The sequence below is a fragment of the Lepisosteus platostomus genome, chromosome 11, assembly GCF_059453375.1.
Source record: "Lepisosteus platostomus isolate fLepPlt1 chromosome 11, fLepPlt1.hap1, whole genome shotgun sequence".
Taxonomy (NCBI): Eukaryota; Metazoa; Chordata; class Actinopteri; order Semionotiformes; family Lepisosteidae; genus Lepisosteus; species Lepisosteus platostomus.
Genome location: NC_142621.1, coordinates 23,609,659 through 23,681,747, shown reverse-complemented (window position 1 = coordinate 23,681,747; position 72,089 = coordinate 23,609,659).

The window sequence follows — 72,089 nt, the reverse complement described above, 5'->3', positions numbered from 1 at the left end:
GGAATGAACGCGCCAATGACCAATTACAAATAATTCACACAGTTGTGTTTTCCAATAGATCATTGTGTTTTGTTTTAAAATATGGCAGACTAATATTGCTATTGGATAATAGACATCGTTTCCCGCCCCAAACATACAAACTCTCGTTCGTTTATTTTATGGATGGCATTTTCTAAAAAAAAAACGGTAATTTTAATGAAGTTAGCAACAGGCCCTCCTTAGATCTGGCCCAAGTGCAGTTGCACCCATTGCACCCCCTGTAGCACCGGCCCTGATTACAACAATCATTTGACGGCCCCCCTGCAGTACCACTGCGGCTGCCCACAAGTTGAACCACTGCTGTAGACTAAGTGATTTGGTATGGTACTCAGTGGAACACTAAATCACATGAGAAAGTTCTAGATGTGGTAGCAACTTGTTACTGAAATAATAACATTAATATGTAATGATTTTAATCATCCGTTCTATAACATCTGTAGTACAGTATGTGATAGAGGCCGGATTAAAAACTTTGGCATCTATAAGTTCGGAGACATATATTAAGATAAATATTTTGCAATGCAATACTTGCACAAGACCTGGTCAGGATTCTGGCTGCCGAATTTTGGACATACTGGAGTTTGTTTAATGTGGACTTAGAAACCCCAGTGAGTATAGCACTATGGTAGTCAATTTAAAGGAAGACAAATGTGATGATCAGCTTTTCAGCAACAGTTAATGGTAACCTAGGAAGTGTCACACCCTCTGCAGCCAGAGGGTGCTCCTTCTCTGTCCTGTCTCTTGTTTCTGGTGCTTTGCTGTCCTTCCGGTGTTTCTCTCTCTCTGGGGCTATATATTTCTGGGTCTTTCATTTGCCTTCGCTCAGCATTGACGTTCAGATGTCCTGAGACCCGTCTAGCATCCAGGTCGCCCCACGTCCGCTGGCATAGGTTTCTATACGACTCCTGAACAGCTGAGTCCCCGCTAACCCCCGTCTCGCCGCTACACATAGGGTCTTTTGCTCTCCTGCCATTCCACGGTTCATCCTTTCTGACATCCGTGACAGGAAGTAGTCTAGCAATAATTCTGAGGTGAAAAAATGATGTTTTGACATTGTGTTACACATGTTGGTTGAATGTCAAATCTGAATCAAATTTCACCCCCATGTTTTTCAGTTCTGACTGAAGCTCAAGTATGGTACCATCCACAGATAAGGTTACAGTATTGGCTTTACACAGTTGATAAGATGTGCCAATAAGCATGACTTCAGTCTTGACACAGTTTAGATAAAGGACATTTTAAGTCATCAATGTTTCTTATGTTGAAGATGCAATTAGAGAGAATAGAGACAGCCACATCTGTGTCAGGTTTGATATGGATGTAGATTTGAGTAACGCCAGCATAGAAATGATAGCTGAGGCCATGTGATCATAAAAGCTGACCAAATGGAAACGTAAATGCTGAAAAGTAAGGGGCCCAGCAATAAGCCCTTTACAAGTCCAATTTCAGAGCTAAATCCTCCAAGAGAGACAAAGAGATACTAATCAGTGAGGTAAGACTTGAACCATTTAAGAGAAGTGTCAAAAACTCAGAACACAAACTTAAGACTGCATAAGATGGAAAGTATGATATCCTTCGTTATGTGTTGGGCTACAAACAAACTGGGTTAGGTTAAAGCATCTTATCAGAGCTAAGAAATTGATACAAAAGCTAAATTTGAAGACTGTGAATCAATATGTATATGCCCCCACACTTGCAAAATATTCTAAAAACATTTTTCTTTCACCTCATAAATATCAACAGACTACGACCTATATTGTCAATAACTAGCTGAAAAGCTGACCAACAGTTATCTTAAATTGATTAATATAATGGTCTATGTACTGGGTTATCTAAATTCAGACTGACCAGTCTTCAGTATGTCCAGAAATCAGTGGCCAAAATCCTGACCTGTTCTTGTTTATGTTATCACAATATTCCTGGATTACTTGCAGTGGCTTTTTAATAGGTTTCATGTTGAGTTCAAAATCTTCAAGTTCACTCTTCCTTAGAAGAGCTTTTAATGAACTGATATTTTAATTATACAAATAAGAAGTGTGTGACAGCAATGCACAACTGTGGTACATTCAAGAGTCACTGCACCACATGCCAGTTTAACCAGATTATTAAAAATAAATAAAATGGTGTTGGGCAGTGCCTTTCAATCTACCGTGGCATGTATTTTGCGTTATGCTGCAAGGCACCTCAAACATTCTGAGTGGTTGCATCTAAATATATATTGATATCGGCCCACAAATATACTTACTTGTACAAATAACTCAAATATTCCAAATCAAAGCCTCCTTCAGTTTCTGCTTGGTAGAACAACATGTTCATTCTTAGTAGTGTACTAAGAACAGGATCAGAGGTCTCCAGCTTTGTTCTGCAGGTTTTTTTAAACACAATAGCACCTATTGACAGAAATAGGTTTAAAAATTAATGGAAAATTCAAAAGTATTATTTAGTTATATAGAGTATTCAAATCGATTTAAGGAAAACAGGATAATAAGTTTTGAGGACAAAGAATGATGACCTACAATCTGGTGTACTTTACAAATATTAAATATGTAATAATTTACGAGCTCTATTTATACATCTTATAACTGTTTTCAACACTGAATAATATTGGACATAGATGTCTAAATGTGAGTTGCTTTACTTTGACCTCCAGCTTTTTAATTTCAAAAGATTTGATCTTTTGGGGGATTTTGATATACTTTATTGAACATTCAGAATTCAAGCATACTGAGAAAACCAAAGGTGTGAATCACAACAGAAGAGAGAATGTAAACTCTCGTATATTTGGTGTGTGCCTGTAGAAGAGTTAAAGATAAGGCAAGCCAAGCTTGTCAAATACTGGCAGAAAATCCACATATTTACTGGAAAATTTCAGAGCTATCACTCAAGATGATAGACACTTTTAATCCTTGTAACAGATATCAAGCCATAAAAAATGGAGCTCAGATAAATAGAAATCAAAGGGAGCTATGCAATGACTCTCAGGGCAAATTGTGCTTTTTGTCATGAAGCATTATTGTCATAAATGCTGGAAAGGTATTAGTGCAAACTGTAATTATGCAAGGCTGTATGTCAGTTATGCAGAGGGTGCAGAAGATCAAATTAAAACAAATCAAACTCCAAATTATTAAAAGTGCAAACTAACATCTACAATACTTTAAACACTAGTATCTAATAAGTTTAGATTTGTACAGAAACTCAACTTTATTTAAATTAGTAGAAACATTTTATGTGAAATTTCTAGTAGACTGTGGTGATTTGTCCTCGATACCATCTTCTCTTCACATAAATAACTCTCCTATTTTCTCTCTCAGTGTGTTCTCCTAGGTGGACTGTCAAGGTTGATTAGAAATTGAATTTTTGTCATTAAAGGGAATAGGTCTACTTAAACATACAGTAAGTATTTCAAACCACAGTCTTGAAGACTCAATCTAGGAGAGTAAGCTGAACAATTTAAAACCAACTATCATTGTTGCATCATTCAAATCCTTTACAAGGTTTGTATTCAAGGCTAGAAATTAATATTCTCAGCTGCAGTATTCTCCAAAAAGTCATTTAGGTTCAGGAAAATCCACAAAAAAAAGTCATCTTTTCCATGAAAATATTTATTACTTAGAACATTTGGCAGGAGCAAGATATCATCACCACCAGTTAGATTTTCTTTGATATACTTCAAAATCAAACATTAACCTCCACTTATTGGACAGTTCTGGATTGCTAGTTACTCTTAGCTTTAGTCTGTAGACTCAGGAATGCAGATGTTTAGGTAATTGTATTTACAAGAGCACATAATTTAATGTCCAGAGAACAAAAAGAATGAATACATAAAAATCCCTCCTCCATCTTAAGCACCTTATTACTTTTGAATTTACTCCAATCTGCAGTGTTTGATGGCTAATTCATTTACATACATAATGTAATGTTTTTTATGTATAACATAAATTAAAAATCTTCCTTTTATCAAAGATTCTTTCTAGATGTTTCAGCATTGTCTCATTGGTTAATCACTGATCTACTCAGTATCCTGGAAAAATTTCAGAAATCTGCTTTTAAACATTCTTAAATAATGTGTGTGCAAGTTTATTTCAAAACACCTGCACTTAGTATACCATTTAGTTCCTATGGCACTAATATGGACATATAGAACTATACAATTTATTTTCAAAGTTACAGAGGGCTGAGACTGCCAAAGCTTCACACATAATAGACATCAACTCTATACTTGTTCCATAGAGTATTTCAACATGGTAGATAGAACAAACATAGCATGTGTCAAAACCCACACACTCAAAATGGTCATGTTTTTGACCATTAAGTGCCAATCCAGGGAAATACCCATCCATACACCCATAACTTTTTTTTTACGAATGTAATTTTGTAAAACTAACCCTTTCATTTAACAAAAAAAAGGTATAAAAAGAAAAATCTATTTCCATGATTTCTTAGGAGGAAAAATTACAATCCATTGTGGACCCCAAAAATGTTAACCCTACTTTAACTATTTTGTCCCAAAATGAGAAACGAAACATTAATAACTAATATTCATACTTTGTTTTTAATATTAAAAACACTGTTGATCTAGTTAGACATCATTAAACTCCATAGCTAAGTACAGTACTGCACTGTGCAATAACCACTTCCTTTGCTTTTTGTGTAATAACACACACTTGTGATTTTCATTTTCTTATTACTTTTAGTCTCCATGATAAAGTCTAAAGAAAAATTTTCTTACATGAAAAGTAAGAGAAAACGCAATAATGAACAACTCAAAAAGAAAGACACGGTGAACTGTATCGCATACTGTATGTCTCTCATGCCACTCTGCAGGCTCTGTGCTAGATTTCACTCATACTAGTTAGTGGAATATGAGGTGTACCTTCAATAAGAAATGAGTCATATGACACCTCATTCTTCACTCTCTACATCTGGCAGAGGTTTCAACATTTTTCTTTGTATAACTTCTTCATAGTTTTGAAGTTAGCTTTCATTATTAAAAATGTGGGTAAAAATTCACATGCTTCTTAGTATTGAATTTTGATCAACTGAACATTCATAAAAAGGTACAGGTGTACATCAAATAAATAGATACAGAATTGGACTAGTTGACTCTAATGTTAAAACTGTTTTTTGAGAAAACAATAAGCACTGTATTTTTATTAATGATAATAAATGATCTGTAATGTTTATTAATCTTTTTTGTTTCTCTTTATATTTATAATACAATATGTGGTTAAAAGTAATCAATGTTGTATTATTGTTCTTTTGTATGAGTGAGTGATTGCAGTGTAATTCTTAGTGTTTTTATATTTTCCTTACAAATGTAAATTGTGTGATTTGGTCCTGATTGTTCTTGTTGAAGTATAGCTCTTGTGTACTTCCGTCAGCTTATTTTTTATAATGATTGTCTATAAATTGAACATGACAGTTAGCTACAAAGCACTATGCACAGTGCAATTATATACGTCTTATCATTATAAGATGATGAAAGCATTTAAATAATCATTTGCTCACAGAAATTATGCACCTAAATTATGTTGCTAAAAAGTGTAGGAAAAAATCAATACTTATTTACATGATGATTTTAACCTCCAACAGACTGATATATCAAATTAAACATTGATAAAAAATAAATAATCTTTCATACCAAATGTAGCTTCAGTTTTCATATACTGTATGAATACACATAAAATGTTAACTTGCACTCCTTTTGTCCTTATACTCTTAATGAGTGTAATTACATTTATTGACATTGGACGTCCTTAACATTTATATTTAGAATGATTTCACCTAACTTTAAGCTTTGCAATTTATTGTTTGACATTTATTACATACTACTTTATATATCTGCACATATATCTTGTGTTCATGAATTCTATTCTTCATTTCAATAATAGGTTTACTTTCACAGCATAATCCACAAGGACATTCCATGAGATGGAAATATCATAAATTTAGCAAGAAATGTGATACAACCCCTGACATCTTCCTGCATGAGAATGAGTAGAAAATTAATCTTTAATCATTCAATTGAAACTTGCAGTTATAGCAATGAAAATTACCAAATAGAACTTGTGTAGGAGGTATACATTTATAAACAGTTATCAGATTAAGACGATTAATGTTTGTGTTTTCTTTTTCACATTCATTAGAGTCATTAAATACCAATTTCTGTTTAGGGTCCCTATGGAAATAACTCCAATTAAATTTAACAATCCTCCTAACTTTATATGACAAAGGAGAGAAGGTAAACACAAGGGTAATCAATTGATCTTCACATTTATATGTGTATCCTCCATCGAGAGTGATTTTTCCTTACTGATTACACCTTGGAAGATCTAAAGTATATACAGTAAGAAAGAGAAATGTATCATAATGTACCTTGAAACATGATACACAATCCTTACTTGATTTTTTACTGAATATACTAGAAAATTGAGTATATTCAATAACCAAAGAATAAAGACCACAGAATTAAACCACAGAAAATAGTACATTCACAGTTTGTTTAAAAATCAAATAAATTAGCTTTTGGGACTGAGGGTTACACAAGACCTCAGAATGAAGGTTTTAAGGGTAGAGGGGTAATTAAGCAGAACGAGAGATAGGAATTGAATAAGAATATTGCTTGTGGAGTACGGTATAACAAATGAAAGGGAATTTCAATTGGAAATTGACAGTCTGTTGATAAATTAAGAAATGCTATTGTTGCTGCAAATATATATCAAAACAATGTCATAAAGAAAATTAAGACTTTGAAAGAAAATATTTTAGACTGGGTTTTACAAACGTAGATAAACACAGGACTTTTCATGCAGGTAGTAAAACAAACATGTCACACTCTCCTCCTTGCAGAGTTTAGAGGCGTAGATAGAAGATAACAATGATGATGGCACAGCCACAATTGCAAAGATATGCAATGTTGTTTATTATGAGGAACTATGTTCCCAAAGTCCACACCCAAAAAAACAAAGTGAAAACCACAAACTAACCAGAAATAAACAACACAAAGCTATAGTATGAAATATATACCTTAATTACTATACAAACAAAACACTAGATTGTTGTAGGCAGCTCCAATTCTACCCCACAATCCACCTTCTCCTAACTCCCCTCCTTCTATCTTGAAGAGCTCCTTTTCTAGGTTAAACTCCTCCCCTAGAATATTCCACTATAAAGCAAAAAATAATTTGACAAAATAATAATCAGAATTCTAATATAAACATTTCTTCAGTGAATATACAATTAAACAATGCACATATTATTACCAACAATAAAACATCACACTCCTTTTATGTAAATAACTGTTATCTAGGCAAATACTACCCCCTTTTAATGGTACCTTCGTACCAATCAATACACGCATGTGCAATCCTGAAACAGGCACTACTAAGCCAGCCCCTGTTGCCACGCCAAAGTTTGGGTCCTACAGATTTGTGGGAGAACCATTTTGCCGGTGAGAAATCCTAACAGCTTATTTATTTGATATACGTGAGTTGTTTACCAATTTGGTTCATTTCACTTCTAAAACATAGGAAAACAGGTGTTTGGTTTGAGTAATGATTAATTTTGATAATACGGAAAAAGCTTACTTTACTCTGTGTGTGAACCCACAGAGCAAGCAAAGCTATCCCTGTAATTCCAGACTAGTTTGTTTATATTTGAAACCAGCGTTATCGCCTTTGTTTAGATAGTGAAATGTTTACGTATGTGTGTGTATGTGTTCATGTGGCTACCTCACGAGTGCCAGGTGATCTGGAAAAGGAGTCTCCAGTCACAAAACGCTAATTTCAAAATGAGAAACACTAAGCTAGAAGAGGCTACTCAAGAATAAGACTAAACTATTTATATTGGCACATTTACTGTATGTAGTGTAGATGAAAATAAAAAAGAAAATTTTAGGATATACTGAATAACAACTAAAATTTTAATTGATGGCAATGTTAAAATGTTAAATGTTAAAATTGTATAATCCACTAGTGAAGTCTCTTTTAGAATATTATGTGCAATATCAGTTGTCAAGTTACAGAAAAGATATTGATGTTCTGGAATCAGTCCATACAAGAGCAACCTGATGGAATCCATGGCATAAAGGAATGTCCGACACTAACAGGCTGAAACCTTTCAGACTTGAATGGAGAAGACCTGCAGGGACCCAATCTATTAATTCAGAATCTGCAAATGTATTGACAAATTTAGTGGACTTCAGAATGAACTGTGAAAAATAAGTCAAAAGACAACAAAAACTGTGTGGAGGTACTGTATATTTAAAACTAAGATCAGAAGGCTCTTTGCCAAAAAGGTTGTTAGAGTATGGAACAAGCTACACAGCCATGTTGTTGAAACCAATATTCTGGCTTCCTCCAAGAATCATCTAGATGAGATTCTTGAATTAATTAGCTAGTGTGATGCCACAAGGGACAAAATCCTTGAGGGGTGTTACTTTTCCACAAAGCCTCTTACATATTTTAGAAGCTTTGCCCCTGGCAAAGATAATCAACTAGACATGCCAGCCATATGATGGTGGATGCCAGCAATCACTGAAGCAGGGATCAGCTGTGCACCTTACAGCAGTATAAAAACCAAAGAGATGAGATGAGTTTCCCAAAAACAATGAATCTAAGACACTAACGAGCAACTTATTAACCACTCTACTATAATGTACAGATGCAGCCATTCAAAACGGGTGGGGTATTTCGCGGTACGCCGCGGTGGGCATGTTGCATCAAAACGCAATATCACGCGGTGTAATATCGCGTCATTTGATGTCATACTGGAAAGTATCTGGAATCACCTTATAAAACCACCAGGAGGAGCCAATAAAGCTTTACCTCTCATGTACAGCATTTGAGCTTTTAAATTTAAACTGTGTTTTACAGCATGTTAATCATCAGTCATTAAAAAGTTGGTATATTTTATGAAAGCAAGATTGCACAGTTGGACAAAAGTACACAACCTACCTTTATCAGAAATATTTAAATTATGCAGAAATATGTATGCATCAAAGCCTTTACCGAAGATATTACTAATAGTATTAATAATGAATGACTTTGGACAAGCTGTAAACTCAAAGTATTACGCTAGTCCACATTCTTTCTAACCGTCATTTTAAACAAAAATACTTTTATTTTTTTCTTTGACAAACACCACAGCATTTCGTTGATCTAACTTACGAGGACAGGACATTAGCTAGCCAAAAGATAGAGGAATAAATGACTTTTTTTGTTCATTTCTTTAGCACATTTGTATAAGCACGTGGAATCTGTCCAAGCCCTACTTTGTCTGGCATTTTCTTTTACTATAACGGACATAAAAACTCCCTTGCTTTTAACAGAGCTACGAAAATTATTTAAACTGCGACACTTATCATTCAACCAGAGCTCAAAATATCACAAGGATCCTCAAGAGATCAACAAAGACAACAGAAAAAAGATATGTCTATAAGATACTGTCCATGGGAATCCAAGCTTTTTTATCTGTGCTAAGAAGTAGTCTTTAAAATGTCTTCATTACACAGTGAAGTCAAAATTCCGGGATGTGCCTATATTACTAATATATGCTGGGCAAACATTCCGAGGTCAAATTCTTCCAGCACGGGGGTACCTTTAAAGTGGAGACGACGGCACTGAACTTTTTTGGCGCCCTCTCTTTAAAGCCCTGGCCAAATATGAAGACGGTACGTACAGTTATAATTCAAACTGAATTAAAAACTACACATCCCAGTTACCATGGTGATGCTTGTGATCATTGCGTTTAACCAACGAAACAGAGCAAAAAATCAGTCACATGACTTTGGTGCTGAGTTTCGAAAGCTTAACCTATCAACAACAAAGCTAAATTTACACGATAGGCTCTTCAAACTGTCAGTTACACGACTGTGTATGTCGCTTAAGCCACTCCTATTTGGCTTTTTAGTTATGGAGACGGGAAGATGCCCCCCCCCCCCCTCTCTGGGTGCCTGATTTGTCGCAATCTTTAACCGTTCAGTGTCTGAATGGCAGTAGCTATGCGTGCGAAATAAATTTAATCTTCATCCCAGCTACAATACATATATATATTTGTGGTAAGAGGGAGCAAAACATCAGTATTTACTGCTATTAATTAGTGTACGATTTATAGTTGAAATCTAAGCCTAAATATAAAGTTAAAATCTTGACAACGCAATGTAGGAAATGCGCACACAGAAATACAGAGAAAATAAATCCTTTCTGACATCTAAAATCAGTTTCGATCAAGGTCTCTAAAACGAACAAGAAAAAGAGGGTTTTTGGAGAGCAATTACGCTGTGTTTATGTAGAATACGTGATTTATGAGTAATCTAATTTCTGGTTCGTTTAAAAAAGTGAAATGTCAGCTGCAAAAGATCGCACCAGAAACAGCACTCTCTCTGCCTGTCATAGACGTTCAGGAAAGGGTGAATGAAATCATGTCACATACAATAATTTGGTGATCAATAATAACAGTTGTAGGACAAGAAACAAAAGATAGTGAAAACTTAAGCATTTTAAGGTTAAAACTAAAATTCATTCTACAAATTAAGGCAAATGAAAATTCAGGACATTAAAGTGCTAGAGGTGTAAAAAAATACAAAAATGCACATGAGCAAAAAGTTTTAGAAATGGAGCAGGTGTTACTTTGAAATAAGCAAACAGAAAAAAAAGCCATGACTATATATAGGGCAGAAGAGGGATGCAGGAACACTTGCTTAGATATACAAAAAAATCACAAAAAGGTGTATGTTACAAAAGAACATACAAACATGTTCATCATGTACATGAACATGTACATCAATTTCCATTCACGATCAATAAAGTCTTATTATCTCTAAACATGAAATAGAGTGAGGAATCTGAAAATTAACATGCATAAAAAACAATAATTCTGTCAGTGAGCCCTAAATGAATTAATTGCAAACATGGTTTCATGGAGGGCTTCTCAGATAGTTGGGCATTCAGGTAGATTGCCAGGTGAAAGGATTTGTAAATATATTTTGTTAAAGCAAGTCAGTTTTTCCGCAACACATAAAAGACGTTTTTCCAAGAAAGTTTAGCCTTTGTCACTAACGAAACCACTAAATAAATACATAAATATAGAAATCTTAAGATTTTTTTAATTCAATGTTGGTAGCAGGATGAACTGTCAGGTTGAGCTAAGTGTATATTTTGTCACAGAATTGCTGCAAGATGTTAACAGTGAAAAAAGGTATTTAGAAATGAGTTATTTCAAGAAGAAAATTTTCAGAATAATTGCAAATCTAGCAGGATAGAGAAAGCACGGAAAATAGGCAGTTAGATTGATCAGATTAGTATGAAAAGCCATTTAGCAAAGAGGGAATGAGAAGAGTGACAAACTAGTATACTTTAGATTTTTTTTTCTGAACCAGGGAAAATCTGATCATGTTTCTCTGTAACAATAATAAAAAACTTTATTTTATCTATCACCTTTAAAAGTGGCATCTCAAAGCAATATAGTAGGTGTAAAAACAGTTAAAAGGACCACAGATTACAAAGTGAATACATATAAGAAATACAAGCAGTTAGAGGTGCTACCAAAATTAGAAAATGAAGCAGATACAGACACTAAGTCTTCTGAAAAGAAAGGTTTTGAGGTTAGATTTAAATGCACTCAGGGTACGTGACTGATATCACTGGGGATACAAATCGAGAGCTCTGGGGTGCAGCTAGAGAAGGTCCTGTCACCCACAGAATGTACAGATGCAGCCATTCAAAATGCGCGGGCGATACCACAATATTTTCTGGTACGCTGTACGCAGTCTACCGCGAGTTACCGGTAAATACCGCGAGTTACCGGTAAATACCGCTAGCAATATAATAGTATCCGGAATTTCCGCAAGGTGGAGCTAATAAAGCTCAACCTCTCATGTTTGAGCTGTCGCCATCAAAGTCTTTAACGAAGATATTACTAAAAGTATTAATAATGAATGACCTTGGACAAGCTGTAAGTGTAATCTCAAAGTATTGCCCTGGTCCACATTCTTTTTTTCATTGACCGTCTTTGTAAAAGTAACACCACAGCATTTCGCAATCACGCATTTGTTTCCAATCATGCAAAGTACAGTAATTTTTGAGAATCGATTCACCATGCCTTTCACATGCTCATAAAAGAGATTGATTTAGGAACATAAACATATTACCGTATGCAAACTGTACTGTATACAGTATGTATATGTATATTTAATGTCTTAACTGTGCCCGTTTAAGTATTGAATATTCATATGGAATTTTACCACTGAAGGGAAATCTTAGTGCCTGAGCATAAAAAGAATAGGAGCATACTGCAACGCGTGTAAAGGCCATAAACGATATTAATTTTGGAACATAAACATACAGTATATTGCTGGTCTCGGTACTTTAAAGAAAACATACACGAAACATGGTTTCATTATGACCAGAATCGGTCTTGAGATATTTTTAACTTGATTTACAGTATTTGAGAGGTATGTCTTGACACCGATACTACGTAAATACTGCTCACGTATATGTTTCTAGGTTTATATTATGCATTTCATACGGTCAAATTTATTTTTGAGGAACTGATAAGAAGCGCGAAACGGTATGCCCAGGGCGTTTTTGTTTCGTTTTGTGCGGGGACTCTGCTTTAACTATATCGCCGTGGATTGATTAGAGATATCAAGTACAGATGCAGCCATTCAAAGTGCGCGGTACAGACACGTACCGCAGGTAATTGGCAGCGGTGTCGCGCATCATGACGCAAGATGACGCGGGATACCGCGGTACGTGATTGGTTGACCGACAGGGGCACTCGTGGTCCGTTGGTCTGTCGTAGAAAGACTTACAGTAAACGTCTTTACTGTGCCCGTTGTAGATATTGAATTTTACCACTGAAGGGAAATCTTAGTAGCTGAGCATAAAAAGAATAGGAGCATACTGTAACGCGTGTGAAGGCCATAAACGATATTCATTTTGGAACATAAACATACAGTACTGTATATAGCTGGTCTTGGTACTTTAAAGAAAAAAATACACACCAGTATTCCATTTCTCCCTAAACATTTTAAGCATCGAAGTCTTTAACTAAAGAGATACCGGAGTCAACAAGCATACTTTTAGAATTTGATTAATAGGGAATATAATATGGAATCGCGTATCTAAAGAATTTAATAACGATATGATTATATTCGTGTACTGCGACAGGGCTGTGTAGGGCTGTTTCGCCTCCCTGTTCATGCGAGTTCCCCTGTAGCCTACTGGTCTACGTGCCTGACTAACAACTCGCAGGTTGTGTGTTCAAATTCAGCTGGTGCTGGACTTTTCTTTAAACAAACATTTCTTCCAAAAAATAGAATAGCGATATTATGGACAATCAATTGACTTTTATATTTCAAAATATCGCAACATGATCGATTCTAAGTCATTTTTGATAACAATGAATAGTCACCTTCTTCCCTTCTGACAACGGTTCCTGCTTCTATTGTGTGTGTGTGTGCAATAGAGTAAATTTTTATAGAGAAATGGAGGCTGGACAGTATGCGTTACAATATAAACATTTATATTGATTTAAATCGTGTTCTGATTTAAATCGCAAACGCATGTTTAATTATGTGTTTTTTAATCATAATCAGGCTAATGCATTTCTACATTTCTGTATGAACCAGCTTAGAGGTTCATACAGAAAGACAGCTTGTGTTTAAATTGAGTGTAAGGTAATTTATGCTTCTAAAGTCATGGTCAGCATTTATTATTGTACTGTGCTGTAAACTTGTTCTGTGCCTAGTCACATTATTTTATAGCGTTTTTATAGTGTTATCAAATCTGGTGGCGCTGTGTGTTAGTTTCCTGACTCCCATGTCACATGGTCTGTGATTGAATCCCATGGAACTATGACTTTATTTTTTAACAAACATTTCTTTGAAAAAATTAAACGTTTCCCTTGGTCAGAGATTAAATAAAACCTCACTCGCACCAAACAAATTTATATTTCTAAATATCACAACATGATCGAATTTAAGTCTTTTTAATAACAATGAATAGTCACCTATGCGTTACAAAATAAACATTTATATTGATTTGAATCGCGTTTTGATTTAAATCGTAAACGCGTGTTTAAATATATGTGTTTAAAGAAAATATACTGTATAAAAGCGCTGATTCTTATGGAGTGTGTTCCGCCGGGGATTCAAAAAATTTATTTTAAATAAGCTGATAAAGCTTAGACTAACTGTATTCTAGACTGTATTACAACAGAACATTGGACAATGCAACGTAAATTGCAAAAATGCACTTGCAATATGTCCAAGCCCTCCTACAAAAATTATTTAAAATGCGACACTGATCATTCATCTCTAAATAAACTTTATTTTATATAGTGTTTTAAGCGAATAGGTAATTAGATTGCTCATAAACCTAATCGCTTTTTCTACATAAACACAGCGTGATTGCTCTCTGAAAATGCTTTTCCTTTATATTTAGGCTCAGATTTCAACTATAGATCGTATTATTATAAACTTTCTTGGAAAAATGTATTTTATGTAAACCATGTTTGCTATTAATTCATTTAGGGCTAAAATACGTTCATTGTCTTCCAATCGAGTCGAGTTGACATTGGAAGCCTGCCACACCCGGACTGTTAAACCAACGCATTAGCACATCAAAGCCCATTGAGGGTATTGAGCCAGTATTGGCTTTAGTATTAGCCATACAGAACATTAAAGTGCCCCTTTTCCATTCAGCGGGTGCCTGAGCCGCTGTGTCCTATCTTCTGACAGTCGCCGTTGTGAATGTCTGTAGCGTGTATCTTATTTTTAGTACTATATTTTTGTATTATATTCCCTATTATTCAAACTCTAAGAGTATGTATCGGCTTGTCCCCTCCTCCCGCCCCTCTCTGTGTACAGTGGAGCCTCCTGTCCAGCCAGCACATGTCCACAGACATCACAACAGCGACATATCATAAAACGTTTGCACATATAGTTAAATTATTAGTTGTTTTTCAGGAAGTTAAAAAAAAACACTTGAATTACTTATCCAGTCTCTCGAAATAAAGTTATTTTTCAAGCAATGCAACAAACGTCGGGCAATGTGTTTTTTTTTAATCCAACATTGACAGTTGGATTAAATCTTAAATCTTGTCAGTCAGGTCTTTTTTTCTCTAGTTGAATTGTGGTTTACACATCGCACGACTTTAAAAGCTAGAAAGATAGGTTTCGATTCACATTAGCTGGCGAGCCTTGTTAACAAAAAAATTAATAATAATGTAACATGCCACTGTTTGTTCATGAACAAAGATAAACTGAGATTTCCTTAGATACGCGATTAAAAAAAGTTTAATTCGTCACAGCCAGCACTCCCGCAGAGAGGGGGGCTGTACTCGTTAATGTCCGATGACATACAAGTGGAAAGATTACAGATTTTAATCGTCTTTTTTCTGAACCAGGGAAAATCTGATCACGTTTCTCTATAACAATAATAAAAAACTTTATTTTACATTATTTTACATATCCCGCTTACACATCGCACGACTTTAATAAATCTATTCTTTATTAATACTAAATAAATAATACTAAAAATACTACAGCAAAGAGGTCACTTGATTTTTGGAATAATTCCAAATAGCACAATGATCCACTGGCATCCCTGAAGTCTGTTTAGTCCACCTATTTTTATAAGGCTTTTACTCAAAAGATTTCCAAACACACAAAGCATTTGTGAAGTACTATAGTATTTCTAAAGGTTACTGGTACAACATCAATCATTAAAGCTTAACAATAAAGTTTAGATTTAAAAAATGACTTGTATGTACTTGATATCTCTAATCAATCCACGGCGATATAGTTAAAGCAGAGTCCCCGCACAAAACGAAACTAAAACGCCCTGGGCATACCGTTTCGCGCTTCTTATGAAATGCATAATATAAACCTAGAAACATATACGTGAGCAGTATTTACGTAGTATCGGTGTCAAGACATACCTCTCAAATACTGTAAATCAAGTTAAAAATATCTCAAGACCGATTCTGGTCATAATGAAACCATGTTTCGTGTATTTTTCTTTAAAGTACCGAGACCAGCCATATACTGTATGTTTATGTTCCAAAATTAATATCGTTTATGGCCTTCACACGCGTTGCAGTATGCTCCTATTCTTTTTATGCTCAGGCACTAAGATTTCCCTTCAGTGGTAAAATTCCATATGAATATTCAATACTACAACGGGCACAGTAATGACGTTTACAGTAAATCTTTCTACGACAGACCAACGGTCCACGAGTGCCCCTGTCGGTCAACCAATCACGTACTGCGGTACCCCGCGTCATCTTGTGTCAAAATGCGCGACGCTGTAGCCAATTACCTCCGGTACGTGTCTGTTCCGCGCACTTTGAATGCCTGCATCTGTAGATGTTCTTGAGGACAGCTAGAAGACCAGAGTCAGACAGACAAAGGTGGGGAGTAGACAGATAATAAGCCATATAGGTACTGAATGAGGATGAGGATTTGGAAGTTGACTTGAAACCTGATAGGAATTAAAAGACAGGTGTAATGCATCCCTGTTAGGATTCTCGCTGTCATATTCTGAACATATTGAAGATTGCTCAGTGTGGATTTAATTTCCCAAGTGAACAGGATGTGTGTTTATTAATTCTAGAAAAAAAAGCCTTTTGTTGATTTCTCTAGTTCCTAGTTTCTCTAGTTCCCTTTAAAATAAACTATTATTCCACAATGCAGAGTATTACATGGCCAGTATTTATATATGATATTTGTGATTTAAAGAAACTAACACAAGCAGCTTTTGGGGATTTAAGTGTTGGCTGAGTTATTGCAGGATAAAAGACTAGAGATGTTGGTAAGAAAACGATAATTTTGGGAAATTTGAGGAATACACTGATAACAAGAACACTTCCTAATGGGGTTAGGCATACTTTTGATGAAGATGATGAAGTTAACAGACTGTATGTTTACATAGATACTGAAATGAGGATTGTATTTTAGATTTTGTGTAGTTGCTAGCATTGAACTGTGTGTTGGATGCACATGAATTGAAGGAATGGGAAAACATAGCTGATGGTGATCTACAGAGCCAGCATTTTAATATATTGTAACACAACGGGGGCTCAGGCGGGCGCCCTTGCTGCATTAGGTCGGCCCCCCACCGTCGGGGGCTCGAACCCGGGATTCCCGCATCACTCAGCAGGGACCCAGCCCGGTGAGCTAAAGAGAGATCTCTCTACAGCCCAGTAGCTGTAGTCCTGCTATCATAGGGAAGGGCGGCGACGTCACCGCTCTGGTAAGCTGGCTCTTACACAATGCCTGTCGGCCGTAAGCGTTACAATATTTATAATTAGAGACAATTTGTTTAAATAACTAGGTATGGATACTGATGTGCAAGAGAGATGGAAAGGCTGTTTCCTTAAGCCAGCACTAAAAAATATTTTATTCTCAGTGAGATGCTGCCATTTCATAGTGGGTTTCTAACACTGTGCATAGTTCCATCCACACAGTGCCTTTACTTCCATCCATTTTCTAATCTCTTTATCCAGTACAGAGGATTTGGAGCCTATCCTAGTAAGCAACGGACACAAGGCAGAATACACCCTGGACATAGCACCAGTCCATCACAGGACAGACAGACACAAACACACACACACACCAGGGCCAGTTTTCCCATAAACCAATTAACTTACCAGTATGTTTTGGAGTGTGAGAGCGAGTCATATCACACATATGGAGAAAAAACATGTAACCCAGAGAGAACATGCAAACCCCACACACACAGGATGGGAGGAATTGAACCTAGGACCCCAGTGCTGCAAGATATCAATGCTAACCACTTCGCCACCATTAAAAATGGATGGATATTTTAGTTATCTTTCTAGTTCACAGGTTTGCATGCATAATTTAATTTTGAAAGTCACTGAGACATCAGGTATTACTGTTGTATTTATGAAAAAGAAACAAAACAAAAAGCATACTACCAACTGTGCCATCCTACTCCTTAGTTAATACATTTTATTATTTATAAACAGTAAACATTGTTAGCAAAATATTTTGAATTATATTTTATCCTGTTTTTTCTTTAGTTTTGTATTTAACTTATTATGTGATAGTCAGATTTAATGTATATTTGAACAATGAAAATATATTTTTACAAGATGCAGGGGAAAGTGCAACAACTTATTACAGTGCTAAATGTAATATTATTGATTGTTAATAGTTTATGCTAATACCTAACTTTCTTAATTAGATGTATTTAAAACAGTGAACTAAGTGTAACATAACATTCAGAAATACAATCGAGAATATTTTTGTGGTGTTTGTATAGATGAAACGTTTCTAAAATGTATAACGTAACAAAATTAAAGACTATTAAAATCTGTAATCTTTCCACTTGTAATGTCATTAGAAAGTACAACAAGTTTCTGCTTTGTCTAAGGATAGTATCAAAAAGTAGTCTAAGTGGTTAGAAAGCTGTGCTTAATGATAATTAAGGGACAAAAGTAAAAAGAGATGCTTCATATTGCTTGATTAATTTTAAAAACTAAGTTATAAATGCTGACGGGATTGGTGCCATTAAGCGCTCCAGGCAGCAGAACGTTCGTTCTGTACTGCCAAGCTCCGCGCCTCCTCCCTCTCTTGGTGCTGCGCCGGGTCTAAATATGTAAACATATGTATCTATATAGCAGGTAGTATCACTGTATTCCACTTTCTTTGTAAACATGGAAAAACAGATTCACAATGTGACGCTGTGTCACTGTGTAAAAAAAAAAACGGTTTGAACACCCTATATTGTAATGAGCTGCTGAGCTAAGAATAGGAATGTTCCTGCTGTCAGAGGGGGTGGAAAGTGCCCGCAGTCATTTAATTAGTATTACAATTCGCACTGATTCCCTTGCGAAGATATGGACATAAGAATATTCGTGCGTGGTCAAAAAATGGCATAAGCACTTAAATTTAATATGGTTAATAATAGTCAACTGTAACATGCTGTAACAAGATCGGCTAAACTGGGAAGAAAATGCTTTCAGAGAAAATGTTTCAGATGTGAAGAATATAAATCTCCAATGGAATTTCAACCAAACCTGATCCCACACACCCTGCCCCCACTGCCATTAGTATATACACAAAGCACTGAAATCTTTCGAGCTAATGATCAGGTGACCCAAGAGAGAGCGAGAGAAACCAGGGAACTATTTACATGGAAAACAGGCGATCTCCCCAGACAGTCTGCCCGTTTCACTGTTACCTGCATACCTCTTTATTTAGAACTCACTCCCCCCCTGCCTGTCTGACTTCTTTTAATCCTTCTGTGCCCGGATTGCAGCGGGTAAGATGTTTTTCCAAGAAAAAAAGAGAAATTAAAAAAGAGAAATTTCACCAGAGCCTCTTCTCTTCTTGTGTTTAATTTTTACTTTAGAAGGATTAAAGCAGGATTTTAAATGAAAGGCAGCGACCTTAATCAAGCCCAAATCATAATTGAACCCATTTAGAGCCTACATTACATTTTAGCGTTTCATTCTGAGCAGAAGACCCTCACACCTGAAGAAGGCTTGCGTTTTCTCTCTTCTCTTTTAAGCATGTGTACAATGCTGTAATACAATTTAAAATAATTAAAAGTTTAAACAGTATCAACTAAACTGCATTAATATAAGTATCGAGTGGTATTAAATAAATACAGCTTTTTAGTATAGATTACACTTTTCTAAAATGTATTTAAAAAATAAAAACGATTACAATCTAATCTTTCCACGTTTGATCCCAAAATCCCAAGAAAAATAAATCTAAATGGGAAGAAAGCTATGCTGAAAATTTAAGATACTTAGAAGACAAAGATAACAATTTATGTTGCATTTGTCTGATTGTGAATCAAAAAATACATTTAATTAAACACGTGATTGCAATTTAAATCAATATAAATGTTTATATTGTAACGCATACTGTACAGCCTCCATTTCTCTATAAAAATTTAAAAGATCGTTTGCGCAGCCTAAGAGAGGGGGTCTGCTCTCAGTGACAGCTGACAATCCTCCATACACTCAAGTGAAAAATTAATAACGCCAATGTAAACGTCATATTTACATATTTGTTGGTGATAGAAATGTTAAGTTCTCTAGATAGATAGATAGATAGATAGATAGATAGATAGATAGATACTTTATTGATCCCGTGAGGGAAATTGCAGTGCAACAGCAGCTTAACACACACAACACAGCCACAGTGTAACGAATTATATACTAATAGTACAATACATACAATACAATACAAGAGTTACTCACAGTCCGGACACACAAGAGGAAACTAGAACAGAACAGTACACAGAAAATCGTATCACACGTATGAATATAAATATAGATGTAACCATAGATATAAATATAAATATAAATGTATTGCACAGGTCCCTGGCATATATTGCACAAAAGTGGTTGTAAACGGGAAAAAGAAAAAGAAAAAGAAAGAGAACAGATGTAGCAGTATATGTGTATATGCGTTTAGTCCAGAAACAGGTCACTGTCGCTGTTGCCTCTGCCAAGACGCAAGGTGGATGCGTTGTACAGTCTTATGGCAGACGGCAAGAATGACCTCCTGTAGCGCTCCCTGTCGCACCGTGGATGAATCAGTCTATTGCTGAACGTGCTCTTCATTCCTGCAAGCCTGTCATAGAGGGGATGGGAGAAGTTGTCCATGATGGCCTCCAGTTTGGACATCATTCTCCTCTCAGCCACTACCTCCAAGGGGTCCAGGTCAGACCCAATGACAGAGCTCGCTCTCCTGATGAGCTTGTTCAGCCTTTTGGAATCTACTGCTCTAATCCCAGAGCCCCAGCACACCACTGCGTAGAAAATGGCACTCGCTACCACCGACTGATAAAACATGTGTAGCATCTTACTACACACATTGAAGGACCTGAGCCTCTAAAGCTTTGTGATAGTTTACCCAGGCAGCAAAAGATCAGCTACACTCGGAAGATGCAACACCGAAGATATGATTAATAACCTTTTAAATATAAAGGGAGATCTAAAGGGATCCCCCCACACACACACGATAGAAGCAGGAAGCAGAAGCAGGGACCGTTGTCAGAAGGAAAGAAGGTGACTATTCATTGTTATTAAAAATGACTAAATTCGAACATGTTGTGACATTTAGAAATATAAAAAGTCAATTAATTGTTAAAAGAAAAGTCGTGGCACCGGCTAGATTTGAACACCCAACCTGTGGTTCAGAAGTCGGGAACATAGACCACAATACCACCCGCAAGGTCACATGAGGAGAGGTGAAATAGCCCTACACATACAGTATCAACAGACATTGTACAGCGTGTTCTATTGTGTTGCAGTATATGAATATAATTATATTGTTATTAATTTCTTTAGATACGCGATTCCATATTATATTCGCAGAAAAGCTTAAAACTACCACTTTTTATATACGTTATTTCAAATGTTAGTTAAAGACTTCGATGCTTAAAATGTTTAGGGGGAAATGGGATACTGGTGTGTATTTTTTCTTTAAAGTACCGAGACCAGCCATATACTGTAATACTGTATGTTTATGTTCCAAAATTAATATAGTTTATGGCCTTCACACGCTCCTATTCTTTTTATGCTCAGCTACTAAGATTTCCCTTCAGTGGTAAAATTCCATATAAATATTCAATACTAAAACGGGCACAGTAAAGACATTTAAATCTTTCTACGACCGACCAACGCACCACGAGTGCTCCTGTCGGTCAACCAATCACGTACCGCGGTATTGTGCGTCATCGAGCGTCATCGAGCATCACGATGCGTGATGACGTAGCCAATTACCACCCGGTACGTGTCTGTGCCGCGCACTTTGAATGGCTGCGTCTGTATGTAACATACATGCTACTTTTTCGTGTGTTTCCCAAAACCCCTCTTAATCGGTCATTTTACAAGCGAGTATAAAGTACATTTTTGTTAACCCCACCCCTGACGTTGCTTAGCAAAAAGCATCACAAGTCGATTATAAAACAATGGATTGACAATACTTTCATTATTTGGTGTCAGTTTTGGTCCTTTAGTGGGATGAAATAAAGTTGTGAAAAGGAATATGAAGTAAACATGATATCATAATTTCACAACCAATTTAGCGAAACTGTATAGATAGGCACAAAATGGGACAAATGGGAGAAAATAAAATAAATGACCGACATGCTGTAAAAGAAAACCAAGATTGACTGCGTGGATGGTCCTGCATGGCGTCTTTGATTTAAAGCAAGATTTAACTGGTGTTCTGCCTCTGTTAAGAATCACAGTGTTTCATGAGAAAATACTGTTGTTATTTATAGTTATTGGGTGTATGGGAACTCCATTTTAATTGGTCTTATTAACATGACATCTGGAAAAATGAATTGCTAAGCTTGGCATGTGTCACTTAACAAATACAGGACCTATAATCAAATTTAAAAACAAGTAGGTCTAAGCTTTACCGACAACAATCATGACAAAACATAAAACGGTATTCGAACTTTATTAGGCCCAATGATTGAACTTAAATGATGCATCACTGCATTTCATCATGAAAATCATATCATCTAGTCAAGCTCTGGGTATGTGCCCTCACAGATCCCATACAAATACAAGGTAGAGGAGAAAATACAGATAAAAGAAACAAAACATAAACAGACCAAAAAAACAATTAAAAACATCTACAAGATATTTTTAAGGCAGTTTCAGTTGTTTGTGTACTAAGAGAACAAGTTTCACAATGAAGTGTCAATTACCTGATAAAAGAGAGCCATGAGCGATTGCAGCTATCAGCCAGTTACTCACCAAGGCTAAAGACAGTTATGAGAACAGGGCCTGTTGTTTCTCAGAGCACAAAATTCTTAACCCTTTGGATTTCTTCAGAATAAAAACCTTATTGTAAATGTTCTGCATGGTAAAAATAAATATTTCTGCAGTTGAATTTAGAAAGCAATATGTATACTGATTGAGCAAGCATTATTGTGGTCGGTCCTGTGTTATTAATATGTAAGTGTTTTTTTTTAATTAGTTTCACTGCTGTGAAAACAAATTTAATAGTTTGATTTAGAGGATATTGGAGGTCTCTTGCATGTACAGTATTTCTATAAAAAATATACTCTGTATCTGAAACCCTGCAAAGATGGGAGAATCTGGGACTTTCTTTAAGAGGTTAAGCAGAGATCAAACACTATCACAAAAACCAGCACACACACATATCACCATAATTTCAATACTTCCAGTGTCCAGTGTGTCTCCTTGTTTTTTTTAAACCTATAATTAGTTATTATAATTAAACGTATCCTGTCATTATCTTTCAGACCCCTCTAGGCTGCTATCTCTCTCAGGGAAGACTCTTCCTCCTTCAGTCTCTTTACTTGGTCTGCATTAGTCACATATTGTATCAACTGTTTATTAATTACCAGGCACTAGAGTATTCAACCCGATTGACTCTGGGTCACCCAATCAACATCTTCATAAAAATCAACTCTTCACTCTTACTTTTTAGCAAGCAGTAAAGCTACTTTAACAATAATGTTTCAGATTGCTAGCTGTCTAAGCTGATCTTGTTTGGCCAGGGACACCTCTCTATATTCAAAACATGTATTCCTGACATATCAGGAGCATTTGATTGTTTCCTCTGTCTCATTTCACACACGCTATCTGCTGATGGTTAGACACAGGGAGTACTTGAGTTTCAACCTGTTCCATCAAGACTGCTCTTTTCTGTCAGCTGTTGGGAGAAGGTATGCTGCTCGCCTTGCTGTCTATTTGTTGGGTTCAGGAGTGTGGAGCCACTTCTGTGTTTCTGGTAAAGCACCCAGCCAAGCCACCACCATTCAGACTGGCTTTATTGAATCGTGGCACACATGCAGATTACCTGCAAGTATGGGAGAGACCATTTAGCAGGTGAAATTTGTTCAGTCCTTTACACCAGTAAATAATATAGAGCAGTCATACAGAACAACAACTGCTATGCTGTCCCTTGAAACTTCATATCTTCCCACTGTTGAGTTAGTTCCAATATGCAACACTATTTTTCCTATTAATCTAGTCCAATAAGGTATAATTCCATATAATTCCATGTATAATTCTTTGATCACATTTAGACAATGAAAATACAATTTTCCCTGTTTGCACAGGTCATTACAGCAGAAAACCATATGAGGTAAGAGCTGGATGATGGATTAGAATCTTTGAACTAGATGTTCAACTGAGATCAATTGCCAAGTGCTTTCTTTTAAAAAACCCAATTGAATTGTTCATAATAGCACAATTGAGAGATAACAACATGCCCTGGTTAAATTTCATTCTAAGCTTAGACAATCTGGCCTGTCTAAAATGCCTCCTTAATTAAATTCATGCTGCAATTTCTCTTCAACATAATGTTTATTTCTTCAACAAACTGTTTTTTTGTCTGTCACATGTCAGATTCACATTTTGAATTTTAGCCTCAGCTGATTTTTTGTTGATGTTAATGAATTATTTTGTGTGCTTAACAAAATTAAGGATTTGATATAATTTTTAATGTTTTTTGTTAATGTTTTGTATTTCAGTGCAATATATTTTTTCTACTTTATATCCTGTCACAGTGAACACACTGTACACAATGCCAAATAACTGCCATACATAAAAGCTGAAAGCCAGTATAGAATAATAATGGGTCTTTATTCAATCTAGCATTTTGTTGACTGACATTATTGCCAACATTCCCCATTCATTCTGGCATAAATATTAGCTTGATACTTGTGTCACTCCCATATTTCTGTAATTTAAAAATGCAAATGCCTTTATTGGAAATTGTAAAATCATGTAATTCAGGAAACAGAAACAAAATTGATGGAAAGATAATTTTTATGAAATAGGAGTATTATTTTAAAAAGGACATTGCTACATATGCTTTTATGTTTCTTTCTCAAGCTGTAGAGAAATGCTAAAGTGCATGTGTTTTAATTGTAAATGACTCAGTTGCAGACATCAACTACTGTGAGTATCATTTCTGTTAAGGTAGTAAGATTCTGATGTATCTTTTTGTTATAAATGAATTGCTTAGTGAATAAAAATCTATGTATTTGCTTTATTTTAATTTTATTTTAGTATGATTTCCAGTACAATCAAAACTTAAATATAAGTAAAAGTAAAAATAATTAAAATAAAATTGTAAGTACACCATCCTTAATTTCTGCCTCATACTTTGGTTAAAAAAAAACATATAAACCCAGAAGATTATTACGTAGATATCAGCCTAAGGCACAGGTCAATCAATAACTGACTTCCATGCTCCAAATGCCTGGGACATTAACAATATGTAGGAGTTTTTATTCATTTCCCTTTATAATAGGTGCTTGCCGGAAGGGAAAAAAAATCTTACTGACTTCTGCCCAAGGTGTCTTAGAAAATTTGAAATTTGCAAGACCTCCCAAAGGATTCCCAAAGACCTTTACATATATAGAAGAGGACCAACTTCATCCAGAACTACACAGCTGCACTCTTAGTTGACACATGGCAGCTATTATGATTCAGTAGACTCAGTACACACATGATCAGGTAAAGATATAAGAAATTGCTACCTCACTGAATTAAGGGGGTATTTTAGGAAGGCAACATTGTACAAGCCCAGAGTGGGATTTAGCCCAGGAGTGGGATTTTGACACCTGAAAAAGGCTCCATGACCAAACGCTATGTTTTCTTTCTTCTCTTTTCAGCATGGAATAAACCTATTACTTATTCCTTTGCAGCCTGCGCATGCTGATGCAGCTACCCACCTGAACTACTTTAGCCTGGACTCCTGGGTTAACATCAATATATTGTTACAGCTTTAGGTGACTGGGAAGTGTCTTTGGCACAGTAAACACTTCAAGCTTCTATGCAGAGGGGATGTTTGCTGAGATGTGAGGGGTCCCCTAAAAAAAACAATTGTTTACCTTGGTATACCTAGGTAATTAAGTTGTGTGTTAATGATTGCCAATGAGCAGTACAGACACACACCATATAAGATTACATTATGACCACAGGGAGAGACAGCAAGAAGCAGGGAAGAAGAGAAAGACAAGGAGAGAAGAGTCCAGAGAAGTTGGAACTTGAAGCTTGCACCAGGCAACAGCCCTTACTTCATCATCATCATAACAATTCCTTAAATATATATACAGTAGCACTTTTCTGGACACTCCAAACACTTTACAGGTAATGGAGACTCCCCTCCACCACCACCAAAGTGCAGCATCCACCTGGATGATGCGACGGCAGCCATAGTGCACCAGTATGTTCATCACACATCAGCTATCAGTAGTGGAGGAGAACAGAATGAGGAAGCCATCTTATAAATTGGGATTATTAGGAGGCCATGATTGGTAAAGGATCATGGGAAATTTGGCTAGGGTGGCAGGGTAACACCACTACTCTTTTTCAGAAACCCTGGGTTTTTTAATGACCACAGAGAGTCAGGGGATCGGTTTTACGTCTCATCCGAAGCATGGTGCCTTTTTACAGTATACAGTATAGTGTTCTCTATACTGGGGCATTAGGATCCACACAGACCGTGTGGTAAGTGCCCCCTACTGGCCCCACTAATACCCTTTCCAGCAGCAAACTTAGTTTTTCCCAGGAGGCCTCCCATCCAGGTACTGACTAGGCTCACACTTGCTTAACTTCAGTGGTTTGCCAGTTGTGAGTTGCAGGGTGATATGGCTGCTGGCTACTTCATGATCATCCAAACAAAACCTGACTGGAGCTAGGTATTTGAACCTTGCTAGTGAGAGATTGCTATTCTGTGTTTTTAGGAAACTTGGGTTTCCTGGGTAAAAGATACCTCAGTTAGAGACGTCTTTCCTGCTTATGTTCCATTTATAGAATAGCAAGATAGGCTCCCATTTATTTGTGGCATCTGGGGTGCAGAGAGCGATTTAACTGCAGGTTGTATTTTATTTATTAAGAAGGCAACTTATCTCTTATATGGCCTCTGTACGCATTATTTAAGTTTCATACTTAAAAGAAGTCTGGGATTTGTTCGTGGTGAATAGAATGTTAGGCCTCTGATACGCCTTGTTTGTACATCGTGTAAATATAGTAACTTGTGTGTTGTGTAGTGGCAAGGATTATTATTAATACAGGAATTAAGCTGCTCCCTTGCCAGTCTCTCTCTCCCTCATCTCAGTGGTGCTGGAAGCAGCATTCCATGTGGTTCAGATTTAAGGTATTTTTCTGTCTGATAGGGCTTCCTGATAAGGAACAGCTCCCAAGGCTGAGATTCTCCAGCCACCTTAATGAATCGTCATCTCTGGCACCAAGCCAAAGGATCCGCCCGAGGTTAACCCAGCAGCAAGCCTTGTGAACTGCTGGTAATCCACTGTGAATGCTCACCTGAACAACAAGTGAACTACGATCAGAACTGTCGACAGCTGAATCTCAGTATTCAGGACTAGCGCTACATCGGAAACGAACTGGTCTTCTTCCCGTCTAAAGTCTGTGACTAGCTCGGACCTGCGGTCACTTTTCATGTGCACAAACTCTGCTAGTTCAGCCATGACAAACTAGCCGGTCTTCAGAGAGTCACTGCCGGCGCGCCGCAGCAGGAATCTCTCCTTCCTTCTACCACACCTCCAGCCGCACCAGGACTGGCTGGCACCGAGCCAGAGGACACCGATTGGACGTAGCAACAGCCTGTGTCCACGGGAGATCTGAATCTACATAAATTGGATGAGTATTCAACATTCTAACTTACAGCTCGAGAATTTGATTGTTACTTCAACCCCCAGTTGATTTTTACTTCAACTAACACATAGTTAATTCCTATGTGTGATGTACTTGCTTTGAATATCTAGTGTAGAAATTTTGATCAAAGCTCATTAATGAAGCAGTATAAATGAATGGTATACTGAATGTATGTGTCTCGGTATTTGTAACTCTTGGTGATTGAATATATACCTTTTGTATTCTGCTAACCCTCTCTATAAGATCTGTTATGTTTATATGCACAATTTATGTATTAATAAGTGTACTAATGTATTTGTATCCGTGTGTGTGTGTTGCTGAGTTGTTCCACAAGGTCAGTTTTCTAATAGCCATCGAAGAATCATTTTGTGACTTACTGCTACAATTGTCCCAGCAAATGCAGAAAACCCCTACAGTTGTATGTTTCATTTTGTCCAGTTTAGTTTTTGTATAGTCATCATTAATATATACTGATGGAAAAAAGAAACAAAACACCTCCTCCTCCACTCTCTGGCCCTCCCGTCTGCTTGGAACAGGCCTAAGACTGACTCATCCGTGAAGAGGACCTGATGCCACTGCTGATGAGTTCATCGCAGCCTCTGTCTAACTATAGTATAGTGCCTAACTATAGTATTCTCATTCCAGAAAATGTTGCGTTTCTTTTTTCCATCAGTATGTATTTGTTTAATCAAGAGTGCCTGGATTATTACTCTTTTCACCAAAACTGTGCCAGAGAACAAAGAATTCATGTGCCTCTAATTATACCACTACTCAGATATATTCTAGAGAAATCACTTACAAGTTGGGGGTTATGAATAATTATTTTACGTATTGACCATTTTCGTAACCCCACATTTGTAACAAAATTTCTGAACAGTGCCATGGGATCTTTAATGACCAAGGACTCTGGACCTTGGTTTAATTTCTCATTTGAAACTGGTAACTTTTACGGCATTATCTGCACTAGCCTTTTAACTAAAATTAGAAAAATAAATTAGTCTTTACAATAGGTTTCAATATAAAATAATATTTTGTGCCCCCTAAATTAGACAAATTTTATTCAGCTACTTATTTCACATGCCACCATATTGCCTAACTATCTGTGTTAATTCCTTTGACTTTCAAACACCTCAGATTAAGTTCTCGGAGGAAGACAGGTGCAAACCTGAATTTCCCTTTCTGTTCAGTTTAGTCCCACTAATCCTGGCTCGCTCCAGTTGGGAGCATTTACGTAGTGCGCATAAAGATTTATTTTACTAGATAGAGTAAAAATAGACTGGTTATCACATAGTCTATTTGTATAAACATTAGTTTATAAAAACCAAGTTAAATTAGGTTTGAAATTACGTTAATAAAAAGTAATTACTTGTTTAGTTACCCTTTGCCTGTTTTTATTATATATTTTCTTTCTCAACAACTTTAGGATCTAAGCTTATCTACTTATTTATGTTTTTTTTTTCCTTTTTTCTTCTCGATTACACTGATTCTAATTTATCTATTTTCACCCACTTCACGCTATCCGCTCCACGTTACAAATTCACAGATGCGACTTTCACTGCATTGTGAATTTACTCAACTGAAGACCTTCACCACTTGCTACCGCCTTCTCTGGATTTCCTTCCCGTCTCGATTCATCGATCATGTCTCTGAGGTACACTGCACTACAACTTCTTCAATTAAAACAAAGCTACTTCCTGGTCAAAGACACATTCGATTACTGCCATTTTACTGGGATTTTATGACCGACTCGCTACATCCATCGCAGCACAGGACGCAGTTTTTTTCGTTCATCTGCCTGCGGAGTCTCTATCCCTGCCTTTCGGCGCACGTCTGTTAGTCCATCACGTACCGGCGCCGATCTAAAAAATCTCCTCTCACTACTTCACCTTGACCGCACTCTGCTTCCCCCTACATCCCTGAGACTGGCCAGATCAGCGCTACTCAACACCCGCTCCGTTAACAGCAAGGCTCTTCTTTTATGTGACATTATCAAAGAAAAACAACTGGACCTTCTGTGTTTAACCGAAACATGACGAAAACAAAACAATGGACTCCTGTTCAACCAACTAGTTCCTCCTGGATATGGTTTGTTTGACCTTCCGCGTCTTTCAGGCAGAGGCGGGGGCATCATTGTTATTTACAACCTTTTTTATAGTCTAAGTCCTATAACTATACCTCCTCCCTCTTCTTTTGAGTGTCTTGTTTTAAATGTTTCTATCCCCCAATCTACTATTATTGCCACAGTTTACAGACCACCCAAACCCAATTGAGTCTTCTTAGGTGAGTTTGCTGATTTTCTCTCATTCTTATCCCTTAAGTTTAGAAGGATCCTTATTCTAGGGGACTTTAATATACACATTGATTCAACCTCTTCCAGTCTGGCTAAAGACTTCCTTTCTCTTTTGGGATGATTTGACCTTACTCAGTTTGTTTGTACCCCTACACATAACAAAGGACACACCTTAGATCTAATTATTGCAAATGACTCCTTTGTCTCCCACAGCTCTCCCCTTGATCTAGGCCTCTCTGACCACTTAGCCATTCTCTTCAATCTGGAATTACCTGTTTCTAACACTTCTCCGTCACGCTCTGTAAATTTCCACAACTGGTGATCAATTGATCACCCAAGGTTTGCAAATTCTGTTCTGTCCTCCTTATCCTGTTTTCCTCTGACCCTCTAGAGAACAAAATACAGTTACTTGACAATGCTCTTTTATCTACCCTCGACACCTTTGCTCCTTTAAAAACTCGAACCATCTCCTTCTCTCGCCCTGCCCCCTGGTACAATGACCATCTGCGATTCATGAAGACAGCCTCTCGCAAACTTGAGCGTAGGTGGTGTCTTTCCGGCCTAAATGTACATTATCAGGCCTGGAGAGATTACTTATCTGATTATAAGGTTACTATAGAGTCTGCTAGATCCACCTACTTCTCTCACATCATTGAAAATCACCAAAACAACCCCAGACATCTTTTCTCCACCATCAACAGACTGCTCAAGCCAAACTGCCCTACCACATTACCTGCCTCATCACAACTTTGCAACACATTCTTAGATTTCTTTAGTTCTAAGATTGACAACATCCGGCATCACATTCTCTCCACTACGGATATAATTTCCATATCTCCTCCCTCATCATCCAACTTCTCTGGTTCCCGTCTCTCCAGCTTCTCTCTTCTTGACTCAGCATCCCTAAACAAACTAGTTACGCGCATGAAACCCACCACATCTATTTTAGATCCCATTCCCACCACTTTATTCCAGTCCTGTTTCTCTTCTCTCTGTCCCATTGTCCTCAATATTATACATGAACGGTCCTCAAAACTGCTGCTATTACCCCCGTGCCAAAGAAGCCTAACATGGCTCTCGACAATCTTAACAACTTTCGCCCCATCTCCAACTTACCCTTTCTCTCTAAAATTCTAGAACGTGCTGTCACACTTCAGTTACATAACCACCTCATGACAAACAACCTTTTCGAACCCCTCCAATCCGGCTTCCGTCAACTTCACAGCACAGAAACCGCCCTGGTGAAAGTCACCAATGATCTCCTAATAGAGAGAGACTGTGTTTGGAGTCTCTGACACTGCCCTCAAATGGTTTAAATCTTACCTCACTGATCGCTGTCACTTTAACTCTCTCAATGGATACAGGTCTGAAATTTGTCTTGTCAAGTCTGGTGTCCCCCAGGGCTCAATACTGGGCCCCTTGCTCTTCAGCATTTTCATGTTCCCACTTGGTCAGCTTTTAAGATCACATGGCCTCAGCTTTCATTTTTACGCTGACGATACTTAAATATACATCCATACCAAACCTGACATTGATATGGCTGTCTCTATTCTATCTAATTGCATCTCTGACATAAAAACTTTGATGACTCAAAACTTCCTTCATCTTAACTGTGACAAGACTGAAGTCATGCTTATTGGTACCCCCCATCAACTTCGTAAAGCCAGTCCTGCAACCCTATCTGTAGATGGCTCTGTACTTGAACTTCAATCAAAATTGAAAAACCTTGGGGTTATATTCGATTCCGGCTTTACATTCGACCCACATGTACAGCATACTGTCAAAACATCTTTTTTTCACCTTAGAAATATCGCAAGACTACGCCCTATGCTATCATTAACTGTGGCTGAAAAGCTGATCAACAAATTTGTATTCTCTCGAATTGACTACTGCAATGCTCTACTCCCTGGGGTATCTTAATCTACTCTGAACAAGCTTCAGTATGTCCAAAATTCAGCAGCCAGAATCCTGACCAGGTCTAGTGCAAGTGTTCACATTACTCCTATCCTTGCACTGGCTTCCGGTCAAATTCTGTGTAGACTTTAAAAACCTCATGCTCACCTATAAGGCTTTACATGGCTTGGCACCTCAATACCTGTCTGAACTTTTATCACCCTACTCCCCACATCGCAACCTCCGCTCTTCAAATTCTGCCCTCCTTACTGTCCCCCAAGCCCGTCTACATTGTATGGGCGACAGGGCCTTCTCCTGCTATGCCCCCAAGCTCTGGAACTCTTTGCCCAAGGATATCAGAGAGTCATCTTTTCTAAACTCCTTCAAATCCAGACTCAAAACCTTCTTCTTCAGAAAAGCCTTTACTAAACTGGTTCCATTCTTCACCGCTCTGCTCTTCTTAGTACCACCTTCCACGGTCTCCTCTATTGTTATTGTTGTATTGTTGTAATTGTAATTGTGTCCTATCTTGTGAAATTTTCTTATTTATTGTTGTAGTCTTCTTATTTATTGTTATTGTCATCCTGTAAAGCGCTTTGAGAAGCCACCTTTAAAGGCGCTATATAAAATAAAGTTTATTATTGTTATTATTATTGTTGTTGTTGTTGTTGTTGTTGTTTATTATTCAGTGGTTCCTAAGTTTTATCTAGATTTTGGGTATATTTTCATTCTGTGGTTTTGAGCTTTTTGAACCTGTTTTTACTCATTTGGATGCAAAGTGCTTTGATGAGAATTCCTCCATTCATTCACTTATTCTTTTAATTCATTCTGTGTTCTCTAGCAGTTAGTGTTTTAATGGCCAATCTCAGCATGCAACAATTCTGAAACCCCTTTAATGTAAATATACAGTATTTAAAAAGAGCTAATGGCTAATTACAGTTAAATAACAAAGTAATAAAGAAATAATACTTTGTAATACATTAATATTTACTAATTAAATTTTAAATTAAAAATTCATACTTATAAACAGTATGGTAATTGTCTAATAGTTATATGTTAAGTAAAGGCCTAATACATTTTCCAAAGTCATAAGCAGTTCAGATTTCATTTAGAATTACTGCAAGGTAGTCCATACTTTGTTTCCTTTTTCCCATCCAACAAATGTTCAATGGGACTCACGTTTTGCAGGCAGAGCATGGCATAACCGTTACATTCTCATCTATTCAAGTTGCTGTCAATCACTACAAGTTTAATGCTGAAGTTACTAGACACTTTTGTCCAGACCATCACACTGTAGTGACCCTTTAGGACAGCAAACAACAAGTTGAGGACTTGAAGGCAAATTGGCTTTGAAAGCACATCTGCCTTGGTGATTAAATGATTTACCAAAACAGTATGGGCCTTTAAGATTCTTGTAATACAAAGATAGGCAAAACAGTACTAAAATACTCTACTTATTCCTCTGCTCTGTCTGTTGTTTTCTGCGACACAGAAATTAGTGATTTTAACTCTTAGCTGTCAATGTTATCCCTGAATGGCCACATACATGCAGACTATTTTCATACAAATGATGAGCTTTCGTTATTTTTCTAGTATTTTTTGTGTTATAATCTGAGCAGTCTGAAATCAATTATGTAGATGGATCAAATGGATGTGATGGTCCTTAGTTGGTCTGGTGACCCTCTGCTTTCCAGGATGCTGCTTGTCCCTCTCGACTAGTCTGTTGACAAAACAGAACATTTAATTCTCCAAGCAATTTCTGGCACAGTCAGTTCACCTTTAACTTCTGATAGCAACCAAGCAGTTATCATTACTGAAGCAGGGCATGATTGTATCTTTTGCTGTTAATTCAAATAATATCTTCTGAATTATCTTTTGCTTTACATGGAAGCTGAAATCTTCCTGTGTTTACGAAGAGAGAAGTAGCACTTTTGATAAATCTCTTTTAAATTACACATTTACAGCAATTGACCCAGAAATATAATTCTAGAGGAGATTCACCCATGTTCATCATCTTTTTTGGCTTACAGTTTTAAAAATGAAAGCTTAGGGCAACTGTCAAAGTACATAAAGATTAAATGGGGTCCACTTATTAGAGACCTAACGACCCTGAAACTGAATGTGATTGGTCAAAATAAATAATAATTTACTGTAACATGATTCTAACAGTCACAGATTTTAGAGGCAGTTGCTTTATGAGGAAGAAACAGTCAGTCACTTATATAAAAAGGGACAATTTTGCTGTATTTGGGCAATTTTGTTTAAAACAAATGTAATTTAAATTTTTTGAAAGAACAGGAACAAAACTTTATCATAATATTATGAGTACTAAATTCAGATTAGAGATAGTTCATTTTGTTCAAAAGGCCTTAATGAATATCCAACACTTATAATTAGGGCCACCTAAATTAACCTTTATAAACCTTTTATCGATAAGGTATCCAGGTTTGCAATTAATTTGTCAATAAGACTATCATTCAGGTTTTTAAGACCTTAATACCTGTGGGAATCAAAAGGATTCTAAGTTTCACAGTTTCTAAGTTTTAATATTCTACAGTCTGTTACGGATTCGGCCAGTGAAACCGAAACCAAGTAGTGAACCCACTTGCGGGAGCCGACAGAGACGAGTCGTGATCCAAATACCGTAGCCGAAGGAGAGAGCCAAGAGTCCAGGGGAAGCCAGTGATCCAAACAGGGAGAGAGTAGCCAAAGCCAGACTGTAATCCAAAACCGTAGACGAAGGAGAGAGCCGAGAGTCCAGGGGAAGCCAGAGAACCAAACTAGGAGAAAGCAACCGAAGCCGAGCCGTAATCCAAAAGATGTAGTAAAAGGGGGAAAAACCAAAGTCGGAACCAGAACAGTAAGAGGAGGTAGAAGGCGTAGCGCAACTAAGTAGCTCGAAAGGGAAACCAATACTGAGCGAGAGGGTAGGGAAAGACTAATGCTTAAATACCAGATGAGACGGAGGTGTGGTGGTGAAAGCGTACACTGATAGGTGGACTGATGAACTAAGGCTACGCCTTCTTCTGCCTCTTTCGTTGCCGAGAGGCAGGGATCGTAACACAGTCTGTTTGATTTTTAAAATAATGACTTAGATGCAGGAAGAACTACAAATTTAAATCCATAATCCATAAACCAATACTTTGTAGAATAAGAGTTATGAACAATATTCACAAGGAAAGTTTACATTACCACTTTTTCTACTTCTCCAGCACACTTTCTTAACAGCTTACAGTATAATGAGAACTAAATGCACAAAATGTCTATCACATTTTTTAGCTTCTTTCTAATGATTCCCTATGGATTTAAGAATAAGATTCAAAATACTGCTTCTTAACTTTAAAGGCTTGAAAGGTTTGGCTCCAGACTACATTAAGCCCCTACACACTTACACATTGTTTGTGTTCTTGATACTAGTCTTCTTTCACATCCCAATATGAAGCTCTAAACACTGAAAGACCACACTCTCTGACCTTAGCTCTAAGAGTGTGGAATGATCTCCCAGTCTACTGTATGTCAGCTCTTGCAAGTCTATTATCTTTTCCAAATCCTATATTTATATTTTTACTTTTAATTATGTTGTTTTAACATAACACAATCAGCAATAAAAAAGGCCTGTTTTATAAAAACACTCATTATTCCTTAGTGCTTATACTGTAGTTTTAAAATGTGAACAAAGACTACATTCCCAACACACCATACACATAAATTACATGAAGTCATATCCATAGATATGCAGAACCGATAGGGTACAATTAACTGAGGGTATAGTATGTAACTATTCTGTATATTCAGTAAATACGTATGTTGTATGTTTTTAAAACCACTACAGTACAGGTTGTGTGAAATATATTTATTTGAAGGAACAAATAATAGGTTTATTCCATGCTGAAAGGAGAAGAAAGGAAACACAACATTTTGGCTGTGGAGCCTTTTTCAGGTGTGAGAAAGACAGGGCAGACAGCAAAGATTATATAGCATAGGACAGGGGTGGGCAAACTTTTTTGGACCAAGGGCCACATAAAATTTTGAAACTGTATAGCAGGCCACTTCACGCTGTTGTTACAGATAGCCTATGCCCTATATAACTTTAAAATCCAACATAGGTTTATTAGTTCAAGGTTAACAATAACCTGAGAGAAAAAAATGAATATTTTAAATATAAAAAAAATAAAATTGAATAAATATTTGGCGTTTAACTCACAAGCTAAGTCTGCACCGATTACCTCAACCCGACTGGTAACTGTTCTGCATGATAAACTTATTTTCTCAAATTTGCTCTTGCTCTCTGGACAAACAATATCTGCAGTTTCTATCATACACTCCTTTAAAAACTCCCCTTCCGAGAGCGGCTTGCTTTATTAAGCAATTTTATATGCAGGCAGGTAGCTTGCCTTTGTGCTGGCTTCTTGGATAGTAGAAGGGTGGAAAAATACATTTTGCTGAGCCTGTAAACTGGAGACTAGTTGGGAAGCTCTATTAGCCCGCTCCTCGCATGACAGATTGCAAGCATACTTAGCATGTTTGATAGAAAAATGTCAACTGAGATTGTATTCTTTTAACACTGCAACACATTCCATACAAATTAAACATATAGCCTTTGTTACAACCTCTGTGAAAAAGTATTTTGAAGTCCATTCTTCGTTGAACACTCTGCATTCACTGTCAACTTTCTGCTTCTTCACTCCACTCATTTTGGTGCAGGTTCCCTCACAGTACGATGGACCCACTCTGACTGGTGAATCAAATTGGTAAAGCAGGGGTTCCCAAACTTTTTGGGTCTGTGCCTCCCTTGACCTGTCAAATTTTCCACATGCCTCCCCTGCCTCAAAAATAAGTTCAATGGCAGTGCGATATTTTAAAAAAGATGATAAATTTGAAAAGGAAAAGATGGGACAAAATAAAAGTTGAACCAATTTTTATTAATTTTGATAATTTTCAAAACCAACCTGAAAACACATTTTATTGAAATTATTTGAATGTGAAAACAATTTGAAACAAATAAAAAAAATTCAACATCTTTGTAAAATGCAAATAAAATGACTTAGAAAAGTTTTTTTTTTACTATCAATGTTTTTTTTTTTAAAGGGGGAGAAATACAATGTATTTTTGTTTGTGCCTCTTAATGGGTAAGTGGGCTTGTTTAATAAATTATGTTAACATAATAAACCAAAAATACTGAGTAGTATTTTTTAAATGGCAACGTGCATTTCCTTCTCAACATTGACTCTTGATCTGAACTTGGATTTGATAACCGCAAGTGCTGAAAAAAGGCACAAAAGCAAGAAATTCCAAAGGGAAGCAGAATTCACAGAGGTCTGTTGCTTATTCCTTGGTACTCCAATAGTATGAGGGTTTTTGCATTGTGCTACTCGGTACACAACTTTGTATAATGAAAGAAGAACCTTGCTGGGGACTGTAGTTGGGTTAGAAAAAGCAGCTTTCTGTTAATTCATTTAACATGCATGAAAAATACTCACAGGGCTTACTTATCAAACTACTGTGAACAGTTTCCAAATGATGTTTCAATTTATTGGGGAGCATGCTCTCAGCAGCCAACACTTTAAGGCAGTCAACATACTGAGGACATTCTTCAGTGTCCACAGTTGTGCACGTGAAATCGAAATTCAAGAAACTGCTGTCATACTTTCTGTATTTGTGTTTCCGTTTCTCTTTAGAACTAGGCTCCGTGTCCTTCCTTGCTACATCAGAAAAGTTAAGCTGAATATTTAAAAACCTCTCAATTGTGATTGTGTAACAAAAAACTCACAAAATGACCACTCAAAATAAAACATGAAACACCGAAGCCGCGGTCAGCTGGTAAACTGCTCACAGACTGCCGACTCTCGTAGCCAGTGTCATGTGACACAATCTAGCTAGGTAGCGCGCATCATTCTGTGTGCATGAACAGTGGGATTTGTTTATAATAACATTTTTCTTTGACGGGCGATACCTGACAATGGCACCTCCCCAAGGTGGTGCGGTGGACAGTTTGGAATCACTGTGGTAAAGTGTTCGTGCACCATCTAACAGCACGGATAATTAAATGTAAATAACAACAGCACCAAACAAAGTGGAATATGGTGAATATTGACAAATTTATTTTTGACCTCAAGGACTGGTTAAAAATGGCTGCCGGGCTGGATCCAGCCTGCGGGCCATAGTTTGCCCACAGGTGGCATAGGAAAACAAAATCCAGGATAGTGGACAAGGTGGGAGCAGAGGAGAGGCAGAGTGGCTACTCAGGTGGTGCGAAGTCAAGAGTAGTGAGGAGAGGTGTTGAGTCAAAACCTACAAATTAATAGAGAGGATTAGAAGAAAACAAGCCTGTCATTGCGAGAAGGGGAAATGTAGTTAATATGTATCCAAAATAACAACAAGTTAACAGATAAAAGAATTTGATGCAGATGTGTATGAAGACAGTGGAATACCCTGCCACAACCAGCTACATAAATATATCTGTAAATTAATATCATTAATGACACTCAGAAAAATAATTGGCAGCGAATACTTGTATTATTAATTAAGAAGCTTTCAGAAACATCATGATTGTTACACAAGAGAGTGAAACTTGACAGTTTGATGTAGTTACAATTTTTAATCAGTATTTATTATTTGCAGTGTCCTAACCAGGAGACAGAAAAAATATATATATATATTATTTGTGGCTGCTCCAGTTCATAGCACCCTTTACTTTAAAAACAAGGTTAATGTTTCCAAATTGCTTTGTCAGTCTGTCCTGAGGGGGGAGGTGGGGGGCATCTACTTGATATCTTATACTCAGTACCGCTGCGGGCTTAAGTGATCGCGAATATAAAGTGAATATTTAATATACTGTGATATATAAAATCTATAAAAAGAACAGTGTAAATGTCATAATGTAAATACATTGATTTACAATTGGTTTCATTTGCCATCACACTTCATAGTTGCATCACAAAGAAAATAAAAAACAGACAAGAACCAGAGAGTGCAAATTACAATTGCAGTGTAGATCCTCCACCACACACCCTCCCCCCACTGCAATTAGGCAACACACAAAGAAAGCACTAAACACTCAAAGGACAATTTGTTAAAAGTATAACTTGTATTTTGGTTGGGATTAAACTCAGACCCTTTTGCATGTTTCAGTGTGTATTTCATTGGCCTTTTTAATACCACTTTGATATTCTAGATTATAATTATAATATATATATATACAATTTAATTTTAAGACTTGTTTTTACTCCTGCCATTGACAGTTTTCATGTTTGCTAACTCATGCAGCCATATCACCCTGCAACTCACAACTGGCAACCCACTGAAGCTAAGCAGGTGTGAGTCTGGTCAGTACCTGGATGAGAGACCTCCTGGGAAAAACTAAGGTTGCTGCTGGAAGATGTGTTAGTAGGGCCAGCAGGGGGCGCTCACCCTGCGGTCCATGTGGGTCCTAATGCCCCAGTATAGTGATGGGGACACTATACTGTAAACTTGTGCCGTCCTTCAGATGAGACGTAAAACCGAGGTCCTGAATCTCTGTGGTCATTAAAAATCCCAGGGCGTTTCTCGAAAAGAGTAGGGGTGTAACCCCAGCATCCTGACCAAATTTCCCATTGGTCCTTACCAATCATAATAATCCTAATAATCCCCCTGTATGAATTGGCTTCATTAATCTGCTCTCCTCCCCACTAATAGGTGATGTGTGGTGAGCGTTCTGGCACACTATGGCTGCCGTTGCATCGTCAAGGTGGATGCTGCACATTGGTGGGGGGGAGTCCCCATTACCTGTAAAGCTCTTTGAGTGGAGCGTCCAGAAAAGCGCTATATAAGTGTAAGCAATTATTATAATAATAATTATGATTATTCATGTTCATTAATTATTAATATTATTAATAACATCTTCTATATAGCATTTTAATTGGAATGTTTTTACATTTAAGTATAAGTCCACCAGTCCAGTTATTTTCTAACCACTTTATACAAGACTGAGTCGAGGCAACGAGAGAGAACATGCAAACTCCATAATAGTTAGAACCCCAGGACTTGAACTGGAGTTCATCAACTACAGCTGCATCAGTGACTACTGCGGTGGTTCCCAAACTGTCCATAGCACCACCTTAAGGAGGCGCCATTATCAGTAAGGGGCGTCGCAGGTATCGTTGTTCAAAGAAAATGTTTATTACGAGCAAAACCCACTGTTCGTGCACACAAAATGTATGAGTTGCGTGCTACCAAATGAGGGTACTAGGTTGTGTCGCATGACACTGGGCACAAGAGTCGGCAGTCGGTAAGTAGCGTACCAGTTGACCCCAGATCCCTGTGCAGCTTTGTTCTTTCATGTTTCTATGAGTGGTTATTTTGTGAGTTTTTTGTTACACGATCTCAATAGAGAGGTTTTTGAATATGAGCATTGGAAATGCAAATATAGGAAGTATGACAACAGTTACTTGGATATCGGGTTCACATGCACAATTGTGGAAAATGTGCCTAGCCTAGTGCAGAGCCTTGTGAAGCAGGAGTACCCATAAATAAGCAACAGAGCCCTGTAAATTTTGCTTCCCTTTGCAACGTCCTACCTTTGTGAGGTCGGGTTTTCAGCACTTGCGGTCATCAAATCCAAGTACATATCAAGAGTCAATGTTGAGAAGCAGATGCACTTTTCCATTTCAAAAATACCACCCAGGTTTGATGAAATATGTAAGAAAAAACAAACCCATCCATCCCATTAAGAGGCAGAAACAAAAAGACATTGTATTTCTCCCTCACTTTTTTAAAAATATTCATGTTAAATTTTTACTTTTTCATTTCAAAAAGTCATTGTATTTGTATTTTACAAAGATGTTGGCTATTTTTTCAAATTTTTTTTACATTCAAATCATTTCAATAAAATGTTTTGTCAAGTATTTTTACAAGTATTTTGGTTTTGAAAATGATTAAACATAATGAACATGTGATCACTTTGTTTTTATTTTGACCAACCATTTCCTTTTGAAATATTATAATCTTTTATAAAATATCGCACTGCCATAGAACTTATTTTTGACATAGGAAAATGTGGAAAATCTGTCAGGTCAAGGGTGGCACAGACCCAAAAAGTTTGGGAAGCCCTGGACTAATGGGAATGTGCAATGAAGAAGAGAGTAAAAATAACAGACCACACCCCTTCCCCCTACTGCGAGGGGACACCCCTCAAGGCACAGAACATACCCCCCATTGCTACATCAGAAAAGTTAAGCTGAAATTAGATGATACACCCCACAGGTGCAATTGTCTTGTTCTTGAATATTTCTAACACCTATTTTCTAAAACCACTAATCTAATAATACAACCTTTAACTGATATAATTATATAAACTACTAAAAATACTTTTTACTAGAAAAATGACAAGCAAATATAACAACACAAATTTATATTTAAAATATATCATATATATTATATATATATTATTTTTTATTATTTTATTGATACATAGTGGCATAAAAATTTGTATTTAAAATGAAATGCTATAGTGTAGACCAGAAGGAAAACACCCTACTGTAGGAGGCACAAAGTATCAAACAACTCTGTTAATTTCCAGGCTCTCCCAAGTGTAATGATAATAAATGCTTGCATTTGTAAAGTACTTTTCATTCCAAAGGATCCAACAGTGTTTTATAGAAGGGGACCCATTTAATCTACCACTGAAATACATCACCTGCCTGGAGCAGACATTATAAACCAGTGGTACCACTGCAGATGAGGTATAGAACTAAGGTTTAGTTTTTGTTGAATTAAGGGTTAGCTTAGGTTATAGTGAGGCTGTGTAGCCCAGAGGAAATTTAAACAGGACACCAGAACTAACACTAGAATTATTACAAACAGAGTAGTCATGGGACTACTAATGACCATATATTCAAGTTTATTATCTAATCGAAAGGATATCACTTACTATATTAAAGTGTTATAGCCCCTTAATGACATACTGGTTTAAAAATTCTGGTCCAGAGGGCCACTTACTGGTCCACTAATACCACTTACAGGAGTGATCTGGAGATTCTCTTAGTAACTCACAGCTCTCACAGTTTATAAAGCTTTACACACAGAGTGTGGTGGAGAGAAACAGAAGCAAAATTCTATTTACTTTTTAGTAAAATGTAACTAACTTATATTTACTAATATATATATAATTCTCACCCATAATTTCAACTTTTTGTTGCCAAAAATAGCATTTCCTGCAGAACAGACAGGTGTCCACCCCACTGTTAAAACCAGGTGCTATTGAACTAAATTTAAATAAATGATTCAAATTAGAGTGCTAATAAAATATAACAGTTGCAAATGCCCAAAGTTAAAAAGCTAAAGGTAATTTATGACCATTATAAATATGCCAAACGTTTATTTGCTTATTCCATATTCAGTATATTCTCATTGTGCATACCATTGTAGTGTTTCTCTTGTTTTATACTTGACAAGTGGTTAATAAAGTCAGAGGGGCATGAAAGGAATAAAATGAAATATCTGCTGATGAAGGTCAATCTTTTGAGTGCTTTGAATGATGCAGTAGAGTGATCAAGGGTGAGACACAATTTCCAACTGCCTTGTACCGGGAAAGTATAAAGAGCTATCCTTTCTCAGGATTTATAATGAACATAATTACATATCTCCTTAGGGAGGCTGGGACTCAAATCTGTCTGCTGAGTTCTTTATCAAAAAGCACACAAATGGAACCAGAGGCAGGTGTACAGAGTTTAAACCAATGTCATCTTTTGGGTAATTTGTGTTCACACTGGAAAAGAAAGCAGAATGACCACTCTTCCACACCAGTTGGGGTCATCAGATTGCACACTGCCATGTTTTCTAGCACTGTCTTGGGGAACAACATATTAAAATTACCATTATGTAATTGCCATACTTAAAGCTTGCAATAGAAAACTGAAATGATGCATTTTAAAGGGCTCAAGAGCAGAATGTAATTAAAGATGATACTTTAAAAGAGGCATTTAGAAGTTCATATTCTTTCTTGCTTGTTACAGAAACACAATGGCATCTTCAAATTGATACATGGACTAAAAGAAGAATTGAAATATAGTAATCAGAATTTCTACTCCACCCACAGAGTATCAACAACTATAAAAAAGTATGAAAAAGAGATAAAGTATTGAGAGACTACAGTCAAACTGCAACACATTTTTGGTAACTGAAATATGTTGGATCACAAAAAATAAAATAGACTATGTTATGATTTCCTCTTATTTATGAAAGTATTTTTTAAGAATGCAATTTGTTGTACCCAAGCGTTTGCTTTGGGATTTGTGCAAAAATATATGTATCTTTTTTAACAGTTAGCTTAATTCATTTTGCCACATATTGCTTTACTGAGTTAAAAAACATAATGCCAATCTTATCTAAACCCCCATTGGAGAAGACTTTTTTAAAGTATACTGGTGCTGATTTAGATAGATGTATGTTTTAAAAGTGGTTGTCTTGACACTTTCTCCGCAGGCAATATTTTATCCAGCAATTCAAAAATGATTTTAGAGCATTAAAAAAGGAAATGTGAGCTGCAAAATAGAATTGCTTGCTTTTTCAATGTAATGAATGCATTACCATTGTTTCTTTATACATAAGATGGCACTTAAAGCTGTCACATTTAATGAACACTATTAGACAAAATATTATACATGCCAACTGGAACCCTGTGCTGCTAAAAGGTAATTGAATCTCATCAGCCTTTTCAACCAGTCATGCACTGACTTTGTGAATATATTTCATTTAACGCCACCTTGGGAAATTGATTTTGGTTGCACAGAAATATGTGACACTTGTAACTTGTAACTTTTTCTGCAAATCAATTAGAGGAGTATTATCTTTTCTTATCTTTAATGCACTTTCTGTTGCTTCACACTTAGCCAGAATTGGTTTTGTCTAGAACATTACCCGGAGGCACTTTATTTTCAGAACTCAATGCATTACCTTCAAATGGAAATGACAAAAAACTAACTTTCATTATCTAACTTAATTAAGAAGGCATTTCTTTTTCCTTAAGAAATCCTTAGGATGTTGAAAACCCATCAATATTAAATAATTAATAAATAAATACATCATTGAAATAAAAATGAAAAATTTACTTGGTGATGATTTACAACTTCCTTATACTGCAAGACTTAGCAGCCAACATCTACTTATCTAGTCATATTGAAGCATAAAGAACCTTATATTTGACATCATATCAAAGCCTTCTAAAGATGATATCTCTTGTGCTAAATTCTTTGAGCTAGATAACAGAAATATTCTCACCAAGGCAATGCGAGCATTTGTTAAGCCACAGATTTGTTACAAGGAACATATCAATGCAAAAATAATTTGAATGATATTTTGTACTCACTAAAATAATAATATTCAATGCACATACACACAGATGAGAGAAATTAGCTCAACCGGGAAAAGCTTTTTGATTCAGATAATATGACATTTTTACAATTCATATTCTTATGTTGCCATTTTCTCCTCTGTTCTAGCATGCAGACTTCAAGTTGAGTAGAAGCAATTCTACTACCTACTGAAAGAAAAAATGGTGAAACTAATGTTTAAATCATATGTTTCAAGGTCATTTCAGTCATCTCCAAGTACACTTGGGTTCTGTTTAAAAAATGTAAATACACACACGTGTGGCCCCACTTGCATATATCAAAGCTTGGGTGTGATGCATTTTCCATTTTCTAACAGAGTATTCTTTTCAGTGTGTACGCATATTTGGATATATTATTTATATATAAACTATGTATATTAACAAAAGGAAAAAAAACTGCCAGGCACATTCAGTTACTTTCACTCCTCAGAATATACAGATAGTGCGATCCACTCTAAAGAATTCACATCCATATTTATGTATTGTGACATTTTGAACACCCTGTGCTGGTTGCTTTGATAGAATTCTATGGCAAAGGACCCTGATTCTGTCAGTAAGATAAAGTTTCTTCTCATACTGCTGTTTCAAAGAAACATTAGTTCAGGGATATTCATGTTGAAAATGTACAGTGGCCAGCTGAGACTCAATTTTAATCCTGTCAGAATTTCCTGCAATATCCACACACAAAAAACACAACCCGAATGACAGATTCTAAAGCCAAGCAAAAAACAAAAATATGCAGGGTTACAGAAAAAAATATTAAAATCACTGCACATGTCAATCAAAACAGATTGACAAGACTCTGCTAGAATCTCTGCTGTGATTACTGCTAAAGGTGATGGAAAAAATGGTCATTTTATATATCCCAAATGTAAAATGGTTGAATCATCAAGCTTCCATAGCTGAAAGTGACCAACAAATTACCTCTGAGTTGTGTTTTGTCATTCTGAGCACACAATTCTAAGGTTTTCAGCTAACAATGCCTTTGATACCCTATTTGTCACCAAAACACAAAGGCATGGGCTGAGAAATGCATATATGGAGTATATAGACATAGTCATACTGTACATTTGAAATTGTTCTTCTGGACTAAATTCTTAAACCCTACAGAAGCCAATTGGATTGGATGTTTGATCAGTAGGAAGCAGACTACTGAACATGATTTCACACTCATAATTGACTGGTACACTCCCTATGTTTTTAGATGTGATCAGGATATCTGCACAGAATGGCTAGAATACTATGTTACTTTAGCCAGAACTGAAAATAGAGGTCATGCATCCTCTGAGCTTAAGGTCTGTTCATCTTGTGCTGTTCCAAACGGTTGCTGTGCTGGAGCAGACCCACCCTGAAAACAGCAGGAGAGGCATTCTAAAATACTAATGCGTTTTAACTGGAGATTGAAATGGGAGTTGGTAAATTTAACTTGTCATGCAATTAATCTGCGTTTTACTAAATGTCATATTTTTCACTAAATTTGTACTTTTGTTCACGAAACCTGGTATTAGTTCCGGAACTCCACCTTGTGGAGTTTAACACCAAACAGGAAAATGTTCAACCCAGACATCAGTGATCACATGGCTCCATCCTGCTACTTAGAACAAAATGCCACCCTTTAGAGGGAGACCACCTCTATTTTATCAGTTATCCTTTTCCCAAATAGGTTTCAGCATAATATGGGTCAATAATCTCAAACGATCCCCAAGAATTTGGATTATACCTGTATTGCCTTATACAAACAGCTGGTGCAATCATTATCTCTCAACTCCCTTTTGCAGCAATTGCATAAGACTATCTGCTATTTTTTCATAGACAACATGTTTTAGCGAGAAAAAATGCTTTAAACAAGACAGATGTATAAAATCGATTTTATTGTCAGTGATCAAATCTTATTTTTAGTTAACTAGTTCTTGACCTCAGTTATCATACACAACTTTTACACTGTGCTCATGTTTTTCCCTGTAGTGAATTCATGTTATTATGTGAGTATATATTTTATATGTATCATATTTATATACATTAAAGTTTTTTGTATTGTTTGTATTTTTCATTGTGCATTACTACATTTAATTTATCTGATAATTAATTATTAATAACATTAATAATATTTGGCCAAATTAAATCTGCTATGTTTTATCCAATTTTCATATCTGTAAAGTATGTTTTCCTAGACCACTGTGATTGTTGAAGCTTATGCTTCTGTGTTTACAGAAATACAAATTGGTTGCTAATTTTGTTCAGTATATCATGGACTCAAAGAATGTCTTAAATTCCTCAATGCTCCATCTGAAATTCGGGAAAAGACCTTGGCTGTGATGTAGCCAGAGAAAATATATGATGAATAGTCTTTTTATAAACTGTAGTTTAGAAACCCTACAGGTTGTGTTTGTGGTATTTATAAGAGAAACTGCATCAGCCACAGCTCATATCATCTGTTCATTACATTATTTCTTTAATAAAACAAATTAAGTATTATTTATACTGCTAATGATTTTTTAAACATTACTCAATGCAGCTTGGCTTCATGTTAGTACTGTCATTCTCATACTTTTTTCATTTTAACAAGTTTGCTTTATGAATATCTAATTTGATCTCTTGTGTTGTTTGACTCATAGTGAGGAAAGGGCAGAAGCTGCAGAGACATTGTTTCAGGGAATGACAGAGATAGAAGAGAAAAAAAGGAGATCGAAAATCAATAATTGAAAAAGGACTCGACATCTATCCCTGAAATTTTAAAATTAATGTCTTACTACCAAAGTGTTAAACCTGTTTGATCTCTCTATCATGTATTCAAATTTTTCATAAGTTTCAATTTTGATTACATCACTACACAGTTTTTTCATTTTATGTGAATGAAATCTGAGATTGTTACTTTCAGTATTTCTAGAGTTAAATTTGGATGTCTTCTACCTAGTTCAGTTCTAAAATACTCTTTCAAATGATAATACCTATTATTTACTGGTAGCAAAGGAAGGAGAAAATATTCATATGTTTAATCTAATTATTTTATTCAACAAAACCTGCTCAACAACACCACTGACACATTAAAAAAATAGAATATGTCCTTTGTCTCCCTTGCTCTTTGCTCTATACGGATGCAGCCATTCAAAATGCGCGGGCGATACCGCATTATTTTCCGGTACGCTGTACGCAGTCTACCGCGAGTTACCGGTAAATACCGCTATTTACCGTAAATTCTCCTATAATACAAAAAGCAAAATAATAGTATCTGGAATTTCCGCAAGGTGGAGCTAATAAAGCTCAACCTCTCATGTTTGAGCTGTCGCCATCAAAGTCTTTAACGAAGATATTACTAATAGTATTAATAATGAATGACCTTGGACAAGCTGTAAGTGTAAACTCAAAGTATTGCCCTGGTCCACATTCTTTTTTTCATTGACCGTCTTTGTAAAAGTAACACCACAGCATTTCGCAATCACGCATTTGTTTCCAATCATGCAAAGTACAGTAATTTTTGAGAATCGATTCACCATGCCTTTCACATGCTCATAAAAGAGATTGATTTAGGAACATAAACATATTACCATATGCAAACTGTACTGTATACAGTATGTATATGTATATTTAATGTCTTAGCTGTACTTCCTACTTTGAAAATACCTGTGAAACCGGTTTAATTCGTCACAGCCAGCACTCCCGCAGAGAGGGGGGTTGTACTCGTTAATGTCTTAGCACAAAGCAGAAACTTCTTGTATTTTCAGATGACATACAAGTGGAAAGATTACAGATTTTAATCGTCTTTTTTCTGAACCAGGGAAAATCTGATCATGTTTCTCTATAACAATAATAAAAAACTTTATTTTACATATCACCTTTAAAAGTGTCATCTCAAAGCAATACAGTAGATGTAAACGGCAGATTACAAAGTAAATACCCAGACAAACGCAAACGCGTTTTTACTAAGATGCTTTTATTCATTCATAATCCGACGATCTCAGGAAGACTAATGGGGGGCTGGCTTTTTTTCTGGAAAACCATAACTCTGGTCTTGTCCAGATTGACTGTCAGCGCTCAGGTCTGACAGTGCTGCTCCAGCAGCGCCAGGTTCTGCGGCAGCCTCTGTTCTGTGGGCGGCAGCAGGACCAGTTCGTCTGCAAAGAGCAGGAACTCGATTTCTGTAATTAATGCAGATCAGTAAATCAAGGGACAAAACAGTTATTGCGCCCGGCTCCTCAATGGGCTTTGACGTGCTAATGCGTTGGTTTAACAGTCCGGGTGTGGCAATGTTTTTTATTATTGTTATAGAGAAACATGATCAGATTTTCCCCGGTTCAGAAAAAAAGATCTGAAGTACTGTACTGTATACTAGTTTGTCACTCTTCTCATCCCCTCTTTGCTAAATGGCTTTTGAATAGAGTCACATGAAGACAGAGGTGAAACAGCCCTACACAGCCCTGTCGCAGTACACGAATATAATTATATCTTATTAATTTCTTGAGATACGCGATTCTTTAATACAGTCTTTGCTGTGCTCTAGAGGATCCTTGTGATATTTCGAGCTCTGGTTGAATGATAAGTGTCGCAGTTTAAATAATTTTCGTAGTTAGAAATTATGGAACGCTCTGTTAAAAGCAAGGGAGTTTTTATGTCCGTTGCAGTTTTTTTGCAACATGAATATAATTATATCGTTATTAATTTCTTGAGATACGCGATTCCATATTATATTCCCTTTTAATCAAATTCTAAAAGTATGCTTGTTGACTCCGGTATCACGCTAGTTAAAGACTTCGATGCTTAAAATGTTTAGGGAGAAATGGAATACTGGTGTGTATGTTTTCTTTAAAGTACCGAGACCAGCCATATACTGTATGTTTAAGTTCCAAAATTAATATCGTTTATGGCCTTCACACGCGTTGCAGTATGCTCCTATTCTTTTTATGCTCAGGCACTAAGATTTCCCTTCAGTGGTAAAATTCCATATAAATATTCAATACTACAACGGGCACAGTAAAGACGTTTACTGTAAATCTTTCTACGACAGACCAACGGACCACGAGTGCCCCTGTCGGTCAACCAATCACGTACTGCGGTACCGTGCATCATCGTGCGTCACCATGCGTGACGCCGTAGCCAATTTCCACCGGTACGTGTGTGTACCGCGCACTTTGAATGGCTGCATCTGTATATAGAGCCACTAGCCCAGTGGATACATCAAATAGCGTATTTCTATACAAGGGAATGAACACAAGATAGCACTGTACGCAGATGACGTTTTGTTATATCTGGAGGATCCTGTCACGAATCGCACTCACGGGTGCAAGCACTCCCGCATTCCCACGAGCTCTTCCCTTCTCAAACGTGCATGCACCAACCTCTCCTCTATTTAAACCTTCACCAGACCCCCTTTTGATTGCTCACGATTGAGATCTTCTCCTTGAGCTCTATTCCCACGAACGTTTCTCCTGATTCTACGGTTTGACTGACCTTCTTCTTCGATTACATCTTGCCTGCTGGATTTGTACTACGCCTGCCCGGATCCCGTACCGTGCCTGCTTCCTCGACTACGCCTATGCCTGCTGATTTTGTACCGATGCTCCCTCAATGCCTACCCGGATTCTGGACTCGGCTACTTCCCTGACTACACCTTCGCCTATCGTCTCTGAACCTTGATCCTCACTCTTGAGCCTCGCATAGGATCCCTATCCTCCGCAGTCAGTACTTCCGTGACAGATCCCACTAGTTCATTTCCAGAACTATTGAAACTCTTAGATAGCTTTGGCTTGCTGGCAGGTTATAAATTAAAATGTTGAAAAAAATCAAATTCTACAAATTCTAATTACAACCCTCCCAAGTTTTTAAAAGCAAATACCACCTTAAAGTGGGACCAAAGTTCAATGAGATATCTAGGATTCTGTTTACCAAAAGATATTTCTACATTAGCAACACTTAATAATGGACTGGATTTTGATTGGAGGGGAACTGATGAATATTTGTTTGGAATCCTTTTATCAGCAGGGAAGAAAGCTATAACAAGAAAATGGCTTCTCCCAGATTTGTTTTTGTTTTTGTTTTGTTCTCTAAAATTAAAAATTATTTAAAAAATTAGGAATAAGAAAAACTTAGGAATAAGGCAAAAAAGCTCCCAACAGGTTTGTAGTTAAGATTTATTTAGCAATTCTTTAGCAATGTTCTAATAAATTTTGAATAAGAAACAAAGAAACATTGTAATAACCTTTAGGATAATAAAAAAATACAGATTTGGAAATCAACACTATAAAAGCTAGGCATTTCATTATGCCTTTGGTAATGAAATTAGTTTCCACTGTGCTGAATCACTTGTTGGCATTTCTTGAGTACTGTATGCTCAATTTATATATTTAATATAATATATATTTAATATAATTTATATATTTCATCAATTTCCCTACGGGATCAATAAAGTCTTATCTACAGTATGCACCATACTTGTGATTTTTCTAATCACATCTTTGCTTTTCTTCTTCCACAGCTCTGCTAAATTCCTCATTCTTTCAACTGATAATTAACTGACTCTTAGTTAATCAACAAAGCATTTTGATGATTTCTTATACACTTCTTCCAAACTGTTAGGCATTATACAACCAGTTGGATGGCTTGTTCCAGAGTGTCCAATGGGCCTTTTCCTATAGAAGAACAAAAAGTACCTTTAAGGAAATTGAAAAAAGAGATCTTGTAAAGAAAGAAACAGAAATCAGGAGCCTCTGGTTTTCTCTAGCTTTCAACTCTTTTCTCACTTTAGAAAGAAACAGCAGAGTTAGTGTCACAGAGTGAAATGTCAAGAGCCTTTCTTTAGAAAGAATAAAAAGACACAAAAAGAATGTTTTGTGGGACATATTGCAGGACTGGTCCCAGGAGAGGACACTGCCACCAGGGACTCTACAGAAAGCAACTGAAGAAGGCTCCAGCATCATCTACCTGCTCCCCTAACTGATACTGGACTTAGAGAAATCAAGGTAGCATGTTGAAACCACATTGTTCGGGACAGAAAAAACAGAGAAGATCAGCTGAGAACTTACACAGAGGTACATGGACTCACTCTATCTTGAAGGTCAATACCAGTGGGTTTGGCTTTGGAAGCCTTTGTTGCAGCTCAAGTAGCACAGCGCTGGAGTTAGTTTTCCAGATAAGGTCATATCCAAGAGGAGCTTTTAAAATAAAAAATACTAAGAAGACATCAATGCCCGATGTAGCGCTAGCCCTGAATCCTGAGATTCAGCTGTTGACAGTTCTGACTGTAGTTCATTTGTTGATCAGGCAAGCACTCGCGATGGGGTACCTGCAGTTCACGAGGCTTGGTGCTGGGTTAACCTTGGGTGGATCCTTTGATTACGCACGGGCGACCTCCGTTCTCGACTCTTAGAACAAAGTAAAGTCCTGGCACTTGGACACACTGGCCGTCACGTGATTGTCCGAGCTGAGTCTGAGAATGTCCTGTAGGGGCACCTTCTGGACCCTGTGCTGCCTGTTTTATTTGGAGGAACTATGATCGTTCATTGCTTTAAAGCTCCGTGGGCATTCAAGACCCACGTGGGATTACCCTGCCCTACCAGGTCCTGATTGGCTGATCGAGGTGGAGGATGAGTAACAATGCTCTCTGACATTAGGGTTGTAAACAACCTGAGATGATACTCTCCCTTGCAATCTCCCATACAGTAAGGCTCCAGAGATGACCATTTATGAGGGTGGCTGGAGAATCTCAATCTTGGGAGTTGTTTCTTATCAGGAAACTCTATCAGCTAGAAAAACACCTTAAATCTGAACCAAATGGAAAGGCCTCTGTGTCCAGCACCACTGAGATGAGAGGAACTGGCAAGGGAGCAGCAAACTTAATACCTGTATTATTAATAAGCCTTGGCGCTACATCTATATACAGTAAATATACTGTATTTACAGTAAAAACAGCATGATACTGTTTTTAAAACCACTACAGTACATTATGTGTGAAATATATTTATTTGTCTTCACATCTGCTACTCTTCATTATGCTTACAATAAGTGATCATGACTGTAAAATGAACATTTAATACACTGAGATATTTAAAATTAATGAAACTGTCAATCTAAATGTAATTATATATAGAATTGCAAAGGAAAAAGTAATAGGTTTATTCCATGCTGAAAAAAAGAAGAAACACAACGTTTCGGCCGTGGAGCCTTCTCTCATACCTGAAGAAGGCTCCACAGCCGAAACGTTATGTTTTCTCTCTTCTTTTTTTCAGCATGGAATAAACCTATTACTTGTTCCTTTGCATTGTTAATATTATTAATATCTTGTGTATAGCATTTAAATTGTAATGTTTTTAATGTATGAATCCACCTGTCCATCTATTTTCCAACCACTTTATCAGCACAGAGTCAAGGGAGAACATGCAAATTCCATACAAATAGAACCCCAGGAATTGAACTTAATTATCCAAAACCGTTTTTTTATGGCTTTTAAAGTAATGCTATTTCTAAGTTAGGTAAGGACAGTTCATTGTTTCTTATTTTTTATTTTCTATAAAAAATGTAATATAAGCTCCCCACTTTGATCTTGCTGTAACTCGAGAGGGCATGTAGCATATTTGGGGTTTGTTCAGGATCTTTGATCTGTTTTGTGTAGCCGATATTTTTCCATGGTTCACGCATTCACTTGGGGTTGTCTGAGTTTATACTGGTCCTTTGTATTTTGGGTATTAGAAATGTCACAAGGCGGATATTTTTTCGATATTGGGTTTTAGTCTCTCGGTTTACTGGGGACTTATCAGATGTTTAATTGAGAAAGGGAGACAATCCCAGCTCCCCAGACAGACAAAGGTGATAAAAATTAATTCAAAAGGGTGATGTATGTTAACACAAACTCTGCTAACATAGCTGCTTGTAAGAGCAAAGTGACTTTCTGTTCATTTAAATTAAAGCTACTGAACAGTCAGACAGATTTAAAATTCTTTAAGCAAGAGTAACTATTTGTCAAAATCAGCTACTTTGAAAGCAGTCCCTGACTTCTCAAAAGGTACGTTTTTCTCTTGTGCAAAATCATCTAAGGTTAATTTTTAAAAATGTTCTAAATCTCGGACGGTATGCCACAGAGACTCATTCATAGTATAATAAAAACACTGGGTCTTGTCTCCTGATATTCTACACACAAGAATCCCATGAAGTCAGATCTACAAATATACTGAAACCCAAGTTTGATCAAGTATACAATATAAATATACAGATGCAGCCATTCAAAATGGGTGGGGTATTTCGCAGTATACCCAGGTCGGCGTGTCGCATCCAAACGCAGTATCAAGATTGCTCAGTTGAGCAAAAGTACACAACCTACCTTTATCATAAATATTTAAATTATGCAGAAATATTTTATGCATCAAAGCCTTTACCGAAGATATTACTCATATTATTAATAATGAATGATCCTGGACAAGCTGTAAACTCAAAGTATTACGCTGGTCCACATTATTTGTAACCGTCATTTTAAATGAAAATACTTTATTTTTTCATCCACAAAAAGTAACAACACAGCATTTCGTTGATCTAACTAACAAGGACAGGACATTAGCTAGCCAATATGATAAAGGAATAAATTACTTTTTTTGTTTATTTTTTTAGCACATTTATTTGAACATTTCCATCGATTGTACAAGCACTGAAAAACTGTCCAATCCCTAGTTCGGCTGGCATTTTCTTTTAGTATAACAGACATAAAAACTCCCTTGCTTTTAACAGAGCGTTTCATAATTTCTAACAATGAAAATTATTTAAACCGTGACACTTATCATTCAACCAGAGCTCAAAATATCACAAGGATCCTCAAGAGCACAACAAAGACTGTTTTAAAAGATACTTGTACCAGATACATGAGAATCCAAACTTTTTTATCTACGTCTTTAAAATTGATCACACAGTAACAAGTCAAATTTCAGGGGCGTCCGTATACTAGAGATTATGGTACTGCTTCAGAAGGGTGTCAGCCAGTCAGATTCCAGGACCGGAATTATCTGTTTTATAATCGAGAATATGTAAGCACGTATCTAAATAAATTAATCATTATATTAATTTAAGGATCTAAATTTCCAAATCTATGTATCTATATAGCTGGTAGTATTACTGTATTTCACTTTCTTTGTACACACGTTTTGTTAACACCCGAATCGCAGGTGGATTCTGTTTTTTGGTCTGTTATGGTCTGTAGCTCGAATCCTGTTTAACTAAAAATTAGACGTGAGAAGAGTATTATTGGACAATGTTGTGAAGCTCTGGCAGAATTTCTCTGTAAACTGAACAGTTATAGAGGAGACAGGTTCTGTATCGCTTCTTTTGACACTTAAAAAAAAAAACATTCCAATGATAATGCGACACGGAAGATAATGTGGTGTATTGGTCGTTAGTGAAAAGATGTAATCATTTAATCTCTTTACTGTGCACATTTTAATCCACTTAGTATTGAATATTTATATGGAATTTTACCACTAAAGGGAAATTTTAGAAGTTAAGCATAAAACGCAGAGGAGCATAACTAAGGTCATAAAGGTCATAAACGATATTAATTTAGGAATAGAAATATATTATGTAAACTGTATGTTGCTGTTATTGGTATTTTAAAGAAAAAATACACACCAATACTCAATTTCTCCTAAAGTATATTGACATTTTTTAGATTTCAAAATAACACATGTTCGTACTGTATGTACAGTACACATCGGTACAGCAGGTTAAACTGTAGGGCGCAAATCCACCCGAACCCAAAAGCCCAACATATTAATGTGCATTCGCCTGACGCTGCGCGGTTTTCATCACTCTCTGCTGGAGTAGTTTTTAATTCAGTTTGAATTATAAGTGTCTTTGTATTTGGCCAGGGCTTTAAAGAGAGGGCGCGCCAAAATTTTTCGGTGCCGTCATCTGCGCTTTAAAGGTACCCCTGTCGCGGAAGAATTTGACCTCGGAACGTTCACCCAGCGTAATTATTGTATTTCATTGCACTTTGACAAATTGTCTTTAAATCAGTTGTTGTCAGAATATCCCCACCTCCAAACAAGAACAAAATTGCAACGATTTTATTAACTGGCTGTTTCAGTAACCTAAAGTATATATCTAAAGTAATAATTTAACAATATATGTAAATGTTTTAAGATATTTTTATGTTTTGAATGTCTGTAGATTGTATCTTAATTTTAGTTTTTGTTTTGTTTGAAATGGCCTTGCAGATCAGATACTGTATCAAGGAACAAAACAATTATCGCGCCCGGCTCCTCAATGGAATCGCTTTAACATGCTAATGCGTTGGTGTAACGCTCTGCGTCTACAATACATTGTGAACAAACTGGTTTCACAGGTATTTTCAACCCCCAACCAATGTTGTTTCATCGGTTGTTATCCTGTAAAGAGCTTTGAGGAGCCACCTTTAAAGGCGCTATATAAAATAAAGTTTATTATTATTATTAATATTGATCATATTTTTCCTCCCAGAACTTGTAAATTGTTGTTGTTATTGTTATCCTGTAAAGCGCTTTGAGAAGCATACTGTCCAGCTTGTCAGGTGCATTCTTTTGTCAAATAATAAGTAGAGCTTTGGGCTTATTAGTGCTCCACTTACAGCAACCCAATGTAAATACATTTTGTCTCCAAATCCACCACCACTTGTATGAATCATAGCCGTGCCAAATGATGCAAATTCCGCTGCAATGGTTGTGTGCAGGAATTATTCAGTTTGGCATCTAGATGTTCAACTAAACACTGCTCTGTGTGCAAATGCAAATGCATTTTAAAAAAGTTTTTTTTTTAAAAAGCCACCTTTAAAGGCGCTATATAAAATAAAGTTTATTATTATTAATATTTATGATATTCTTCCTCCCAGGACTTGTAAAATTGTTGTTGTTATTGTTGTTATCCTGTACAGCGCTTTGAGAAGCATACTGTCCAGCATATTGTATTTCATTGCACTTTGACAGATCGTCTTATAATCACTTGTTGTTAGAATATCCCCCAAGAGGATATAGAGGATATCCCCCAAGAGGTATCCAGGTAACAGTGAAACGGGCGTACAGTCTGGGGAGATCGCCCGTTTTCCATGTAAATAGTTCCCTGGTTCCGCACCCCTTGGTGTCTCTCTCTCTCTGTCTCTGGCCAAATACAAAGCCCTGGCCAAATACAAAGACAGTACGTACAGTTATAATTCAAACTGAATTAAAAACTACTCCTATTTGGCATTTTAGTTATGGAGGCGGAAAAACGCCCCCCCATCTCTGGGTGCCTGAGTTGTCGCCATCTTTAACCATTCCGTATCCGAGTCGCTGCAGGTAGAGACAAGTTCGAAAAAAAGTTAATCCCAGCTAAAATACATTATTTTTAATATTTTTGTGGTAAGAGGGAGCAAAACATCAGTATTTACTACTAGTAATTAGTGTACGATCTATAGTTGAAATCTGAGCCTAAATAAAAAGAAAAAGCATTTTCAGAGAGCAATTACGCTGTGTTTATGTAGATAAGTGACTAGGTTTATGAGCAATCTAATTACTTATTCGTTTAAAATGCTATATAAAATAAAGTTTATTATTAATTTGCTGGACAGAGTGGTGAACATTATTATGCAGAAGACAAAGATAACGATTTATGTTAAAAGACATTTAATTAAACACGGGTTTATGATTTAAATGGGAATGGGGTTGACGGGAACTCTTAATCTAAATAAAAATAAAATAAATAAAACAGGTTTCGATAGTTAATAACCACTTTTTATGCACGAAACACGGGTGATTTTTCTTCCTCCTGATCAGTTTAGAAATCTGTGTACGCTGTAAGGTTTTTACTTCTTAATTAAACTTTTAAAATATACGTTTTGAATAGAAAGAAATCCTCTTCCTGGTACAGTATAGCAGACCAGCACGTCTTTTTTCTCCAATCAGAGGGGTGTCAGATGGTGTCAGCCAATCACCATTCTAAAGCCCTACCGTAATCTCTGATATAGGGAGACCCCAGAATTCTGTCCCATAGTTTAGATAGATGATAGATACTTTTATTGATCTCGTGAGGGAAATAAAGTAAATCATTTTCATTTTAGGAAATTATTAAATGCTCGGTTAAAAGCAAAGGAGATTGTCTGTTAATATGGACATAAAAACAAGAGTTTGCTGCGGTGTTATTGGAAACCCAAATTTAACAAAAAATAGCTGGCATTATATCCTAGAAGACACAGACCGGCGCCAGACCGGGAGAATGCCCGCAGCGTAAAAGAAAATGCCTGATGAACTAGGGATTGGACAGTTTCCAAGTGCTTGTACAATCGATGGAAATGTTCAAATAAATGTGCAAAAGAAATATACAAAATAATCATTTATTTCTTTATCATATTGGCTAGCTAATGTCCTCTCTTTGCTAGTTAGTGGCTGTGTTTCTGCGTTGGGTAGCAACGGGTGACTATGTTCTCAGGCGGAAGATGTAAACAGCTTAATTTTCGTGTTAAATAATTTTTTAAAATTAAAATTCATTCTATACAGCAATCACATATTTGGGTACCGTTTCATAAAACTTTCATGCTTAAAATGTTTAGGGAGAAATGGAAGACTGATGTGTATTTTTTCTTTAAACTACCAAGACCAGCCATACACAGTATAGTTTACATACAGTAATGTTTATGTTCCTAAATTAATATCGTTTATGACCTTCAGATGCGTTATGCTCCTCTTCTTTTTATGCTCAGCTACTAACATTTCCCTTTAGTGGTAAAATTCCATATAAATATTTAATACTAAGCGGATTAAAATGTGCACAGTAAAGAGATTAAATGATTAAATCTTTTTACTACCGACTAATGCACCACGAGTGCCCCTGTCGGTCATTTTGACCAGCCAAGCACTTACCTCGGTGGCCTGCGGTGCCCCGCGGTGGCTTGTGGGTAGTTTCCCGTACCGCGGGTTTGTACTGTGCATTTTGAATAGCTGCATCTGTACCATATATACAATATGATACCATATGGTTTTACAGTACAGTATGCATGAAATATTTTTACAGTTGGTGGCTAAACAGTCTGCAGGTATGGATGGGAACTGGATGGAGATGGATATATATTTTTTTTTTGCACAGTCACCTTTACTATTTCGGTTCTCTCCCACTCTCTTCCTCGTGGCCTAGTCACGTTCACTGCCGTAACCAATCATAAAACACAAAGTAACCTTACCTTAAACCTATCCACCAGCTGAACCAGAAACTCCACAGAACTCTAAAACATTTCAAACTGCTCAAAGAGAACAAAACAACAGCAGGAACTAAGCTAACATATTTCCTATATTAAATCAGCATTACTCTCTTTTTTTACAATAACGGCAAGTGTTCTTATTACATATTCTTACAAAAGGAAAAAACATTATAGCCTTTTCTGAAGTATTTGAATTTTATATAGTTAGAACAAGCACATCAAAACTTTTCCAAAATAACCACTGCAAGTTACCGAATTAAAGACTTTGATGCATAAAATGTTCATGAAGATGATGGAATACTGTGTGTATTTGTTTTGTATTTAACTACCACTAACATCTACTGTATGAACATTAGGTATATATTATGTAGGACACTGTATGGTTTTAAAGCCACTACAGTACAGTACATTTGTTCACAACAAGCCACAGTAGAATAATAAACTATTTTTCATATATCAAACTGAGTAATGTTTTTTTTGTAAAATAGCCCTACTCTCTTTTTTTAAATGATTTAATACATATTTAAAATACTGTAATACACAGTTTAAAATTTAAATTCTATAACTGGAAAATATTGTCCCTCAGGACATTGGGATTCAAAACCAGGTGTTCTCTGGCGACATTCACATGCCACATTAAGCTTTCACTGCTCAACCTGGCAGTTTTACAAAGTTGTGCAGTCCAGCAACTGAGTATTTTTTAAAAACGTGCAGTACTCTGCAGTGTGTGTGCATCAATGTTCTGCATTATCTGCTGTGAATTCTGAATGGCTAGATCAGTAACTGTAAAGGGTTTTGAGTTTGTGTCATTCTACTTTATACAGATGCAGCCATTCAAAATGGGTGAGGTATTTCGCGGCATACCCCGGTGGGCGTGTCACAGTATCACGCGGTATCACGCATTTCACGTGTGTCACGTGACTAACTATCCGGCGTCGCCTTGTAAAACCGCCAGGGGGAGCTTAACCTCTCATGTACAGCATTTGAGCCTTTAATTTGGAACTGTGTATTACAGCATGTTAATCATCAGTCATTAAAATGTTGGTATATATTATGAAAGCAAGATTGCTCAGTTGGACAGAAGTACACAACCTACCTTTATCAGAAATATTTATGCATCAAAGCCTTTACTGAAGATATTACTAATAGTATTAATAATGGATGACTTTGGACAAGCTGTATACTCAAAGTATAATTTCTTTAGCACATTTGTACAAGCACTTGGAATCTGTCCAAGCCATACTTTGTCAGGCATTTTGTTTTACTTCAATGGGGCATAAAAACTTCCTTGCTTTTAACAGGGCGTTTCATAATTTCTAGCTACGAAAATGATTTAAAATGCGACACCTATCATTCAACTAGAGCTTAAAATATCACAAGGAAAAATACACACCGGTATTCCATTTCTCCCTAAACATTGTAAGCTTCGAAGTCTTTAACTAACGTGATACCGGAGTCAACAAGCATACTTTTAGAATTTGATTAAAAGGGAATATAATATGGAATCGCGTATCTAAAGAATTTAATAACGGTATGATTATATCCGTGTACTGCGGCAGGACTGTGTAAGGCTGTTTCGCCTACCTGAACATGCGAGCTGTCTTGTAGCCTACTGGTCTAGGTGCGTGACTTCCAACTGGTAGGTTGTGTGTTCGAATCCAGCTGGTGCTGGACTTTTATTTTAACAAACATTTCTTCGAAAAAATAGGTAAGCGATATTATGGACAATCAATTGACTTTTATATTTCAAAATATCGCAACATGATCGATATTTGCGATATTTTGAACATATCTTCCCTTCTGACAGTGGGTCCTGCTTCTATTGTGTGTGTGTGTGCAACAGTAAATTTTTATAGAGAAATGGAGGCGGGACAGTATGCGTTACAATATAAACATTTATATTGATTTAAATCGTGTTCTGATTTAAATCGCAAACGCGTGTTTAATTATGTGTTTTTTAATCATGATCAGGCTAATGCATTTCTACATTTTCTGTATGAACCAGCTTAGAGGTTCATACAGAAAGACAGCTTGTGTTTAAATTGAGTGTAAGGTAATTTATGCTTCTAAAGTCATGGTCAGTATTGTTGTACTGTGCTGTACTGTGTCACATTATTTTATAGCGTTTTTATTGCGTTATTAAATCCGGTGGCGCTGTGTTAGTTTCCTGACTCACATTATTTAAACTGTGACACTGATCATTCATCTCTAAATAAACTTTATTTTATATAGCATTTTAAGCGAATAGGTAATTAGATTGCTCATAAACCTAATCACTTTTTCTACATAAACACAGCGTGATTGCTCTCTGAAAATGCTTTTCCTTTATTTTTAAAGTAGGCTCAGATTTCAACTATAGATCGTATTATTATAAACTTTCTTGGAAAAATGTATTTTATGTAAACCATGTTTGCTATTAATTCATTTAGGGCTAAAATACGTTCATTGTCTTCTAATCGAGTCGAGTTGACATTGGAAGCCTGCCACACCCGGACCGTTAACGCATTAGCACGTCAAAGCCCATTGAGCCAGTATTGGCTTTAGTATCCCCCCCTTCTCCCCTCAATTCAATTCAATTCAAGGTGTTTTATTTACATGACAGATGGGTACAAGCAGTGTTGGGTACTGTATGTATATTGTAACGCTTACGGCAGACAGGCACTGCGTAGGAGCCGACGCACCAGAGCAGCGCCTGCAATTTTTATATTTATAACTTAGTTTTTAAAATTAGTCAAGCAATACGAAGCATCTCCTTTTACTTAGTGCCTGAGCATACTGCAACGCGTGTGAAGCCCATAAACGATATTAATTTTGGAACTTAAACATACAGTATATGGCTGGTCTCGGTACTTTAAAGAAAACATACACACCAGTATTCCATTTCTCCCTAAACATTTTAAGCATCGAAGTCTTTAACTAACGCGATACCGGAGTCAACAAGCATACTTTTAGAATTTGATTAAAAGGGAATATAATATGGAATCGCGTATCTACAGAATTTAAAGACCAGACAATCGCAAACTCGTTTTCAATAAAATTATTTTATTCATTCAGCAGTTTGTGAGAGGGACATCCAGCAGGGAGAGACACACACACCGGTTTTCATTGACAACATTGTTTTTTTTTCAATTCCTCTTGTCTAACAGGAATGTTTTGTTTGTGGACAGACTGTTAGACAAGAGGAAAAGACTGCCTCCTCCTACGAAGCATTTCGTTGATCCGATCACGAATTCTTTTCCAGTCGTACGCAGCAAGGGTTGAGAATCTCCGATTCACCATCGTACTAATGGTTTCCCGGAGATTGGGTTAAAAAAAAACAAAAAACATACTAACAACTGTGCCATCCTACTCCTTAGTTAATACATTTTATTATTCATAAACAGTTAACATTGTTAGCAAAATATTTTGAATTATATTTAACCCTATTTTTTCTTTAGTTTTGTATTTAACTTATTATATGATAGTCAGACTTAATGTATATTTGAACAATGAAAATATATTTTTACAAGATTTTACATTAAGCACTTAAAATTAATATGGTTAATAATAGTAAACTGTAACATGCTGTAACAAGATCGGTTACAAGAAGAAAATGCTTTCAGAGAAAATGTTTCAACCAAACTTGTTCCCACACACCCCGCCCCCACTACCATTAGAATATACACAAACATTTTAGCGTTTCATTCTGAGCAGAAGACCCTCACACCTGAAGAGTGCTGGCTGTGACGAATTAAACCGGTTTTACAGGTTTCAATCACAGACCATGTGACATGGGACTCAGTAAACTACAGTAACACCGTATTTGATAACGCTTTAAAAACGCTATAAAATAATGTGACTTGGCACAGAACAAGTTTACAACACAGTACAAAGATAAATGCTGACCATGACTTTAGAAGCATAAATTGCCTTACACTCAATTTAAACACAAGCTGTCTTTAGCCCTCTAAGCTGGTTCATACAGAAATGTAGAGATCTAGGCTCAGAACACACGGCTTCATTAGCGAATACATATGCAGGACAACTAGAGAAGACGTTTTACAGAGGGTGGATTTTTAGAAACATCCCATCAGACATCCCATCATATTCACAACGTGAAATCTAGAAAATAATATTACGTAACCAAAATCCGCAATATGGAAACAGAACCTGTGTAATTGTTGATAGATGATGTACTCGTAACATTTTTTCAAGACGAACTACAACATTTAAAAAATGACTTGTATGTACTTGATATCTCTAATCAATCCACGGGTCCCAGCACAAAACGAAAGTAAAACGCATACCGTTTCTCGCTTCTTATTGCTCAAAAGTAATTTGACCGTATGAAATGCATAATATAAACCTAGAAACATATACGTGAGCAGTACTTAAGCACTGTAGTATCAGTGTTAAGACATACCTCTCAAATACTGTAAATCAAGTTAAAAATATCTCAAGACCGATTCTGGTCGTAATGAAACCATGCAAGGGAGTTTTTATGTCCGTTGCAGTTCTTTTGCAACATGAATATAATTATATCGTTATTAATTTCTTGAGATACGCGATTCCATATTATATTCCCTTTTAATCAAATTCTAAAAGTATGCTTGTTGACTCCGGTATCACGTTAAAGACTTCGAAGCTTACAATGTTTAGGGAGAAATGGAATACCGGTGTGTATTTTTTTCTTTAAAGTACCGAGACCAGCCATATACTGTATGTTTATGTTAAGATTTCCCTTCAGTGGTAAAATTAGATATGAATATTCAATACTTAAACGGGCACAGTTAAGACATTAAATATACATGTACATATTGTATACAGTACAGTTTGCATACGGTAATATGTTTATGTTACGCGATTAAAAAATAAATAAATAAAACTGGAAGGTCCAGCACCACCATTATGTTTATATGGTTGTTTTTGTTGGTTGGTTGTTATTATGGTTATTAATAATTCGATCTATAGTTGTAATCTGAGCCTAAATAAAAAGAAAAAGCAAGTGATTAGGTTTATGAGCAATCTAATTACTTATTCGTTTAAAACGCTATATAAAATAAAGTTTATTATTAATTTGCTGGACAGAGCGGTGAACATTATTATGCATAAGACAAAGATAACGATCCTGATCAGTTTAGAAATCTGTGTACGCTGTAAGGTTTTTACTTCTTAAACTTTTAAAATACACGTTTTGAATAGAAAGAAATCCTCTTCCTGGTAGTGTGTATAGCACGCCAGCACGTCTTTTTTCTCCAATCAGAGGGGTGTCAGATAGTGTCAGCCAATCACCATTCTGCGTTGGGTAGCAACGGGTGACTGTTCTCAGGCGGAAGATGTAAGCAGCTTAATGTTCGTGTTAAATATGTTTTTTTTAATTCAATTAAACGGGCACAGTTAAGACATCAAATATACATATACATACTGTATACAGTACAGTTTGCATACGGTAATATGTTTATGTTACGCGATTAAAAAATAAATAAATAAAAATGAAAAGTCCAGCACCAGCTGGATTCGAACACATAGCCTGCCAGCTGGTAGTCACGCACCTAGACCAGTAGGCTACAGGAGAGCTCACATGATCAGGCAGGCGAAACAGCCCTACATAGCTCTGCCGCAGTACACGGATATAATCATACCGTTATTAAATTCTTTAGATACGCGATTCCATATTATATTCCCTTTTAATCAAATTCTAAAAGTATGCTTGTTGACTCCGGTATCACATTAGTTAAAGACTTCGAAGCTTACAATGTTTAGGGAGAAATGGAATACTGGTGTGTATTTTTTTCTTTAAAGTACCAAGACCAGCCATATACTGTATGTTTACGTTCCAAAATTAATATCGTTTATGGCCTTCACACGCGTTACAGTATGCTCCTATTCTTTTTATGCTCAGCTACTAAGATTTCCCTTCAGTGGTAAAATTCAATATCTACAACGGGCACAGTAAAGACGTTTACAGTACAGTAAGTCTTTCTACGACAGACCAACGGACCACGAGTGCCCCTGTCGGTCAACCAATCACGCACCGCGGTATCGCGTGTCATCATACCTGCGGTATCTGTACTGCGGTGTCTGTACCGCGCACTTTGAATGGCTGCATCTGTATGGTCAAGTGTTTACCATACATATCTTTTGAATACTAGTTCTTGCACTATGAACTCGCTTACACCAGGGATCCTTTTTATTCAAACTAAAGTTTCTAAAAACCAGGAACTAGATGTTATTTTTAAAAAGTTGTGAACATTTTCACAAATTGAGGTCTTTAAAATGCCTTTGTGGTTTGAAGGCTGGCTTTGTGTATTAAAAAGTTAACATCAGAAACATCAATCTCAAAAACTGGCATTTTAATAAGAAAGCAAAGGTTGGGAAAACAGTGACAAATAACCCTGAACAAAATACAAGCAGTTTAAGTTATATTTTATTATTAACAAATTAATATTATTAGCAATGTTCAGAGACATTATTATACTTCATTTGCTGTGGTCTTTTTTAATACCACTTTGTTATTCTGGATCATATAATGTATCTAGATCTTATAATATACTGTATAAGATTTAGTCTTAAGGCTTATTGTAACTAAAGAACTGTTTTTTACCTTAGGTAACAGTATTCAGATTTGCTAACTCATTCATGTTTTTAATGTATTTTTACAAATAGGGTGTTGCAAAACTGGTGAAAATCAGGATTTGACAGAGCAGTTCAGTCAATAAGTGAAATAATGATTCATAACCCCAAACTCGTAACTCCTTTTTCCAGAATATACCCGAGCAGCTGGTATAATTAGAGGCATGAGAATTCTTTGTTCTCTGGTATAGCTTTGTTGAGAGGAGTAATAATCCAGGCACACGTGGTTAAACAAATATTTATTACATGGACAAGACACAAACTACACTACACACAACAAAACATACAACACACAAGTTACTCTATGTACAGTATTTACAAACAAGGTGTTTTAGAGGTCTGACATTCTAGTAATCCAGAAAACCCCAGACAGGCGTATCTAAATAAATTAATAATGATATAACTATACTCACGTAATGTTGCAACAGTAGTATAAGACTTTCCATTGATATGTGTATTGCTGTTTCCGTGCTTGGCACATGACTGCATCGGTGGCGTGTTGGCTTAAGTGACTGACTTATAACTCTGTGGTCGGGTGTTAAATGATTACCATTTTACAGGAATACCTGTGCTCATTATCACAGTTAAAGAAACTCATACTTTACAGAATTTAATTATTATTTTGGAAACTTTTTTATGGTATAGAAAAAAGACACAATGATGTCTGCATGTCACTGCAAAAGTATCTTGCAACTGTCTGTTGTTATAGAGTATAGAATTAGCATTTCTGTTTAAGAAATCAATAATGTTCTTAGGAAAGAAATAGAGTCCGGAGAAAAGCCGTGTAAGTAAGACAATTCTGCTCCACCATCACTTGTCAGGTAAATAGTGAGCCAGTGTTTGCCGGGGAGGTCGTGAGGGTAAGTATTAACAATTAAACTCAGAGGCCGTTGCTCCAGTCTCTCGAGCGGGAATGCATCGCTGGGAAACCCCCCCAGAAAACTGTCTCTGATGTAGCTGTCTCAAGATAGAATGTCTTCCAGCTGCTTGGTGTTCATCTTTTTGAGGGGTTGGGCTCCTGGTGTTTTAGCTGAAGTCATAAATGTCTTGGCATCTCATATCAAGTTCTATCAAGTTGTCGAACAGAGCATACACAATCATGTTAATTGTGGTGGGAAATAGCTGCGCAAAGCATATTTCAGCTCTCGGATTACCCATTTTAATAAGTGAATAATGCCTTGTGCAGTCCTCATCGGGGTGTCACGACTATAGTCCCCCCTCCTTAAGGGTGCTCCAGCCATTTCACTAAAGACTTCATTCCATGCACCTGCGCCCTATTCCCTGCCCACCTTATAAGCCAGGCGCTGACGCTCTTCCGGGCTCTGCATCTGATTTCCATATCGTGCGAGTCCGGGACCAGGAAGCGCCTGGTCCCGTTAAGGTTTTAACCTCCGTTCCCGTTCCTGTTTCCCGTCCGCCGGTTCCGACCCGGCCTTCGTGGTTTTTAATTCCGAGTTCTGATGGATCTCCTGGTCTTGGACTTACCTTCGTGTTTTGGATACTCTATGGATTATTCTTTGGGATTGTTCGCCTCGGCCACACCTCCCCCGTGCACCAGCGCACCTTGGACACGCCCCCCTGTCTTCAGCCCCGTTTTCCTGCATGACGTTTCCCCAGTGTTCCCCCACTCCGTCGGACTGTGTCGTCCGCATAGGGTCCGGAAAGAACTGTTCGTTACAGAATGCAGAGCCAACACCTGGACCCCGCGGACGGCACCCTGGCAGCCTGGATTCCATCGGTTTTTTTTTTTCTCCCTTTTTTTTCTTAGGGCTTCGGAGCCGCCCTGAAAAGGAGGGGCGTACTGTCACGACTATAGTCCCCCCTCCTTAAGGGTGCTCCAGCCATTTCACTAAAGACTTCATTCCATGCACCTGCGCCCTATTCCCTGCCCACCTTATAAGCCAGGCGCTGACGCTCTTCCGGGCTCTGCATCTGATTTCCATATCGTGCGAGTCCGGGACCAGGAAGCGCCTGGTCCCGTTAAGGTTTTAACCTCCGTTCCCGTTCCTGTTTCCCGTCCGCCGGTTCCGACCCGGCCTTCGTGGTTTTTAATTCCGAGTTCTGATGGATCTCCTGGTCTTGGACTTACCTTCGTGTTTTGGATACTCTATGGATTATTCTTTGGGATTGTTCGCCTCGGCCACACCTCCCCCGTGCACCAGCGCACCTTGGACACGCCCCCCTGTCTTCAGCCCCGTTTTCCTGCATGACGTTTCCCCAGTGTTCCCCCACTCCGTCGGACTGTGTCGTCCGCATAGGGTCCGGAAAGAACTGTTCGTTACACGGGGCTGAGGTTGAAAGCAAACAAACTGTATCCCAGGCATGCTTTTTGCAGTCCACCAAAATGTGTTTGTTTTTCAGCGCTTCCTGGCTGTTTCCACTAGGTAAAATATTCACAGACGCAATGTCCATTCTAGAAGTCAGGCTGAAGCGGTTTTGTGGGGTTTTGTTCACTCCCTGCGTAGAGAACCAGAAAATTAATGTTGTAGTGTTTAAAATTGAAGGGGTTTTGAGTGAACCTCCTGCTGAATGCCGCGTTGTCCACAAACCATAAATTTTCAGTTTACAGACCGTACAAGATCATTTTTTATGAATAATGTCTTCTGTATTGCATTAAAATTGGAACACTTTTCACAAGTGTAAATCCACTTATTTTCTAACCGCTTTCCAGGACAGGTAACAGTTTCACAACTCACCCTTCCCCCTGCCTGTCTGATTTTCTTTATAACACTTCTGTGCCCAAATCGTAGCGGGTAAGAAAGAAACAAAGAGAAACTTAGAGTGACACTCTAATGAAAATTCAGTTTGTTTACTCAACAGCTTTTTAAAAACAGCAAAACCTAAAATAGCAAATATTATGAACACTACAGAATATTGACATTTTTTATATTTCTAAATATCACAACATCTTTATACTGTATGTACAGATGCAGCCATTCAAAATGGGTGAGGTATTTCGCGGCATACCCCGGTGGGCGTGTTGCGGTATCACGCATTTCACGTGTGTCACGTGACTAACTATCCGGCGTCGCCTTGTAAAACCGCCAGGGGGAGCTTAACCTCTCATGTACAGCATTTGAGCCTTTAATTTTGAACTGTGTATTACAGCATGTTAATCATCAGTCATTAAAATGTTGGTATATTTTATGAAAGCAAGATTGCTCAGTTGGACAAAAGTACACAACCTACCTTTATCAGAAATATTTATGCATCAAAGCCTTTACAGAAGATATTACTAATAGTATTAATAATGGATGACTTTGGACAAGCTGTATACTCAAAGTATAATTTCTTTAGCACATTTGTACAAGCACTTGGAATCTGTCCAAGCCATACTTTGTCAGGCATTTTGTTTTACTTCAACGGGCATAAAAACTTCCTTGCTTTTAACAGGGCGTTTCATAATTTCTAGCTACGAAAATGATTTAAAATGCGACACCTATCATTCAACTAGAGCTTAAAATATCACAAGGAAAAATACACACCGGTATTCCATTTCTCCCTAAACATTGTAAGCTTCGAAGTCTTTAACTAACGTGATACCGGAATCAACAAGCATACTTTTAGAATTTGATTAAAAGGGAATATAATATGGAATCGCGTATCTAAAGAATTTAATAACGGTATGATTATATCCGTGTACTGCGGCAGGGCTGTGTAGGGCTGTTTCGCCTGCCTGGTCATGCAAGCTGTCTTGTAGCCTACTGGTCTAGGTGCGTGACTACCAGCTGGCAGGTTGTGTGTTCGAATCCAGCTGGTGCTGGACTTTTCATTTTTATTTATTTATTTTTTAATCGCGTAACATAAACATATTACCGTATGCAAACTGTACTGTATACAGTATGTATATGTATATTTAATGTCTTAACTGTGCCCGTTTAATTGAATTTAAAAAAATTATTTAACACGAACATTAAGCTGTTTACATCTTCCGCCTGAGAACAGTCACCCGTTGCTACCCAACGCAGAATGGTGATTGGCTGACACTATCTGACACCCCTCTGATTGGAGAAAAAAGACGTGCTGGTTTGCTATACATACTGTACCAGGAAGAGGATTTCTTTCTATTCAAAACGTGTATTTTAAAAGTTTAAGAAGTAAAAACCTTACAGCGTACACAGATTTCTAAACTGATCAGGATCATTATCTTTGTCTTATGCATAATAATGTTCACCGCTCTGTCCAGCAAATTAATAATAAACTTTATTTTATATAGCGTTTTAAATGAATAAGTAATTAGATTGCTCATAAACCTAATCACTTGCTTTTTCTTTTTATTTAGGCTCAGATTTCAACTATAGATCGTATTATTAATAACCATAATAACAACCAACCAACAAAAACAACCATATAAACATAATGGTGGTGCTGGACCTTCCAGTTTTATTTATTTATTTTTTAATCGCGTAACATAAACATATTACCGTATGCAAACTGTACTGTATACAATATGTTTATGTATATTTAATGTCTTAACTGTGCCCGTTTAAGTATTGAATATTCATATCTAATTTTACCAGTGAAGGGAAATCTTAACATAAACATACAGTATATGGCTGGTCTCGGTACTTTAAAGAAAAAAATACACACCGGTATTCCATTTCTCCCTAAACATTGTAAGCTTCGAAGTCTTTAACTAACGTGATACCGGAGTCAACAAGCATACTTTTAGAATTTGATTAAAAGGGAATATAATATGGAATCGCGTATCTCAAGAAATTAATAACGATATAATTATATTCATGTTGCAAAAGAACTGCAACGGACATAAAAACTCCCTTGCATGGTTTCATTACGACCAGAATCGGTCTTGAGATATTTTTAACTTGATTTACAGTATTTGAGAGGTATGTCTTAACACCGATACTACAGTGCTTAAGTACTGCTCACGTATATGTTTCTAGGTTTATATTATGCATTTCATACGGTCAAATTACTTTTGAGCAATAAGAAGCGAGAAACGGTATGCGTTTTACTTTCGTTTTGTGCTGGGACCCGTGGATTGATTAGAGATATCAAGTACATACAAGTCATTTTTTAAATGTTGTAGTTCGTCTTGAAAAAATGTTACGAGTACATCATCTATCAACAATTACACAGGTTCTGTTTCCATATTGCGGATTTTGGTTACGTAATATTATTTTCTAGATTTCACGTTGTGAATATGATGGGATGTCTGATGGGATGTTTCTAAAAATCCACCCTCTGTAAAACGTCTTCTCTAGTTGTCCTGCATATGTATTCGCTAATGAAGCCGTGTGTTCTGAGCCTAGATCTCTACATTTCTGTATGAACCAGCTTAGAGGGCTAAAGACAGCTTGTGTTTAAATTGAGTGTAAGGCAATTTATGCTTCTAAAGTCATGGTCAGCATTTATCTTTGTACTGTGTTGTAAACTTGTTCTGTGCCAAGTCACATTATTTTATAGCGTTTTTAAAGCGTTATCAAATACGGTGTTACTGTAGTTTACTGAGTCCCATGTCACATGGTCTGTGATTGAAACCTGTAAAACCGGTTTAATTCGTCACAGCCAGCACTCTTCAGGTGTGAGGGTCTTCTGCTCAGAATGAAACGCTAAAATGTTTGTGTATATTCTAATGGTAGTGGGGGCGGGGTGTGTGGGAACAGGTTTGGTTGAAACATTTTCTCTGAAAGCATTTTCTTCTTGTAACCGATCTTGTTACAGCATGTTACAGTTTACTATTATTAACCATATTAATTTTAAGTGTTAAATGTAAAATCTTGTAAAAATATATTTTCATTGTTCAAATATACATTAAGTCTGACTATCATATAATAAGTTAAATACAAAACTAAAGAAAAAATAGGGTTAAATATAATTCAAAATATTTTGCTAACAATGTTAACTGTTTATGAATAATAAAATGTATTAACTAAGGAGTAGGATGGCACAGTTGTTAGTATGTTTTTTGTTTTTTTTTAACCCAATCTCCGGGAAACGATGGTACGATAGTACGATGGTGAATCGGAGATTCTTAACCCTTGCTGCGTACGACTGGAAAAGAATTTGTGATCGGATCAACGAAATGCTTCGTAGGAGGAGGCGGTCTTTTCCTCTTGTCTAACAGTCTGTCCACAAACAAAACATTCCTGTTAGACAAGAGGAATTGAAAAAAAAACAATGTTGTCAATGAAAACCGGTGTGTGTGTCTCTCCCTGCTGGATGTCCCTCTCACAAACTGCTGAATGAATAAAATAATTTTATTGAAAACGAGTTTGCGATTGTCTGGTCTTTAAATTCTGGAGATACGCGATTCCATATTATATTCCCTTTTAATCAAATTCTAAAAGTATGCTTGTTGACTCCGGTATCGCGTTAGTTAAAGACTTCGATGCTTAAAATGTTTAGGGAGAAATGGAATACTGGTGTGTATGTTTTCTTTAAAGTACCGAGACCAGCCATATACTGTATGTTTAAGTTCCAAAATTAATTTCGTTTATGGGCTTCACACGCGTTGCAGTATGCTCAGGCACTAAGTAAAAGGAGATGCTTCGTATTGCTTGACTAATTTTAAAAACTAAGTTATAAATGCAGACGCTCCCTCGATGCGCTGCTCTGGTGCGTCGGCTCCTACACAGTGCCTGTCTGCCGTAAGCGTTACAATATACTAAATACTAAATACTAAAGCCAATACTGGCTCAATGGGCTTTGACGTGCTAATGCGTTGGTTTAACAGTCCGGGTGTGGCAGGCTTCCAATGTCAACTCGACTCGATTGGAAGACAATGAACGTATTTTAGCCCTAAATGAATTAATAGCAAACATGGTTTACATAAAATACATTTTTCCAAGAAAGTTTATAATAATACGATCTATAGTTGAAATCTGAGCCTACTTTAAAAATAAAGGAAAAGCATTTTCAGAGAGCAATCACGCTGTGTTTATGTAGAAAAAGTGATTAGGTTTATGAGCAATCTAATTACCTATTCGCTTAAAACGCTATATAAAATAAAGTTTATTTAGAGATGAATGATCAGTGCCGCAGTTTAAATAATGTGAGTCAGGAAACTAACACAGCGCCACCGGATTTAATAA